The sequence below is a fragment of the Sinocyclocheilus anshuiensis genome, unplaced genomic scaffold (assembly GCF_001515605.1).
Source record: "Sinocyclocheilus anshuiensis isolate Anshui unplaced genomic scaffold, SAMN03320099.WGS_v1.1 scaffold4, whole genome shotgun sequence".
Lineage (NCBI taxonomy): Eukaryota > Metazoa > Chordata > Actinopteri > Cypriniformes > Cyprinidae > Sinocyclocheilus > Sinocyclocheilus anshuiensis.
In genome coordinates, this window is record NW_015554075.1 from 250,770 (window position 1) to 322,858 (window position 72,089).

A 72,089-nucleotide genomic window follows, 5' to 3' on the forward strand; every position below is an offset into this window, starting at 1 on the left:
AATTTTACCCTAGATAAATGTAACACAGGCCTTTCTGAAGCTCACAGTAATACCCAAAATAATTTGCTTGTTTATCAGTAAGCATGCCAACACAAATACCGCACTAATTACTGCAGTCAGTGCGTAAAATATTACCAAGTGTGAGGCGATGCCTCCTCTCACGCTGTAATATTCATTCCATAATCATGTTATTACTGTAAACGTGGCTCACTTTACGACAGCAGTAATTAAAGACGTCTCTGATCGCACGTATCAGTGGCAGCTTAGCGCTGCCGTACTGTCAGTAATTAACACTGCTGCCCCATCTCTCCCTTTCTTAATGAAATCGCTCAGACAGATCATAGATTTCTCATTCATCTCAGCAGACCAGGCACGGGCAGCTCACCTCCACTGCTACTGAACCGTGTTAAAACTAAGTAAAATATTATTATTATTATTATTATTATTATTATTATTATTATAGCGGGGATACGCTCTCTCTCTTTCTGCCTCCCTGTTTTTCTACAACTGTGGAATCAATCATTTAAGTTGCTAAAACTGAAACTGTGTTTTTGCCTTTAAGCTGTATTATAGCAATGCGATCAGCTTGTTCTAGTAAAAGAGCACGTAAAAAAGCATGTAATGATAGAATGATATATGAAAGGTTTGCACAGTGTAGCTATTGTAATATCTGGCAAATTAAAGCAGTGACTTGGAAGGCCGAGGCTTTGCCATGTTCCAAGCTCTGCTTTAAAAATCAATATGCCAAGAGGAACAGATGGGAGAAGGCATTGTGGATGGAATTCTTTATGCGATATTTACATATCTAACTAGGCGACTGACGCTCCAAGATCCAGTCAACTGCTGTCTCAAGACCTCAAGCCTCATGTCTGATGATTTATTAGGCTTCTGGCACTGGTGAAACACACTACCTGGCTGTCTTCCGTCCTTCTCTGCGGGTGTGTGTGGCGGGTGCACGTGTGTGTGTGCGAATTTGTGTTCATTTCCATATGTCTGTGTTTGCTTGTCTGGGATCCTATGTATATTTGAAGTTTTTTTTGTTTGCATGGACACTGAGACACCATATAAATTTATTTTTTAATAAGAATAAAAATAATATTATTTAATTTAATAATAATAAATTAATAACAACAGCTATTATTATTATTATTATTATTATTATTTACTACTAGCAATAATAACAAACAAATCATAAATTTTATATGTAATATATTATTATATTATGTATAATATGTTATAAATAGTAATTTAATAATTACTATTACATTATTATTATTTATTAGTTATTATTACTATAACACTACTACTACTACTACTAATAATAATAGCTATTAATTAAACTCTTAAAAACTTTATATTGAATATGAACAACTTCATAGGCGTACAAATGTTTATGTATCCTTTGAGGCTCATAAAATATTGAATTCAGAGAATAAATAGGTTGGTTTTATCTTATTTATAATAAATTAGACTAATAGAGAATGCTTAACGTTATCACATTTAACACAGTTAATGCATTTACCTAATTTGACATTATGACATTTCATTCTGTTCAGTGTGATTTTTAAAGTCTAGTTGGAACAATTCTGACAGGACACACACATCGTTAAATGAGTAAAACAGCTTAATGAGTGCAATAAGTTAATGTTACAGCGGTTCACTTATATTTCATAGTTGTTGTGGTTTTATTATAATTAATTTGGTCCATACAAAGAGAACAACTGACTTGAATTGTATTACTCCCATCTGGATTTCATTTATGCAAAATGTTTTTAAAAGGGTCTTTCTCAGTTTCTTTCAGTGCTAAATGAGTGTCCTGCTATATTGTTTCTTAGTATTTAACATGCTGAACTTGTTCTGGGTGCTTATTAAAGATTTATAAATCTCCAAAGCTGTACATATATCAAAGCAGTAACCATGGTGTTGTCAATATGTTGATATTGTAAGTCAGTTGTTGTTTTCTAATGACAGAGCAGAGAGAAAGCTGAAATTCAGTATGTATGTGTAAAAGTTACATACAAATACCTGTGAATACTAATGAAATAGTGCTTGTAACTGAGTATATTTGACTAAACTTTATGTATGCCGGGACTGAAATTGGCACAGCAGCTTGTTTGAAACAACAAAATGTCTCGCTGTCTTCCTGCCTCTCTGCCAGCACCTGCTGCCGCTGTGAGGCTCTGTTTGTATGTCAAACTTTACCTCTCAGCGCCATTGAGCGTGGAGCCGACTCTCAGACAAATGGCAGAGGACATTTAAACAAAGCAATATAAGGCTGCACTGAAATAATTCAAGGTTAGAGTTACAAACAGTCATGGCAGTTAGCTTAGTCATATGACAAAAGGCAGAGTGCAGTCTTTCATGACAGATCAGATGTCTCAGTCTTTGAGCAATGGTATACATAAGTCACAGAGTTAGAGGTTACGGAGCTTTCTAGAGTATTCAAATATTGTAATGTGTTTTACAGTCACGGATGACTCTCTCTTTCCCTTGCGTTCCTCATTCATCCTGAGTTTTGCTCCATATAGTCATGACAGCTGCCTGGTGTGATGGGACCGACAGTGATGCCTTCACCATTCTAATGACTCTGCTTATTTTTGAAGTGCTGTAGGACACCCTCCACCATTACACAGTCTATCCGTCTTCACCAAACAGCCACTCCGCCACATCTGAAGCCTGCTTTACTGCTGCGGGGTTGTGGCTGGCACTAGGCTGTTATTTAAAACTCTTAAGAGAAGAATTAGCAAATATAAACCATGCTACAGCAAACCTTGAGGCCATGTGGCACTTGGTCCACACCACTGTGGGATGTTTGCCAATGGAGGTCTGGAAAAATAAAGAGCCAAAAGTTTCCTTCGAGGTGGTCACACTTCAGGATTGGTGATTTCTGTAGTATGTTTGCGCCAATGGGGTTTGAAAGCTCTATAGTGCTTTGAACTAGTGATAGATCAGGTTAAATCTGGCCATTTTGAGATGATCAAATCAGCAAACAAACCACATTCACTTGGCCAATTAACAGTTCTTCTATTGACAGCTTTGTCAGTAGATGGTAAACAATTTGTACATTTATTTATTCATTTAATGTGTTAATTTTTTTATATCTTTAATTTTTTATTTTTTTTTGTGAATCTTAAGTAAATACCGTATACAATAAGTTTTAAACAGCATATATTTAATCATTTTATTAAGTTTGTGTATCTCATGTATTATGTATTGCAGGATTTTGGACAATTCATAATTGAATTAAGATTCATAATTTAAATTCAAATTAAATTCCTGAATTTGAAGTAAGGTAGAAAGCAGGATGCATAATTGCAATTAGAATTTGAATGTAAGAAAGTATAATTAAAATTAGTTCAAATTAAATACATTAAGTGTAGTTTGTAAGCAGTTTGTCAAGACAACTTTGAATGTTGGCTTAACAAAGCCTTTTTTGAAGGTTTTGAAGATAGATACATTGAAGGATATTGTATGGGTGGGTAGATGCTGTAGAAATGTGTATTTAGTTGATATATTTCATTAGATTTAATGAACTTTCGACAAAGGTGGAAGAACATTTACTATGCATTAGCTGTGCTAAAGGGATAGTTCACCGAAAATGTCTGCTATCGTTTACTGAACTTCAAGTTGATCTAAACATGTGTAAGTTTCTTTCTTCTGATGAGCACAAAAGATGATATTTTAAAGAATGTTGGTAACTAATCTGTCACAGTTCAAGGCAGAGACACGAGATAAGAGTGCAAAAAGGATAGTTTATTGACAACAGCAGGGAAAGAAGACAGATGGCAGGTAAGGCAGACGAGAATGATAGTTCTTGGGTTCTTAGCTCTGCGTTAAGGTTTGTTTGATCCTTTGCAGGAGTCCAGGGAACAGATGAGGTCGACGAGGGACAGGATCGCTGGAACACCGGAGACACTAGATGCAAGTACAAACAACAGGGGCGTAACAGGTAAGGGTCTGGAATAGTTCGCCAGGGTGAACGGTAGACTGGACGGTGAGTGACTGGAAGGAGCGTGCTTTTGAAGGTGGCTTGATTGAAGACGGCAGGTGCAGGTGATCAGAACTCCAGGTGATGGTGATCGTGACTGTGAACAGGTGTGAGCCAGGGAGGATTCTTGGGTATGGAGTCCAGAGCTGGTGACTGGTGACAGAGACTCCCTGACACAAACAGTTTCTGGTAGCCATTGATCTCCATAATATGGGAAAAAAGTAAATGGCTACCGTCAACTGTTTGGTTACCAACATTCTTCAAAATATCTTCTTCTTTTTTTGCTCAGCAGAGAAAAGAAATTCATACAGGTTTGGAAAAACATGAAGGTGAGTAAATGATGACAGAACAAATTTATGCTTCTGCTTTCTAGATACTGATATCGACCAAAACCCATATCTATCGACCACTACTGTGAACCCAAGAAGTGGACATGTGGGACCTGATCTTCAGAACAAATTCAACAAATAGCAGTAGAGACTCTGCATGTCATTCACTGTGTAAGTGACATTTACATAAAAACTGTCCAAACTCCATTCGAGTGTCCGATACATTGATTGTTGGGTATCTGATGCTGTAGTTGGGAAAACATCAGTGACTCTCCGCTGCTGATGATTAGGAGCTCTTACGCTATCCATTGATTTCTCCTCTACCCGGGGATGAGCGGTTGAGAACACCGAGCAGGGCTGATAGCTTTGTGTTTGATTTGCAGAGTCTGGAATCCATTCACATACTCGAGGGGGAACAGGACTCTATCTCAAACAAAAAGGTCTTTGGGAAAATCATGTATAGAGACAGAGAAAGGGAGACCATGAGTCATTCCTCATCTTTATCAGAAGAAAGAGGATTTTATGCAAAAACCTCAGCAAGGTCTTTTTGGATTTGCTGAAAGACAGGCACGTTCCAACAAAGAAACTTCTCTCCTCATTTGGTTCCTCTGAAAGGCTATAGAAACATCTAGTAAGCGTACATCTTTATTGGAGATGGAAAACCAATCAATCTCCTATTTTACTGGGCTCAGTCACATCTCAATCGAGCTGAGGTGAAATAACTGCCTGTGCTGTATTTTAGAGCTAACGAAATACAGAAAGAACTGAACAGCCCAAAGCTCTCCTTCAGTTCTTTGTTTCTCAATCACAAACACCCACACGTTTCTTCAGACTGCTGAGCCCGTCCTTTTAATTTGGCCTGCCTGCATTCATTCCCTCTACTACGTTTTAACCAATCCATCACACGTTCAATGTTTGCATGTGCACAGGATGTACGCATTAGCGCTGAGTTCCGTTAGATATGAGTGTACATTGTTTGGAAGGTTCTCAGAGACGCCAGAACGAGGGGCATACAGAAAGTAGAAGAGCGTTGTCTTGCTCGAAGTTGGCAATTACACACTGCACGGTGTCCCTTGGGGGGCCCGGGTGCACTCTGTCTGGAGGCCTGTGTTAGCGTCGCACAATACAGATGTGTGGGCAGATGCCATCTGGGACTCGGAGAACAAAACCGAGTGTGGGGGTGCCATTCAGGGAATTCAGTCAGGAGACCCGAGAATCCAGAAAGAGAATGGAAAATGATCTGACGGTAATCAATCAAAAAAACTGTGACACAAATGACCAAACACAACGGCCCAGAGCAAAGCCTCGCACAAACACACCCCTGCCTGTGGCAACTCCCCACCCACCAGCCATAACGCGATCAATAGGCCTTCGCCGATATATAAGCAGAAGCGATTGGCCGAGACCGCTAAAAGCGAACCGCCTCCTCCTCGGCTAATTGCGCCTTTATGATTGCGCAGTCTTTCGTGCAGACCGAGAAAATAAAACGCCATTCTCTTCGTCAAACTGAGTGACAATCGATGTTGGGTGCCCATCTCGGAACGCCAGATGCTCCTCCCGACTTCATTATGCTGGCCGACATGGTTTCGCCGGAGCAACGGCGTCGCCACAAAGCGTTTCGATCGTGGCCCTAGAGACGAAGTCCCGGACGTCACCTGCTCCTCAGCCTAATGCTATTAAAAACGAGAGATCCCAGAGAGGCCCCAAATGTATATGGAAAAGAACAAAAACGTAGCTCCTCTGGCCTATACATAAACAGGAAACGCTAGCTGTGGTCAGACGGATCTTGAATCTTAAAGTCTGAGAAGGCGGCGGGACATGTTTCAAGTCTTCATCCAATCCACTGAGGCCAACTTTCAACCAGCAGCTTTCAACCAAACACATTCTTTACTGTGAGCACTTGACTAAAAGTGCTTCTTTTTTTTTTTACCATCTGGCACTTTCCATGAATAGGGTATAAAACGGGGCCTAAAACTGAAACGTTTAGTTTTTTTCTCAACAAATGTTAAGTGAAGGAGGTTCCTTCAGAAAATGTTGAACATTAACCTGTAAATTTTGTTTTTAGAAACATTTAGTAAGCTTACACCTTCTATCAGAAACTAAAAACCAATCCTACAATAATGATTCATACAACAAACATTAAATAAATATAAAACAATAAATTGAATGTATGAATTAAATAAAAACTACACCATAATGGTTAAGTGGGTTGTAAATATAACATAAATTGAGGTTTTGGGGTTAACGCTATGCTATATAATAAGTATCAAACCGATCTGATAGGTATAATGAGAAAAATACAAGGAATTTGTCTTTAATGCTTTCAGAAAGTCATGTGACGCCAAAGAGTGCCTGTTTTTTCTCACATTTTGTCACAAGTCACTGTAGTTATATCATGCAATAATTATTTGTTATTTAAGCAAAACACTATATCTAGCTTTATTCTAGCCATGAACATTTATCTTTAGAGACACAACAATGAAGTGTTGCTACAACTGTTAATGTTGAAGTATAAAAATTGCCTTGTCTCTTTCAGATCCATCAGCCTTGAGGGCGGTACCCAATAACTCAAGTCAAGTTACTCTCCCTTGCAGCCCATCCATATGCAAACACACAGTTGTCAAAGATGTCAGCACACAGTGAGCCCCGCTCCCCGTTACAGGATGTGGATTGGCTCATCAGGTGGGCGCATGCAATAAGTCAGTGCAAAGCGTGAAGCGAAATCGACGCATCTGCTGCTATTGATGGAATTCAACGGTGGAAAAGACGCGTTTGGTGCGCAACTCTGGGTGTGGGCGTCGTGAAACGATTGATTGACAGGGGCAGGAGAGGTCATGAAGTGTAGGCGTCCAGTTGATAAAAGCATAAAGGGTCTCACCCTAACATTTAATAACTTTTAGTTTTTGCAGCAACAAATAGTACTGAATAGCGACGCCCGATTCGTGAATGATCCTTCATTTAAAGTTAAGTGATCCTGTCCACAAAACCGGTCTGAACAATTATTTCACGAATCTAACTCAATTGACCCGGTTCTCGTTAGGACATGATAGACATAACTAATAATAAAGCTTATAGGCTAAGTCAAGAATATATATATATACGGCAATATGTTTTGAACTTATGAAATGGGTAAAATAATTGCTGAATCGGTTTAAAAAAAATCCTATTGAAATAAATTGTTTGAAAGAAACGATTTGCAAAAATGAGTCGGACTTTTATCTACTGAAACTAGAACTAAAGCACTGCAGTTTAAATCAGGATGCAAAAGTGGTTTCCCATTCTCTTATATTTTATGATTGTTAATGTTTGAATAATAATTATTGGAGTACTCCGTTACCCCTGAATAAATTGTCTGTTTGCTGTAATAGAAATATTTGCACACGACCTAGCAAGTTTAGAAACTCGGCTTTTGATTGAGTGTTGTGGATAAGAGATAGGCTAAATTGCAAACACTAGACGGCGCACTTGCTCTTCCACTCTTTGGCTGGTTAGCTTAACTTTAATGACTTGCACGCTCCATACAGATTTATGACGTATACTGTTATAATAATTATGATTACGGTATTTCAAATATATTATTCTTATATATACATATTTATTTATGTAAAAGTAGCACTTTAACAACAGCCGATCTCTCTTTCTCCTTCTTTCTCGCGCGTTCTTTCACACGCGCACTCTGCATTATCTCTCACACACACACACACACACACACACACACACGTGAGCGTGGGTTTTTACGATACGCAAAAGACTGAAAGAAGAAATACTTTTTTTATACTTATACAATTCTTCATTTACCATATACCTGAAAAATGGACTGCCTATTTACCCGAATAGACAGACTGTTGACTTTTGGTGTCTCGCTGTGACAGGCGCGTCAGGCAGTAAAGATCCGCCCCTCGGCGGTGTTCAGCTGCGCTCTGTGCATCACTCTCAAACGCTAATTCCACCGGGACAGACGCAACTTCGGTCCGTGCGCGGAGCGGAGGAGACGCACACGAAATGACACCAATGGCTGCGCTTGTGTTCACAACGACGTTTGCGCTAATAATCTGGACACCGACTTTCGCATTAACCGCACGGGTCTACCCTCCTAATGAAGGTAAGGGTTTACCAAACCAAGGGAAAATCTCTCCAAGAGTTATTTTTTGTTGTTGTTTGGGTTACGACATGGGACGGTATAGCGTGGCACAGTGTATGACTGCCATCTGTTTTTGTCTTGTTTTTTTTTGATTTTGAGACTTTATCCCGTCAGCGAAAAGGAATTATATAATTTTCTCCGAAAGTCCCTTTGGGGATCTCCAAGTGTCTGTGGTTCCCAAATCCGCAGATCTAATGGAAGACTGAGGCGTTTTTTTTGTCCAACGAAGTTTAAACTCGGACTCTATTGGGAGTAAACACTCTGGTTCAACCGATTTCTAATTTTATTGAAACCTATTTTTTCCCGCACATATATTTATTTATTCATTCACATTTCATTAAATGTGCATGGGTGACCAGAAAGAAAAATATAAGTAGTTCGCGACTTATTATTTCCTTGGAGTGTTTTCCCAAGCGAAATTTACGAAATTCAAATACGCGCACGAGACATATACAGTAGCCTGTAATATAGACTTACAGTCTCAATGTATATATATATATATATTAGTCAAATGTGCATTTATAGCGTCTGCCGTCTGCTCATTTTAAATTCTGAAACCCTTAAAACATGTAAACACAAGCCTTTTATGTATTCTTTGCATGTTCATTGCGCTGATTATTTTCCTCTCTCAAAGGACCTAATTTTGATTGGACAATAGTCATCTTAGAATACTGATTAAAACAATACATAATTGTGCTCATATCAAAAATTATAAAATGAATATTTTCGCCAAATATTCATTTGTGTTATTTAACCAAATCCAATAAATAGATTTATGAGCATAAATCGGTGTAAATTGAGGAAATGGAGAGTGTAATAACTTTGTGCGGTTGGGAACAAAAGCGTATCAACAAAAACAAGTTGTGACTTAAGAGGTAGTTTGATCTAGTCATAAGGAGGTTGATGATCCATCTTAAGAGACTCACGGCATTTTGTCTTCCTGCAGTGACGCTGCTGGACTCGAGAACTGTGCAAGGAGAATTGAAATGGGTTGCGAGTCCGACGGAAGGAGGGGTGAGTCTACAAAGAAGAGACAATGTTGCTTTTACTTTTATATTTGTGTGGATAAATCTCTATCGGCAACTCTTGAAGGTGTTTATTGTCTTGGAAATCATATTTGCACATGAAAAAGCAGACTAGAGAAATAAAATAACCTTTTTTTTTTGTTTTTTTGTTAGCACAGCAGATTTGCTGTTCCACACTGCATATAAGAAGGTACAGGATCTAACTAAGGCCTCATGTTGTGCCAAATCCCCACCAAAAAATGATGGAAAATGGCTTAAGAGGCATCACACTGTATGCAATCAGTATTTTCTGCATTAGTGCATAGATGAAGCACAGACAACTAATTAAACCTATACAAACATCTATAATTATAAATCCTGACAGATGAAATGGCTTTGTTCTTATAATTTGATGTTTCATAGACTGAGAAACGACTTGAGTTTAAGTGCTTGTGCTCAGGGTAATTCATTTAGAAATGTTATGCTTCGTAATTATAATGTTCCTTTCTGTACATCATTTATGGGTTGGCATCTTAAAATTCAAGAATTTTCTAGTGCTTGGTGTACTGTACTTTGCATATACGACAATGAAGCTTGTCACAGATAGGCTGTGTACAGTATTAAGGCTATGTGCTGATGTTTAAGAATTTAAGTGTTAAGATATATATATATATATATATATATATATATAATTTTTTGTTAAAGATATAAAGATATTTTTCTTTTCCTTTGGAAAGGACTGCTATTTACCTCATGTTAATTACACACACATTATGCAATTTATATAAAAAAGGTTTTGCTTATTAACTTTTTGGCCACACTTGACACTATTAGTCATACTTGATTATAATTATTATGCAGTTATAGCAATTAAATGTGTAATTAGCTTAAGCACCTTGTATTTAGTCAGTATTATTTTTAGTGTTATTGTGATTGATTATATTATGTAGTAGGTGTAAAATGGATGTTCTATCCAACAATTTTTTAATATTTGTCAAAAATAGCATACAAATAGCATTTGTAAAAATAGCGTATATCACGTTAACAAAAATGTTATTTTTTTAATATTAGTTATTTTTTCAAATGTTTCTTTTGAAATATCTAAATTGATCTGCTTGAGCATGCGTGAAGTTATTTATCAGTGATTTGATTGATTACGCCACAATTAGGCTTCCTTGTTGTCTCCGTTCCACTTTGGTTGGTTTCGGGGTTAATGGTGAACTTGGCATTTGAGGAAATGTGGTCCCCCCACCCTCTGCTGCGTTATCTCATCGACCCCTTTGATTGACAGGGTCCCGACAAAGCCCCCTCCCTCACACAAACGGGCCGAATGTACAGCTTTATCGGTGTGACAGCTGGGATTTCTACACTTACGACTTACAAAGAGTAAAAAAGTGAGAAGAAAAGAAAGCGTCATAGATCGTGACAGGCCTTTTCAAAACTCTCCTTCATTGCGAACGTCTCATTTGAAACTCTCACCAGCAGGAAGCATCAAACTCTAGACCCCATAGTTTTACAATGGCTTAATATGGGATTAATGGTGACCAGAAAGTTAGGGCGTTCTTGTAAATGTTCCTGGGCATTGCATTTGTTTGGTTTATGTGCTAGGGTGTTTGTAATGGTGTATTATTAGTGAAAACCATATTTTGACCTTAGTTTCAAGGTTTTTAAACTAACATCTTTCCTTGTCTCTTTAATTTTTGGAGCAACACATGCACATACATGCACAGAATCTGGCAGATGTGTGATTAAATTCTCATTATCATATCGTAATCAATGAAATCATTGCATCATTGCAGCTGTTTGTCTGTGGAACATCTCCAGCACCGGGACTGGAATTGTGTGCACCTGCTGTGACAAAAGTCTCCCCAGTAGAATTTCTATAGGCCTACTTACCTCTCTGTCTTTCTCGCCGTCTCTCTCACAGTGGGAAGAAGTGAGCATCATGGATGAGAAGAATACGCCAATCAGGACGTACCAGGTATGCAACGTAATGGAACCCAACCAGAACAACTGGCTCCGAACAGACTGGATCCCCCGTGGCGGAGCTCAGCGTGTCTACATCGAGATCAAATTCACTCTGCGTGACTGCAACAGCTTGCCAGGAGTCATGGGTACCTGCAAGGAGACCTTTAACCTCTACTACTACGAGTCCAACAATGACAAAGAGCGGTACATTCGAGAGAACCAGTTCACCAAAATCGACACCATCGCGGCTGACGAGAGCTTCACGCAGGTGGACATAGGAGACCGCATCATGAAGCTGAACACGGAAGTGCGGGATGTGGGAATTTTGACACGGAAGGGCTTCTACCTGGCGTTCCAGGATGTGGGAGCCTGTATCGCTCTGGTATCTGTACGGATCTTCTATAAGAAATGCCCCCTCACCGTACGCAACCTGGCCCAGTTTCCAGACACCACCACCGGGGCGGACACCTCATCGCTAGTGGAGGTACGTGGATCCTGTGTGGACAATTCGGAGGAACGCGAGGTCCCTAAAATGTACTGCGGAGCAGATGGAGAATGGCTGGTGCCTATTGGAAACTGTTTGTGTAACCCTGGCTATGAGGAACACGGAGGAACATGCCAAGGTAAGAGCTCAGATAACTCCCTCGCTCCATTTTTTCCAACAGAGTGTTTCACCAGTCGAGATTTACGCACCTCCCACATGGAAGTAAAAAAATACCCTCATCGCCCATCAGTGATACATTCTATAATTTAAGATGAGATCATTATAAGAGAAGCTGACCCGGATGAAATTTTTCCCCCTCAGGGATGTGAGAGTTTACTCAGATGTAGACAGCTGGGTACTTGGAGGATCACTGTGGATTAAGCCAGTGTTGCTATTCGGTTATGATTATGAATCGCCCTGTTTGATATCAAAACACCTCCCAGTGGATTTGTGCATGAGAAACGTTTGCGCTAATTATTTTGTTGGAGCAACAGCCGTATGGTTTATGAGCAGAATCCGATTAATTGGATCATGGGCCAAGGCTCTCGTACCCTTTTCGCTCTCGTTCTCCTTTGCTATCTCTCAAGAGCATGTGTGATGCTTTTCAGTTCACATTAAAAGGGAATAGACGGGATTGGCAAAACACTAAAAAAGCAGGAGTAATAAAAGAAGAAAAAGAGAGGATCAGATGGATTGCTTCTGTCACCAGAGGGCCGTTTCTCTTTCTCCATGCCGGCTTTGATTCCCAGTGTCCGTAGTCAGGCCATACGACATGGAAAAAGCGGTGATATACTGTTTGGGGTAATGCTGAGGTCAGTGCTGGCAAAAAGGAAGAGCCAGAGGAACATGTAGACAGTTTGTTCACGCCCTTTCTTTCTTTTCTGTCTGGTCCAGAAGAGGGTCATCGCTTGAGCAGGGTGATAAATGGCCGACTGGCCAGTCTAACGGCCTTTATTTATGAGCGCTATCTCAGCGGGCTAATTGCATGACAAATACGGGCTGTAATTTAGGGCTCCTGCGGGCTCAAGGGGGACAGTCGGCATTCACCGCGGACGATCTCTCTCAGTGGGTGTGCTTGTGTGGGTGGTTGAAGGGGGTACACTGGGAAAGGCCATTCTCAGAGATCTGGCCGTTTTTCTTGGCCACTCTTTTATTAGCTGAGCTCGCTGGCCGCGGCTGGGTTCCCCACTCGCTCCTTAGCTTTCCTTCTCTCTCTCTCTGCTCTCTTTTACCGTTCAGATATGTTGAAATGAAGGAAAGAGGCTGTAAATTACTGAGAGCAGAACGGCGTTTCCACACAGACATTTGGTGGAACGTTTTACTTAAATCACTTCAGGGCTTGCAATGATGATTTCATTACTCCGAGATATTTGGAAGAGGGCGTTTTGTAATATTTCTGTTGTTTGGCATCAGCAAAAGTTTTCAGGTTTCATTTCCCATCACACATCAATTAAAAAAAAAAAAACTCAAGTCCCAAAAGCTGGTATGTAGAGGATAATTTGTTTAATTTCTGGGTACTTGTCTGCACAGGACTGAAATATAAGGATAGCCTGCTGGCCAAGAGTTTCAGGTTAGTTGAACAAAACAATCACTCATTACATCTTTCAGGCCAATACCTTGTATATACAATTTAGAATTTAATGAAAAAATATATAGAAAATACTAAAAATGCATTGCCAAAAATACTGACCAGCAGAATTTTTTTTTTTAAATTTCACCAATGTGAAAAAGGACCAATAAAAACAAATTGCAATTCATAAAGTATTTCATAGCCAAATTCCAGATTTCAGTAAACATCCTAGGTTCCTTTTTTATATATCCTTAGACCATCTTCTTTATATATGTCTTATTGAAGCTTGAGCCTGTCATCAATGGCTGATTAAGCCATCACATGCTGTCTTCAGCAAGGCAACAGGCAGTTGTTTCCTCATTGAAGCGGGTTCAAAGGGTGGCTTTCTCTCCCAGCATGCAGATGCGAGTCACTGTCAGTTTAATAAGTCTGTGTGTGCAGCCCAGGTCAGGGAAGGGATGCAGAGGTTCACCTTCAATGTGAGGGTGTAGGAGAGGGCGAGAACTTTCTCAATAGGGCGTCCCGAGGACCTTATGAAAAAAGCCCATTGAAGATAAGGGATACAAGCCCTCATACCCCAGAAGGCCTCAATGGGAGCCTCTCCCCAATTGTTGGGATGTCGTGATCGGGGATCGGGGCGAGAGGGGAGGAACACTAGACAGGGTCAGGGGTGACCCCTGGCTTTATCCTCCTCTCCTCCCCGAGAGACGGGGGTCATGGCCGAGATTTATTAAGACGTCAAAATTTTGACAGCTGCAGCCTAGACGGACAGGTCCAAGAACAGAAGAGCGAGAGAAGGCCACAAAACAGCCGCCATTCGGTTGGTGAATGGAGTGGAGACTTGGCCAGAGGATTTGGTGTCTTTTATTCTTTATAAGAGTTTGTTGTTTTCTCACTGCTCATCTGCTGTGTTGAGTAGGAGGTGAGGACAGAGAGGAAATCTCCGCTTGTTAGTGGGCGTCCGGCGAGCTGGAGACGTGTAAAAGCCCGCTGAGGTGCTAGGCTGCAATGGAGAATGACAGCCCACTTTCAGTGATTCACTACACTGTAGACGTAGTTTAGTGAAACAGCACGACAACATGGAGAAAAATCCAACCAACTCGAGTGAGTTTTTAGCTTTTTTGACTAATACACCCTAACAAAAAAATACTATGGTATTACTGCAAAAATATATCCTCATGATAGTATCTTGTAAACATAGTAGTACCCTGGTACTACTTGTCAAAATGTCCAAAAAACATGATAGCACCATGGTAATTTTTGGTACTTTTGTAATATTTACATGGTATTTTACACATGTACCATAGTATCATGGAAGTAACATAGTAAATTTATTTTTGCACCATGGTATATGTCAAAGCCACCGCACCACAGTAGTACCAGCACAGTAGGAAATGGTAAATGTCCAAAAACATGGTAATACCATGTGTAATAAATTATGGCACTACCATGATACTTTCTGGCATGTGATACTATGGTGTTTTTGATGTACCATGCAATACAAGTGCGATAATCTATATCAAATTACCATCTGATACATCATTCAACCACAGTGCTGCCACATTATTTTTTAATGGGTGCTAATGTAAAACAGCTCACGCATATTTAAGTAATTAGAAAGGATAAAGGGTTTGAAAACTAGAGCATGATGAGAAGGTGTGATAATATGAAACGCTGCTCTTTGAATCCGAACAGACAGTGGCTTGTGTAACTGGAAGGAAAACGATGCTTGACAAGACATTATTTATGTATGTAAGATGAGATAGACTCTCAAGAGAACGGCGTTTGTATCGACTTTACCGAGCAAAAGTACATTTTAGCTTTAATCACACATTAAGCAAATTGGTGTACTTGAGGAGAGGTATTGATCTGGTTCTCATGTGTTATTGTTGAGGTACAGCTTTTTTTCCCGGTGTAAACTTTGCACCTTAGCATCTGTATGTGGTTGTTTGTGTGCCTAATTGGAAAAAGTTTGCATGTGTATCTCATTGCTGTCATAATCATGAGCAGGTGTATGAGACTCATCATCCTCAGCTGTGAGTCGTTTTTGCTCTTTTCTTTGTTTAACAATAGTCGCCGCCTGCCAAAATGCTCCTACCTATGAATATTCATCACTTCCTTTTTGCTTTTGATGGCAAGCACATATGTTGATTCCTGTCACGATCCTCCTCATTTCTCCCATATGAGCCCCTCCATCGTCCCCTGAATGGACTGTCAGCTGTCCCGGGAAAGAGAGATAGAGAGAGAGATGGAGAGAGGTGCCCTTTGATATCAAACAAATACATTATTTGCATATTTTGTCCATGAAATGCAAAGCCAGCAAACTTGTCTCTCAAAGACAATGGGTGGCTCGTCCTTTCAGCGAGAGGGAGCGAAGGTTGGGTCCATCCTCCGCTCTGTGATCATAGCAGCATGCTGTATACATTTGAAATAATTTGGATAATATGATTCGCGTGATTAAATCCAAATCTTTTGAATCGGCCGAGTCGGACGTTCGCATTTCACATGCAGAGTTCAGATGCTCCGGTCTATCTGCGTCACTCTCTTGCTGTCTGTATGTGTGCAATTGCTTGCTCATGTGTGTGTTGTTCTCCTTGACCTCTTCCTGTCTATCATCATCCGGTGCTCCCATACGGAAGCTCCCTTGACAGCACGCAGCCCTTCAGTTGTCATGTTGTGATGGATGCACCGGGGGCGGAAAACGGCCTGAAGGACAGAACTGGTGGGAAGGGTGAGAGATGGAGGTGACTGTCCCACTCCTAACAGACTGTTAGCATTCATGCTAATACAGTTTAGGTCATGAGGTGACCAATGCCCTTTTTAGCGTTCATTCAAATGTTATTTGATATCACAGCATTCAAAGTACCACGGTATTACCTTCTGATGTAATAGCTGTACCTTTGTAATATCATAGTAATTTCTGTATTCTTATATTTTAAGCTTAATTTGAGTATTTGAACAAAACAGATAAATTCACAGCATTTCTCAGCAGAGACTGTTGAAACTGTTGTGACTGTTTTACTAATGCAGAGTAGCCAAACTGTTTGCACCCATGCTAATGCTATTTTAGGACTGAGATGAGGTGACAAATGTACAGATTATGAGGGAAAATGTGGTATTACCATGGTTCGCTTTGAAGTACCTTGTAAATTAGGGTGACCAGATGCTGTTTCTAGGAACCTGTCCTCAGAAATGTCCGCTTCTTACTTTGAGTTTAAGTGGTGTTTGAATACACTAATCATTCAGAACAATAGTAGACATCAAAATACCATAGTTTTCTGATACCATCATTGTACATTTTTATAAGGTAACATTTCTGGATATTTTCACTTAATCTTGATATTGTATTATCATTGATAAATTCACAGGTTGCTGAAACTACACACTAATGTGAACTAGCCAAACTGTTTGTGCCTATGCTGTTGTCTGTGTTTTCCAGGAATTTGGCTGTCCCCAATTTGTTCAAATAGTAACTGTTCAATACCATGGTATATATCAAAGTACCATAGCATGATACCATCTTTTTTCTAAGGCAAAATGTCTGAAATACCCAGATTAAGTAGAAACTATCCAGTGTCCTTGATGAATTCACAACATTTCCCAAGAAAGTCTGTTGAAACTGCACACTAAGCATTGTTTTTTGCTAATGTGAACTAGCCCCCGTTCCCTTTTGAGAAATTCTGATAGCGCTAGTCTCATCTCTCTGGTGTTTAATTATATTTTAATTACGCCGTCTGGCACACATTCATTACCGGCGGTCTGGATCCGTTAGATCAGAAGAGCAGAGCTGAGCACAGATCTCCTGTAGCATCACCGGTACAGCGGTGTGGACAGTGCTGTCTCAGCGTTCACATGCCAGGGTAAATATCTTTTCGAGTGGATGAGCCTTATTGACTCACTGCTCGAGGGTCTGTCCTCCTATTCTCCCTGATTAACCCAGCATCCATTTAGACGCTGCTCTCCACACATGCTTCATGCCAAAGGGTTTATGTTCATTTGACAAGATGTCCATCAACATGAGCGCCCAACCCAGCTACTTTATGCGATCCTCCCCGTCAGTTAGTGCCTGGCTCCTTTCTTTTCCCACTCCATACATGAAGCCTTTAAGTTGGCTTCCACCCAGAAAAGGGTCATAGGTCGACCTGAGCCTGTGTCGGAGGCAGGAAGGCCCAAGCCATCATTTTCTTCTGAAAGAGTCATTGAAGCTGCTGACCTGTTTTATGCAAGAGGGGCACAGTTAAATTTACAGTCAGCGCTGCTGCTGCGCTTCTTTGTCTTCGGGTTTGATTAGGACGCTGCCAAAATTTTCTCTGTATAAATGCACCAGATGGAGCCCATGAATGCAGTTGTTCTTTTTTACTAATGAAGTGTTTATGAAGGCCTAATATGAATGGTTTGATTCATGATGATTGATGTCACAGATTAATCTTCTTGCAAGCAACTCGAACTAAATGACAAACCTTTTCTCTGCACAAGAACTGAAGTGACTCAGTGTTTTCTCACTTAGGTAAATATGCAAACGTGAATGAAAGAGATGTTATTCATAGATTTGCACAAAAGCACTTTTTGAACTCTCCATTGCACAAACATGCATACTCGGCAGCATACTCCAGGATTCCTGATTGAAGTGCTCTTCGCAAAACTCTCTCTCGGCACTTCTAGATAGGACATCAGTTAACAGATGTCAATTAGCTGAGAGCGTGTCTACGAGAACGGGAGCTGGAGAAAGGACAGACTTAGTAATGGGATTATTTCGGGGGTCGGCAGACCTGTTTCCACAATGCAAGGCAACACTAGTGATTAGCCCGGAGGGGTCAGAGCGGCGACTTCACAATGCACATTAATACTGGTAATTATTTGGAGGGTTTGAAGCATGGCTGAATCTAATGCTCGCCATTAGACTTGAGGGTTTATTCCATTCCTGGGGTTTTCGTTAGAGTGGACTGGTCTCTCTCAGACCAGCTGCTGTGGAAAAAGCCACTTGGTTTGTTACTGAACGCAATTAGTTTTGACTTTATGTCTTTGTTAGTGCTGAGAGAAAGACATGGGAAAGCAGGAGGGAAAGATGAAGAGCATTTGCTGAAGCACTTCTGTAGACGTAAATCTAACCAAGGAATTTCGAAACATAGGAATGGAAGCCTTATATAGAAGCACTGAAATGTAGCTACATGTTGTTGCTTAGAAGTTTTTCTCGCTAAAATGTAACTGTGAAATCACAGTAATTCAGTGTCCTTGAGGAGAAAAAGCTTAGCTACATTTTTAGCTTGACAGTAGCTCAACGGTTTTCAAAACATTGCAGCTTTTTCAGCAGCAAATTTTCATTAACTTTTGATGATTGATGTCACAGATTAATCTTCTTGCAAGCAACTCGAACTAAATGACAAACCTTTTCTCTGCACAAGAACTGAAGTGACTCAGTGTTTTCTCACTTAGGTAAATATGCAAACGTGAATGAAAGAGATGTTATTCATAGATTTGCACAAAAGCACTTTTTGAACTCTCCATTGCACAAACATGCATACTCGGCAGCATACTCCAGGATTCCTGATTGAAGTGCTCTTCGCAAAACTCTCTCTCGGCACTTCTAGATAGGACATCAGTTAACAGATGTCAATTAGCTGAGAGCGTGTCTACGAGAACGGGAGCTGGAGAAAGGACAGACTTAGTAATGGGATTATTTCGGGGGTCGGCAGACCTGTTTCCACAATGCAAGGCAACACTAGTGATTAGCCCGGAGGGGTCAGAGCGGCGACTTCACAATGCACATTAATACTGGTAATTATTTGGAGGGTTTGAAGCATGGCTGAATCTAATGCTCGCCATTAGACTTGAGGGTTTATTCCATTCCTGGGGTTTTCGTTAGAGTGGATTGGTCTCTCTCAGACCAGCTGCTGTGGAAAAAGCCACTTGGTTTGTTACTGAACGCAATTAGTTTTGACTTTATGTCTTTGTTAGTGCTGAGAGAAAGACATGGGAAAGCAGGAGGGAAAGATGAAGAGCATTTGCTGAAGCACTTCTGTAGACGTAAATCTAACCAAGGAATTTCGAAACATAGGAATGGAAGCCTTATATAGAAGCACTGAAATGTAGCTACATGTTGTTGCTTAGAAGTTTTTCTCGCTAAAATGTAACTGTGAAATCACAGTAATTCAGTGTCCTTGAGGAGAAAAAGCTTAGCTACATTTTTAGCTTGACAGTAGCTCAACGGTTTTCAAAACATTGCAGCTTTTTCAGCAGCAAATTTTCATTAACTTTTTCAACAAGTAGCAGTTTAGCTTGACAAAATGCTGTACTGCTGTCACGTTGAATTGCAAACTGAAGCAATTCTCAAACACACTAACAAAAAGGTTAATTAATTAATTTGAAAAGTCACTGCATGCCAATTTCCTTCTGTTTTGTAGCAAAATAATGCTAATGTACAAAGTAATTTTTTAGTTCAATTAATTTTTTTATGTTATATTTATAGGTGTTTTCAGCCTTTATTGGGAAAGGACATAGAGAGCTGACAGGAATGCAGGGGGTGGAGAGAGGGGGCGGGATCGGCAAAGGACCTCGAGACAGGAATCGAACTCGGGTCACCATGAGCGCAGTTGCGCTGTATGTCACTAACCACAAGGCTATTGGCGCCGACATTTTTTTTGTTCAATTAATTTTTATAATTTAGCTAATCCTAAATGGGATTATCTTTACATAAATTAATAATTTATTTTATTATTATTATTATTATTTCACATAGGTTTTATAATCAAACTATAATTGTAAAGTCTTTTACTTAAAAATACAATGTAATTTTAGATATTTAAGGATATTTCTTTCTGTAATAGCTTCAGTGTAGTTAGCTACTTTTTGTTAATAGCTTTTTGTGTAGCAAACTTCTTTTCTCTCTCTCTCTCTTTAAGGGTAGCTTGACTGTAATTTAACCTCTTTTAAATCATGAGTAACTTGCACCTTGGCAAGATAAAGTTTCAGATGGCTTCCCCAACATAGCACAGTAATAATGCCAATGTTCTGTCATGTTCAGAGCGGGTGATACGAGATGAAAACTGTGTATTTTTCCAAGTGTTCACTACAAAGAAGACTGTAATCTGAGAAGTTCTTTTTTTCATGCAGATAAAGTGACCTTCCATTTATACATCATACAACATAAAACACCCACTACAGGAGAAGATTTCTTCACAAGTTAATAAAACACAATGTTTAAACTGATCAGCTAGGAAGGAACCAAACTCATGCATTTTATAATTAGCACGCACACACTCCTCTTGGCGTGTGAACGACCTTTAACAGGATTTCAATGTTGTGGGCCTCCTTTAACACATGTGGCTTACTTAAGTAAGCTGAGTATGTTACTCTCAACAGACTCCCAGTGCATTTATGTGTGTGTACACAGACTTTTCTCAATCTAACCACACATGCATTTCTCTCATTTATATTTGAACTCCTCAACCTTCAAAAACGAACACACGTGACTGAAAACAAAGAAGTAACTTGAAAAAGAGACTGTTGCGAAGTGTAATTCACTCATCGTTGCTTTGGTGTTGACACATTTACCCTTTAATATCCTCTCCTGGACATTAATCCAAGAACCCAAAAACGTTTTCTGTGCGCTCACCACCTCGTCCACACACACCTCTGCTCCGAGGCACGAGCTTGTGGCTGCACACTCACAGTAACCACAAACCATAACCCTTTGCATGTGCATTCAGTATGTCTGAGGAATTCTTGCGCTGTGTCGAATTTTGGCTCACTTGAGAGGGGAAAAAAATTTAGTCTTAATGTTGCTTATTTTCACTGTAAGTTGTTACTGCTTTCTTTGGCTCTGATTTGATGCATGTAATCAAACCGTTAGATTTTATCCATTCCGTTTGAGATTTAAAGAGTCTGCCTGTTTCTCCACTGCAATGTTCTCCATGTCATGAGCTGTTCTTGGTAGTTTTTTTAAGGGACAGATTGCTCGCTAAGCGAGAGCGGCCATTCAATGGGCAGCGCAGTGCATTCTCCCTGTCTTTGTGTGGCAGCCTCCCTTTGAAGGCCCTTGGCTAAGAGGAGGTGGGGGACTGAAGCCGACAGCGAGAACATTAGCATGTCAAAAGCTCCTAGAATCAATAAGGGCCTTTTTCTATCTCTCTTTTTCCCTCTCATTCTCTATCTCTGTCTCCTGCTATATTTCTACCCAGAGGCCACGGCCCTTTCTGGCAGCAACCAGCACCATACAGACCTTCACTTCATTTGTCCATGTTCACTAAATTTAGCGTAGGTGCTGTCTGGAAAACTGATGCTAGAACTTACTAAATTTAGATTTTTAGTAGAGAAAAAAAAACAGGAAGTGATCGGGAAGAGACAGTGGAATAGCAAAACTCAAACTTGCATTTTCCACATGAGCACCACAGTTAAACCGTAGTTTCTATTTTAAAACATACATTTCTTAAGGGGTTTATCTTGGAGAATAAATTTTTTTTGTCTTCACCATGAGCTGTTAAAGCATGTCCCGCCGCTACTGGCTGAGACCCAGTTGAGAGTAGCCCTTTGCAGTCTCTGCGTTCTGGCCGCTGAACAAATCAATTGGACAGGACACGACCCGTTCTCGGCAGCATCAGCTCTTTAAGAGAGCACCATTAGCCAGGGTTCACGCCGAATGCACCGCCCCGACCCCTTCTGCAGAATTTAATATAGCAGTCCAGAGAGAGCCCATTGCCAAGCCTGCTTGAAGCGAGTGCTATTTGCTAATGATTGTAAGAGTAATCCTGCCTCTGAGATGTGTTGAAAGAGACAGACAGGGCTGAAGGGGGTGGTTTATGGAGTGCCAGAAAAGCAATTGCAGGCCAGAGCATTTGCAGTAAGGGGAAAATTGTTGGCTTTGCAACGAGGGGACAATGATTCTGCGCTCTCTGAAGCAAGGCAATTATGACCACGAGTGAGTAGTGGAAAAAGACACAAACAGAGAAAAAAGTGAAAGTGAAGAAAAAAGAGTGAGAGTGAGAGTGAAAGAAACCTGAATAAAGTCAAGGAGAATGTAATAAGTGAAGAGAAAATAATTTTTGGACCTGGGATGTAAAATGATACTACCATGGTTTTTGAGGTTTTACCTTAGTAGTACCATACTTTTGGAAGTATCTTGATATGCTATGCTCTTAAAGAAAAGTACTATGCTACTCCCATAGTGCCAAATACCACAGATTATCATGTAAATTCCATATCAGTACCATAGTCTATTTTAATGTACCATAGTATTACCATTCGATGGCATCACTGTAAAATAGTCCTTTTTTAGGGTTGAAGTACAATGCAAACAGTTGTTATTGTTAATTATAAAAAGATTTGTAGTTGTAGCTTATTGAATTAAAACTGAAATAAAGTAAAATATTAATATTAGATGAAAAACTTAAACGCAAACACCTTAAACAAAAATAGAATAGAATTGTTGCATTGCAACTAAATTAATATAGTAATTTTTATTCAATTTAGTAATACAAATTAAAAAATGCATAAAATTACTGAAGCTAATTAAAAAAATTCTAATACATATTATACATAATACTAAAATAATACTGTATGCAAATATCATGGCACATAAGTTCCAGTACTATGGTATTTACAATGTACACCAAATTTACAAAATACCATGAAATGTTAAAAACAACAATTAAATAAAATTAGTTCATACCACTAGTACATTATATTCATAGTCTTTTGAGGATGTTTGATACAGTAGCTTTGTCTGAATAAAAAAATTAAGCTTGTCTGAAGCTTAATTGCTTAAATTGTGGTCTGTACCTCATTTTGCTACATAACGTTTGTAGATATCTAACCCTATATGTATTAGCGACAGAAGGATGAGTAATGACTGAATTTGCATCTGTCAGATGAATCTTGCCTTCGCATACACACACATTGCAAGGCAGCTCCTCCTTGTTTGCTATGCAGGAATTGTTAGGAATGTGAGACGTTTGGCCCCCTGCCTCTCTCAGCTGCCCGTTCCCCTCAAAGGACAGTAGACAAGACAATGAGCTGCATTTCAGAGAGACTTCACCTCCACATCCCTGCTGCTGCACTGTCCCTACCCCCACCTAGGACTGAGCGGAGAAAAAAAGTGTTTTCTTGTCACCTGCCTGAGCCAACCCTTCATAAAGAACTTCCTGAAATGCCGTGAGTGTGTGTGTAGGTGGAGTTCCTGTCTATAAGATACAAACCACTGGCTGGGATCTTGATGTGATTCAGAAAGACCTACCCTAGAGTTGTTATCTGAAGTTGCTTTGCCCCCTTCTGTCTTTCCTTCAAAGCTTTACGCAGCTCTCTATATAAAACACAGCGACACACACACACTTCTGTACAGCAGATGGCCACGTAATAATTTACCTCAGAGCGGAGCTCTCGCACATAAAGGTTAACACACATCCTTTGTGTACGTTCGCCTCTAGCTGTACCTCCATACCTTACTTCGGTAAGACCTTGGGACTGTCTTTAGAAAAGTTTGAGGAAACATTTGACAGGTTTGTGGGGATCAGAGAGCGAGAGAGGGCAAGGGAAGGGTATGTCGAAGCAGAGACAGACAGAAGAGCGATAAATAAAACCTAGGCGAATATATAGAGATTAAAGCCAGTAAGCTTTGACGCAGCTTGGCCCCTCGCTGACAAACGAGCTTCTCAGGGGTTAGAGCCACATCAATCACGTCATCATCTCACACACTCACGCTGCGGCGATGAGGAATGTTTGCATGCAGTGAGTGGATCAAGGTATATCAGTCACTGCAGATGTAATTAATAAGCAGAAGAAGGCGGGAACCGATCAGTGAGGGAATTGGTGTGTTCGTGCTGGAGGGCAGAGATGATAATCGTCTTTCTTTTTCTCGTTCTGTTTTTTGCTGTACTTCTTTCTCAGCTCATTCAGGCACAGCATCAGATAAGAGTGAAAGCAGTGTTTGAAAAGACTTGGGGAATTTTGTGGAAGAAATGTGTATACACCATATAAGAACGACATTTGTTTAAATGAGAATATGTAAATAAAAATACATTCTGTAGAATATAATATAGATAATATTTAAGAATTAACAGTCTATATTCTGTTAAGAGTAAAATAGTAAGCCTGTGAAGTGACAAGAGGAAGCAAATAACTGCATAAAAGGCTATAAACTACATAAATGTCATTAAAAAAAGTCCCTGATATTCTGACATGAACCTGGTAACTAGTGAGATAATGTGAATGTGTGTGAGTATGCGTGTGACAAACGAGCTTCTCAGGGGTTAGAGCCACATCAATCACGTCATCATCTCACACACTCACGCTGCGGCGATGAGGAATGTTTGCATGCAGTGAGTGGATCAAGGTATATCAGTCACTGCAGATGTAATTAATAAGCAGAAGAAGGCGGGAACCGATCAGTGAGGGAATTGGTGTGTTCGTGCTGGAGGGCAGAGATGATAATCGTCTTTCTTTTTCTCGTTCTGTTTTTTGCTGTACTTCTTTCTCAGCTCATTCAGGCACAGCATCAGATAAGAGTGAAAGCAGTGTTTGAAAAGACTTGGGGAATTTTGTGGAAGAAATGTGTATACACCATATAAGAACGACATTTGTTTAAATGAGAATATGTAAATAAAAATACATTCTGTAGAATATAATATAGATAATATTTAAGAATTAACAGTCTATATTCTGTTAAGAGTAAAATAGTAAGCCTGTGAAGTGACAAGAGGAAGCAAATAACTGCATAAAAGGCTATAAACTACATAAATGTCATTAAAAAAAGTCCCTGATATTCTGACATGAACCTGGTAACTAGTGAGATAATGTGAATGTGTGTGAGTATGCGTGTGAGTATGTGTGTGTGTGTGTGTGTGTGTGAGAGAGAGGTGGATTAGCCACTGTTGATCCTCCTGAGCAGTGGCTTCAGAGATAAGCCAAGATCATAAAAGTGTCATAAATATGTTAGCCATTAGCTCACGCAAACCCACAGGTCTTGACTTCACTTTCATTGCCTTCAGCAAGTGAGTCTGTGTGTGTACTGTATGTGGGTGGATGTGTGTGTGTGTGTGTGTGTGTGTGTGTGAAAGAGACTTTATTTTTTCTTCTTCTTCTGAGAAGCAGCCAAATTGTCCAATATGCTCAAATTCTAATCAATTTCACATTTTCTAATTTGTGAAATTGTTTATGAGCAGCACTAGCTGGGTTTTAACATATTTTTAATGCATAAAAAATGCTGAATATAAACCAAAAATGTAATTTACCAAAATGTGTAAAAAATATTAGTTGTTTAAGACCTACACTTAAACCGCTATGAAAGCACATTTCCTGAATAAATTCCTAGTTGCCCATTTTTTCCATTTCTATTTCCCTCCAATTTCCAAGTGAATTTTGTTCTCTTCAAGACAAGTTTGGAACTTTATTCACAAATTGTTTTTAAATTTTTTTGCATAAATTAAATTAATAACAGCAAGGATGTGATGGAGAAAAAATGGACAGAAACCGAGAGCGCTATAGACGGAAAGAGTCTCACTTCACTTGTGTGTGTGAGGAGAGAAATATAACCTGGCAGAGTTAAGTCAGTGTTAAATTTCCGAGAGGACACACACTCTGAAGACCACCCAGTGCTGAAGCTTCATTCCCTCTCATTTTCCTGTCCCCCTCTCTCATTCTTTTCTTTCCACTTCTCCTCACATTTCTATTTATTTTCCCTGCAGTTTTACCTCTTTGTCCGCTATTTATTTATTTGCAGTCGTCTGAATAGAAACCACCGATGTTGACGCAAGTATCATCAGACCTCTGTACGTGTCTAACCGAACGTCCTCAGATTACATGCATCTAATTGAAGTCCTTTTGTCCCGCCTGGAACATCTTTCAATGCTCATAAACTGCCACACATACCTTGTAGAATTCCATAATTCATTCGCTTCCCAACACAATGCCCCGATCTGCTTTTGTCCTCAACTCCACCCTGTGTTTTGTCTTTCTGTGCAGGACAACAGGTGACTGTTTTAAGGTCTAAAGCCCACAGAAAGCATTCAGAGCTCAGTCTGAGATGGTGTCATCATTGAGATGGACATTGTCCTCACGGTGGACGGTAGAACGAGAGCACTGACCCTGAATATTGGGGCATGGACTGGTAATTATGACCCTATTATGTCACAGGCAGTAAGCTAATTTCTTCAATCGTCCACCGGAGTGGACAATGAGACCGTGATTGTCCTGCTATTGTCCAGCCCAGTGGTCATAGGCTTCGTGGAGAAAGAGTGGAAAGGTCAGATCTGTGGGGGGGATGAGAGCTGTGTGTGGAATTGAAACCAGGAGCTGTTAGGGGTCTCATAAGGGACCTAGGATGGAGGACTTAGGAAGGGAGGGGACAGCTGGTCGTCTTCCGTAAGGGTCTGGGACTGAGAAAACACTCAGACTCTTAAGCAGGTGGAGGGTGTTAGATATCCTAAGTGCTTGAGAAAAGTGCTACAACTCAGCGAGTGCATTCGCTTATAAACAAGACCGAAACTCCTGCACTCGAGGTCTCTTGATCTCTCAAACACACCTCCGGTTTCCTACAGTGGTTTTAAGCTTCCCAAGAATCCTCTTCAATTAACTCTGTCCTCCAGCCGGTGTTAAGATGAACCAAAGCTGATCAGATGAAACCTCCAGCTCTAATTCCCATCATTCCCCTCCAACGCATGGCAACAATGCACACCGTCCAGTGGAGGTCACGACCCAGGGCTGCATCTCTTCTCCCTGAGCTCTTTCTGTCTTTCCATCCCTCACCCCCTAATGTTGTTTTATGGATCTTGTTTAGAAGATGACAAAACTGTGTTAATCTCCTCTCAGAAGATGTACGTTAACTCTCTCCTCTGATCAAGTGCGCTATTGCGGCTGATTGCGAGTGATTGGCCCCTGGGCAGACTGTGATGGAGGGAGAGATGAAACGGAGAAATGGAGGAAAGTGGAAGGTGGTGATTCCCAAGGGCGAGCGCTAATGCGGCCCCAGGGTTCCTAACACTTATATGAGATTAAAAGAATTGGCCAGCAAAGAGAGAAAATAAGAGAGAATGAGGCAGAGAGTGATGAGGGACACTTGTTTAAAGTACTGTGTCTCTTGACCAATGTTGTGGAAAGTTACTTTTAAAATTAATCCATTACGGTATTGAGTTCCGTCATTAAAAAGGAACTAATTGTGTTACTTAGTTACTTTTTATGGAGAGTAATGCAATACATTACTGTTGTGTTACTTTTTGTCACCTGAGCTGGGCTTGCTTGTTAATTTTTAAAAACAAAATATCCAAAAGTTATATTTTTGGCAACTGTAAAGGCCCTTTCACACCAAAAGTGAAATTAGCCTGAAGGAACTGTCTATGCCTCTGCATCTCACTCCTAGTTTCTTTCAACACGGGGACAGGAGAGGTGTCAGTGAATAAATGGGACAAAAATAACTTGCATTACTTATTTGAAAAAGTAAGTAATATCTTACTTACTAGTTACTTGAAAAAAGTAATCTAATTATGTAACTTGTGTTACTTGTAATGTGTTACACGTTTCAAGTAACACTGGTCCTGACCGGCATCTTGCCTGTCCTTAAAGGGTTAGTTCACCCAAAAATGAAAATTAGCCAGTTATTTACTCACCCTCAAGCCATAGGTGTATATGACTTTCTTCTTTCAGATGAATCGAATCGGAGTTATATTAAAAATTGTCCTGGCACTTCTAAGCTCTATCATTGCAGTGGGCGGGTGTTTCTGTTCAACAGTCCAAAACACGTTAAATAAAGCGTGTGCATCCGTAATAAAACATGCCTCACACGGCTCTGGGGGGTGAATAAAGGCCTCCTATAACAAATCCATGTTTTTGTAAGAAAAATATCCATATGTCCAACGTAATAAACACTTTTCTATCACTTCCGCTATCTGTCATACGCAGAAACAGCCGTTCCGGCGGATGACGTAGGATGTCGGTGTTGCGTGATTAGTGACGAACGTGGCGAGAGAACAAAACAAAATGCCGGTCATGAATTAGAAGTACAAACCGAGGATTTGTAAAGAAAAATGTTGGAGGATTTCGATATAAGCCAAGAGGAGACTGGTTAACAAACTCGTGAGACTAGCCTATCTCAGAGGCACGCTCACGACGCATATGTCCTACGTCATCCGCCGGAACGGCTTCCACATACGACAGTCAGCAGAAGTGAGAGAAAAGTGTTTACTACGTTTGAAATATGGATATTTTTCTTACAAAAACGCATGGATTTATTTTGTTTTAATTATTTTTATTATTTAATTATTTTGTTTTAATTATTTAATTATTGTTATTTTAATAATACTTTATTTAACGTGTTTTGGACTGTTAAAGAGAAACACCCACCCACTGCAATAATAACACTTAGAACAGCCAGGACAAGTTTTAATATAACTCCGACTGGATTCGTCTGAAAGAAGAAAGTCATATACACCTAGAATGCCTCGAGGGTGAGTAAAACACAGGCTAATTTTCATTTTTGGGTGAACTAACCCTTTAATATTTGTGAAATGCAGGGAACTTTTCTGTCCTCATTTGAAGTGAAAAACGCTGTGTGAAGCAAAAATATCACAAACAATTAGAATGTATTATGCATCTATATTTTGGATTGGACTATATCTTTCACTGTGGCTCTATGACTGGTTAGGAGAAGTATAAAAGGGCAGTTACACTAGATTTTACATAGGAGAAAACAATTGTATTTTATTTTATAGCATTTATTTATTTATTTAGTATTGCTACTTTTTCTACCATCTCTAGTGCTTAATGCTAATCAAAAATAATAATAATAATAATACTGTTAAATGGCATAGCTTAGCAGATATCAAAATCAATATCATATTTATCTTTCAAATTGTTACAAATTCACTGTACAGTATTTCAAATGATTGACAAATTAGTATTAAAATTAAGTTTTTCTACAACACTGCAACTCAACGAGTGTCACCCACGTTCATATTATTATGGATGCAAAACCACTAAAATGAGAGTTTCCCCCATGCTTGATTTTCATCCAAGAGGCCAGTCTGTGACATTTGAATTTTCTGTTGGTTTAAGATCCTTTTGCTTTGCGAACTTGCAGGTCAGAGTTCACCTAACCCAAACTTTTGTAGGCAGTGAAAGACAAATATTCTTCACATTTGTTTGCATTCATATGAATGTAAGTGAATGGCACACAAAGCCCAGTGTGACCGCCCTTTAAGGGCCGTCCTCTCGACACATGAAAGCTTGTTTGTCCTATTTGTCATATAAAAGCCTTGTGTTTCTTTCCCATAAAGCTTTGCTATGAGCATGTATGATTATCACTAAGAGCATTATTATGATTTGTGATATTCCGCATGGAGCGTTTATATTGATAGGACCTTTTAGGGAAACACATCTGTAAACTATCTACAGATCAATAAACTCTTAGATAAATGTCATAAGTAGCGGCTTTATTCATGTTCAAATGCTATCTGTACTTGTGCGGGTATCGATGGCTTTGTAGAGAAAAAGTCAATAAAAGACCTCAAAGCATTCCTTTGTCTCTGTCACCGTAAATAGGAAATTATGCTGTGTGTTTGTATATGTGTGGCATATTAGAAGGAGCAACAGAAAAAAAGAAGGAAGTAGAAAGACAAACAAACAAAGGAAGAAAATAATAAAGCTGGTGGGAGGACAAAAATGGGCGCAAAATAAAAGAAAGCGGACAAACTTGAAAAGAGAATGAAAGAGAAAACAGAGCTAGAGAACAAATGCTGAGAAAGGGCTTGGCTTGGGTGTTGGGATTAATGACAGTGCATTCCTCTAGTATCACTTCCTCTCTTCCTTAGCGTGTCATAAATCCGTGCTCTGCTGTCTGTCATTCAGAAATTCCACACCACTCCCTTACAGAGTGTTTCACAGGCCTGACATAAACATTCACACACTGAGTGTCGTTATGATAGCTGGAGGTGAAAGACTACGAGTTTCAAGATCTCAAAATGACGAGCTATTGTAGCAGTATATGTTAAATAGTTCATGATCATTAACGTCTCAATTTTCTCTCACTTTCTTTCTCTTCACAGCCTGTAAGATTGGTTACTACAGAGCACTGGCCACAGACGACAGCTGCTCTAAGTGTCCCCTGCACAGTTACTCCATTAGGGAGGGATCCACTTCCTGTGCCTGTGACAAAGGCTTCTTCAGGTCTGAGACAGACCCTGCTTCTATGCCATGCACACGTAAGTGTATTTAACCTTCACTCACTTTATCTGGATTCACACTGACTCCATGGATGAATATACACTTTGTGTACCTCTGGTTTTTGGGGCATGTGCACAACTTTGAGACCATTTGTAGTCCAAATTACACTACCATTCAGACATTTGGGGTTGATACGATTTTTTAAATATTTTTGAAAGAAGTCTCTTATGCTCATCAAGGCTGCATTTTTTTTAGTTTTCTATTTTAATATATTTTAAAATGTAATTACTCCAGTCTTCAGTATCACATGACCTTCAGAGATCAGTGTAATATGCTGATTTGGTGCTCATAAAATATTTCTTATTATCAACATTAAAAACAATTGTGTTGCATAATGTATTTGTGGAAAACACGATAGAACAGCATTTAAAATAAAACTTTTGGTAAAGTTAACCTAATAAATGTCACTTAAGGCATATTTTTTAAATAAAAGTATTGATTTCTTTAAAAAAAAAATGTATAATGACCTCAAACACATTTTAGATGGTCTCTTCCTAAGTGTGCTGTTCTTGGCCAGAATAAGCTGTAATGTGGACCAGAATATGCTTGTAGTCAAAAGTCAGCTACGTGAAACTAAAAACACAGGCGTAAACAAACCACCCTGGACATGAGTAATCATTAGACCAGGTCAGGGATTTTGAACTGAGGAAGCACATATCACTTCATATCAGACTGCAGCTGTTCACGTCACACACCAGTGGAGCTGTTTTCCTAAAGGCTACTTACCAAAGTTAAAGACAAAAAACGTGCTTGACATTGACAAATTACTGGACATTCCTGTGTTGCCTAATCAAAAACTTTGGTGACTGACTGAATGTGTGTGTGTGTGTGTGTGTGTGTGTAGCAGTGAGTTGGGAGGAGCCCTGTCATGATGAGTAAAGATAGATATGTGTCAGACCCTGAGGTGAGTCATAGACTTGATAACAGTGTTCTGCTTGTTAAATAGAGGCCTGCATTGAAGCGCCAGCAGTCGATGCGCCACAGCTCTGAGCCAAGACGTTAGGGTTAATCGTAAAAAACGAACACACACGTCAAGTCATTCATGAAATGCTCTTTCTCACATACGAATCACTCAGGTTTTTGCAGACACACACACACACACACACTCAAGCCGGCGTGATCAAAAAAGAATTACGTGATAAATTTATTAAAGATCTCTAGGAAAAGAGCAGAGAGGTATCCAGACCAGATGGGTTCACGGTGTCAGATTTAATAGGTTTTCCAGATCTGAATGATCAGGGGCGGCAGGTGGGGGGGAAAGGGCTCTTATGCACCTATCGGGCATCCAGACTTGCATTTTACGTATCGGATTGTCTTTCTCGCTTCTATCTCCTCTTTAATTGTAACTCTCTTTCATATCGCCATCTGCCGTTCACCCAGAAGCACCTGTCACATACTCAACAGCCAATTCGCTAAAGGCACACGCAAAAAAACGAGATAAAAAGGAGCTAGGTAGCAAGAGAGGGAAAAAAAGGCGAAATGCGAGAAAGTGGGGAGACAGACAGCGAAGAGGCGCAAGAGAAACGACCCCATTACGCTTGCTGAGCTGAGCTTCTCGCTCTCACCTTATTGTATTAAAATGCAGCGAAGCCAGTCGACTTAATCAGCTCCTGTCAATCACAGAGCATGTGGCACCGAGCCACTGTGGGAGTGTGCTCGGTTCACCCCACTCTGCCGGGTGGGTACAGCAGCCACATACTTAATACAGGTTAAACAGAGTTTAAAGACCATTTACACTTAAAGCTCAGCCAGGAGGAATTCAATCTAATCCAGACCTAGGTCAGATATGTGTTTGAAGTGTTTAAATGATTTGGAGGATATGGAGATATTTTAAAATGGCGTTTGCCATGTGAGAGACCTCAAGGAGAGATAATGGGACACATCCTGTTTGAATGTTTGTCCTCTTCACTCACTTCTTCGAGTTTGATGTTGGACGTGTGGTACTTGAGGCCATCCATAGGAATGAAAAATCTCAAATGAGATCTTTTAAAAAGTGAAATGAGTAATTTTTTAATAAAGTACCAGCTAAATATGCCAATTAAATATAACTTTATCAGTTGTGTGAGTTGGAAACAAGACTTCGATTCAAATGAGACCCATGTGGAGACTTACATAAGAGCATTTGTAAAATTCGATTGTGCAAGGTTTCCTATGCAAATGTCTGTCATGCCTGTCATGCTTCTTGTTATTGCAAATTAGTATACTATTATTTTAATGATCATAATCAAAAACACACTAGTTTGTGGCATAATTAGTATTACTGTTTACTGAACTTTGTTATTCTTTTAGTTATTTACCTATTGCAGCTAATGAATCGGAAGTCTCGCACAGTCACAGGAAATAACTTGCTTCCACATTGAAAAGTAAGATGGATATCTCTTGCTCCTCAGATTTCATCATGATAATAAAGACTCTAACAACCTCACATAATCTGGAGTTTAAATAGAGATCTCAAGAGTGTCTCAGACTGTCAAGATTTGAGATTTCAATCTGATTTTAAACATTTCTCATCCAGTTTTCACAAATGATCTGCTCTATAAAATCCAGATTCATTTTCAAATAATATAAAAACACTACAATGGAAGTTAACAATTCTATCACTTCTTTCTATGTTTATTTCTCCTCAGGAATTTTAGGACAAACATCTATATTCAAGTTCATACTTGAATATAACATAACCGAGAACTCAATTAAGTCTCCTGAGCAATAAAAGAGCAACCTCTGAGCAATAAAATGTTCTGCCGGGCAAGCTTTGTGAGAAAGTCAACCTGGGATTGCTGATTTAGAGATCCATATTTATGATGAGAACGTCATTGCTATACCAGAAATGGCAACAAGGGCGACTCAATGTGCAATGTACATTGGGGAAGTCGTGGCCTAATGGTTAGCGAGTCGGACTCATAACCCAAAGGTTGTGGGTTCGAGTCTCGTACCGGCAGGGATTGTAGGTGGGGGGAGTGAATGTACAGCGCTCTCTCCCACCTTCAATACCACGACTGAGGTTCCCTTGAGCAAGGCAACGAACCCCCAACTGCTCCCCGGGCGCTGAAGCATAAATGGCTGCCCACTGCTCCGGGTGTGTGTTCACGGTTTGTGTGTGTTCACTGCTGTGTGTGTGTGCACTTTGGATGGGTAAATGCAGAGCACTAATTCCGAGTATGGGTCACCATACTTGGCCACATGTCACGTCACTTTCACTTTTCACTTTCACTTTCATTTATGAGATCCCTATCAGCAAGTTGCTCAGTTATAGAGATGTAATCATTCTCTCTCTTTCTTTCTCTCACTCTCTCGCGGGTTGAGTGTATTTCCTTTTTGCACAGCTAGCACTGCGTCACCTGTGGTGCTGGTTTGTCATAAATGTAATTATCTTTAAATTCAACAGTGCCTGGTTTACGAAAACACCATGGAGAAAAACTGTGCAAATGTACACAAATACACACAAACACACAGACAGACTTGTATCCGTCATAGGCTGTAACATAATCTGCCTGCAGTGGCAATAAAAGGGTGTTTGTGTGTGTGTGTGTGTGTGTTTGTGTATGTTTGTGTGTGTGTGGGTTTGTATTTGTTTGCCATTGAAGATTCCCTTGCCAAGGGTGTATTTTGAGATCAATCTCTGCCACAGTCATAATTCTGTTTTCTTTGTTCCAAAACTTCCAGACATCACTGTGGCGGAAATGAAACATAAATCATGTGCATATTTTGTCATAGTGTCTCTAAACTGTGTTTCTTTTTCCAAAATTGTCTTTTCGTAGAGCCCCCATCTGCTCCTCAGCACCTTATTTCTAATGTGAACGAGACTTCTGTGAATCTGGAGTGGACTGCTCCAGCATCCTCCGGTGGCAGGCAGGACCTCGCTTACAACGTCATATGCAAGCGGTGCAGCTCTGACGGTCAGCGCTGTCAGCCTTGCGGCAACAGCATCCATTTTTCGCCTCAGCAGCTGGGCCTACGCACCACCCGGGTATCCATAAATGACCTGCAGGCTCACACCAACTACACCTTTGAGATCTGGGCAGTCAATGGGGTCACCAAGCAGAGTCCCGGACCAGAACAGGCGGTGTCTGTGACGGTTACCACCAACCAAGCGGGTAAGTGTGTGGTTTATGTTGACAAGTTATTGTTGAACATGAAATTCCTACTATTATGACTTCATTAAATACCAGGCTGATGTCGTCATGTGATCTGGTCACAGGCTGATGTGTTGAATTTGTCACCACAATCTGATACAGAACATAGTCATCAAGTTGGTAATAAGCTTCCCGTCTGTGAAAGTGCTCTGTCTTATATCACCACAGAGAAATTTCTAATTACTCCTTGTCTGTGTCTGTCAGAATGGATTTTTATGACATTAAACCGCATGTCGGGTCAAATTGCACATTTGTGCATTTGTTGGCTGCTCACATTTGTTTGCGCTGAGTGGACTATTAACTTTTACAAGGTGTTTAATTTCGGGTTCTTGAGAAAGCGTGAGACAGGAAGTGCCTTTTTGTCTGGCTTTGGGGATTTTGTGTGTAGGGCCCCCAGGAGTGGGGTCTTCCAAGAGTCTTTCTCACCATCATTGTCTTGGTGAACTCTGATTGTAATAGCAATCACACCTGTATGTACACTCTTCAAACAGACCTTCACTCCTGACCGTCTGTTCTTAGCTTTTATAACCCCATATATTGGGGCTCTGGGCAGACATTGCCCTATAGCACTGAAGCACCTATTGGTGCTTGCTAAAAGCCATATCAGTATTAACATTTTTGTTATTTCTAGCCACCACCAGAATGTCCTACCAGCTGCCCTAGTAACCACCTATTGTTGCTTTTGCAGACACTTAGCAAACCTTTGGAACTGTATAACAGCAAGTTGTCTTGATTTTTGTCAGAGAATGTAAAAATCAAGCTAATATAAATATGAAACTCTGATCTGTTTATAATTATAATTTTCATCTGCACTGAGGAATTGAGCTAGGATCGTTTCATGGTCTGGCTTCCCCTTTGGCAACTGTAGAGAGTCATTGATAAAACCCTAAAGATTACAGATAAGCATGTGCTCCCTAGATGACAACATCAATGGACCTTCTGTTGTAGCAAAGTGGAATTAAGAGAGAAGGAAAAGAATCAGAAGCACTTGAGTGATTCTCACCACGAATCCGGGATGATGATATAATGGGCACTTCACTCTGGTGATTTGACGTTTTTCTGGGAGTTACAAAGCTGTAATCACTGCATTTTTCAGATGCTAACCCATGTAGCTTCCAGTGTTTAGTTGTTTTTCAGTTTTTCTCAGTATGACAACACAAATATCTCCAATATCATACCTCCTTGTTGCTTTATAGCACTAACATGTTTATGTTTCTTTGAAACAGATGGGCGGTCGGGGTTCTCCTAGCAATACTAAGCTTTTTCTCTTTGTGTTTTTCTCCTCCTCCAGCTCCCTCTCCAGTTACCACCATCCAGGCCAAGGACATCACCAGACACGCTGTGTCTTTGGCATGGCAACAGCCTGAGAGACCCAATGGAGTCATTCTTGAGTACGAGGTCAAGTACTACGAGAAGGTGAGAAGATTCATGGGAAAGCGGTTTCCAAAATTTTGCCCTGATGAAATTATCCATGTCAAAAAGACCAGCATAGATGGTTACCAACATATGTTGTGTTTTGAATATGGGTGTGCAGCCCCATGAGGCTTCTTAACCAGCTTGGACAACCTGCTTCACCAGAAGGACCATGCTGGTTGGAAACATTAAATTTTGCATGTTTTTGTGAGGTTCCTCATCCTGACAGCATGAGATAAGGGTTATATTTTGGAAAATATAGTTGAGGATTAGGCCTAGTGACATCACTTACTTGTCAGGAGCTACAAATGGGAGAGATACTTCTTTGAAACCGCAGATTAAGATGTAGCAATCAAGGTGAATCCTTCACTTAAGTCCTTAACATGAGCCGTATGATGTCAGGTATATCAAAACGAGAGAGCTGCATATTAGTTCATGGTTAGACCAGACTCACTCACATTCGCAGCAGGAGTGTGGTGAACCAGCGGGTCAGAACAGCATGGGGTGGATGGACAGATCTAGGGTGAAGCATACAGGCCGTTGGGATACAGAGAGGATAACAGCATTCTCCTCTCTCTGCTCCCGCTGCGTCTTCCTCTGGCTGACTGATTACAGATTGCAGCAGTGGTCAGATTATTTTTCCTTACACTCTGAGGTTTTCCATTGCAAACACACACTGACACACACACAAGACCAAAACACAAAAGTTTTTGTTTCGCGATCCAACAATTACAAGCCAAACATTTGGGGACATCAGGAAAAAAAAACAATTAAACTTAGTTACTTTGCTTGTTTTGGTTCAAACTTGACATCGTTTAAGTGGTTTGGATCTAGTGATGAAACAAGCAAATTTTGAACAAGCAAATTCAGGTTACACCCAAGGGAGCGAGCGAAAACAAAGATGGCAACCTTGTTTTTGTACAATGAGCTTGTGGTTTTCCCTACAAAAGCCTGGCTGTAGTTTCTGTGTCAGACATTAAACAAATCTCTCTTCCGTTTTGTTTTATCAGGGTTTGATTCCAAATAAAACAATCCTAATGACCAATTCCACAAGTTGGTTCAACATTTCCTGTTCCTCTCATCCAATCAGGATCAAAACGAGCGCAGCTATCGCATAATGAAGACTTCGTCCCGAAGTGCCGAGATCAAAGGCCTGAGCCCGCTAACCTCTTACGTGTTTCATGTGCGTGCCCGTACTGCCGCTGGTTACGGAGATTTCAGCGCCCCCTTCGAATTCATGACCAATTCAGGTAGGTTTCCATGTGTGTGTTACTGAACCGACAATGGCAAGTCTTTGTTCCCACAATTAGAGACTTGTGTTGAGTTTTAGGGTGGATAAGTCATTCATCCAGAAACTATTTCTCTAAAGTAGCATAATTATAGCCTTTTTGTATGTTTTCCTTTTCTTTACAATAGTTTCTTTGTTTGCTCACTACAAAGTCGCTGGTATTTTTAAAAGCCCTTTAAAGTAAACTCTGTAACGAGTGGAATGTTTTGGAGCTTTGATACTAGGTCATTTCAGCATCTTAAAAAAAAAAAAAACAGGATTTGTTCCTCACTGATGAAACAAGGCTCTTCTATACAAATTCAAAATGGCTGACAAGTTTAATCTGACACTTTAAATGAGAATTACGCATTTGAGATTAACTTTAATGTTGTTTTTCCTTTCAGTTCCTTCTCCCATCGTCGGAGATGGCGCTAACTCTACCGTGCTGTTGGTGTCTGTGATCGGCAGTGTGATTCTGTTGCTCATCTTCATCGGAGTCTTCATCATCAGCCGCAGGTAAGCCACCAGGCCCAACTGGGTGTCAGTCGTCTCACAGATACTGTCTGAATCTGGAAGCTTTCCTCCGTCTTTCCCCTTGTCCCTGTGGGCATCTCCGTCACCTCTCCCTCACCCTGTCTGTCATACTATATCAATCTTTCTATCTGCTGTGCTCCTGCTGTCTTCCCCTCTCTCTACCTGTCCATCAGTCTGGTTCTCACGGCTCTTCCTCCTTCTCTTTCCCGCTCTCTCACTCTCTTTTTCCCTGTGGTGTAGTATTGTGACAGGCCGTTGGCAGCTCTGCCTGATTAGTCTCCGCTGTGCTGCTACGGGTCTCTGTGCTGTGTGTGTTGAAATCAGTTGGGAACACGTACCATTCCCAAGAGAGCCGAGACGCACGGCAGGACGGCGTATGTGCGCATACGTGTACTCAATCAGAGCGGCTGTCATACTCCCACGGGCAAAACGTCATGGTTGCTTTGCCTCAATCAAACAACTTTTTCTTGCCAAACTCTCAGCCAGCTACGCTCTTACTCCACTATGGTTATCATCAGCTACATTTCCCTTTCATAAGGCCTCCTCCTATTGTGTCTGATCGTAGTTTCCCAAGACCAGGGTGAGAGTGTCTATTCTTACAGTGGTTGACATTGTATCATTATCAGCTGAGATAATCATCTCCGCATCCTCAAAGTCCCCGAAGAGAAGCATCACCCTCATTCAGGGTGAAAATAACAATCCAAGCTAAAGAATGGGGCTTTTGTTTTGGCCAAGCAGCCATTAAGCACTTCCTCAAGGGGAAGTCGTGGCCTAATGGTTAGAGAGTCGGACTCATAACCCAAAGGTTGTGGGTTCGAGTCTCGTACCGGCAGGGATTGTAGGTGGGGGGAGTGAATGTACAGCGCTCTCTCCCACCTTCAATACCACGACTGAGGTGCCCTTGAGCAAGGCACCGAACCCCCAACTGCTCCCCGGGCGCCGCAGCATAAATGGCTGCCCACTGCTCCGGGTGTGTGTTCACGGTTTGTGTGTGTTCACTGCTGTGTGTGTGCACTTTGGATGGGTAAATGCAGAGCACTAATTCCGAGTATGGGTCACCATACTTGGCCACGTCACGTCACTTTCACTTTCAGTGGAGCCCTTCAACGGGAGACAAGACTACACATCCAAAGTGGCTCTCACCTTTAGCCCACTCTTCTCTACCTTGAGGGGACACCAACCGCTCGGTCATGGAAGCGAGGAGGGGGGTTACAGCCTCGCACAAAGCCTTGGGTTCTTCGCTTCGGTACTTGGATAGTACACCTGATAATCTTCTTGTTCCTAAAATAAACGTGTACCGACCGTTCGGGCTGATGGCAGGGCCTCCTCCTATGAAGACATGCCCCCCTGCAGGCAGAGCTATTTCCAGCTTCTGCGAAGCACTCAGGCGTTAAAGCCTGGCCCTTTCCTCCTGTTCTACCTGTGGATATGCCCCTCTCCCTCACTCTAGCCTTTTCTTCCTTCACTAGCCCCGAACCTTGGGGGCCTTTGTCAACACCAGAACGCACTAGAAAAACAATAACAGCAGTTGTGCATTCCCAGCCGAGCCCCCACTCTCTATATACAGGCAGGTGACCCCATCCCCAGCAGGGAGTCTTGGGCTAGGGCAGCGTCCTGGGCGGGGTTGTTATCCGTTCCATTGCTTCTCTTCTGCTCCCTGCGCCCATGCCGAGGGGTCAGTGGTTGGCCCAAGGGGTCAGCAGGTGATTGGGTGAAATAGTAACTTTGAAGGTGGTGCATACTAACTCCTTTGTCATTGTGGACAGATGAGACGAGATGTTTTTAGGGGAAGGGGTGGAGTGGTTTCAAATGGGATTTTGTTGCCGTTTTGGCCACTTGATGAGTGTGTGTTTACTCATCTGTCATTCTCTTTACCTCATTCCTGTTTGTTCTTTATCTGTCAATCTCTAAATGATTTCAGATGAAAGGCCAGTGGACTTGGTTCGTGAACAGACCTTCTTTCTACTTTGATATGGTGTACTCTCTCTCTGTGCAGCTTGATTAGCGTTACAGATTTTTACAGCCCCACTTTTAAAGAAAAGGTTAAAAGGTTATTCAAAACTTTGACCTGGTTCAATGACTTGGAACAGCATGTTCCTTCATGCCCACCGTGTCTCACGCGTGCCAGTTAGTCTTTTTTTTTTGTATGTTTTGTAAAAATATTTAATCTGATTTATTTTTCCCCCCTTTAAGTGTCAGTATTTATTTATTTATATATATATATATATATATATATATATATATATAAAACATACATCACTAACCTTGAGGGTGAAATTCCTTCATGCCCACCGTGTCTCACGCGTGCCAGTTAGTCTTTTTTTTTTGTATGTTTTGTAAAAATATTTAATCTGATTTATTTTTCCCCCCTTTAAGTGTCAGTATTTATTTATTTATATATATATATATATATATATATATATATATATAAAACATTCATCACTAACCTTGAAGGTGAAAAGCCTGTGTTAGGATGTGTTTTAATAATAGTTAAAAGTAAAATAATTAATGCAAAAATTAATGCAAAAAAAGTTAATTTACCCGTCTGACTTTTAAATTGCACACTTTGTTATCCAAAAACGATCACATTTTTTGACATTGTTAAATCTCAAAGAATTTAATTCTTGTTAGAAAAAGAGAGACATAAAAAAAGAGATCTTATTTGTGATTTCTCTTTTATGTGATTTAAAATCCCTCTCATCTCTCTGTTAACAGGAGAAGCAAATACAGCAAAGCCAAACAGGATTCTGATGAGGAGAGGCATTTACATCCAGGTAATGCTGCGGCCATGTAAACACATATACACAATGACACATTCTCTAATATGCATGTATCATCTAAGTTAAAGTTTCAAATAAGAAGAGGTGTTTGTATGTTCTCAATGTGGTAGAAGACAGACAAGCCAACAAGAGAGGGAGGAGAATGGAAAACAGATGTTGTATATTCATCATATTGTCTGTCTGCCAACTATCCTCCCCTCCTCTTCTTTCAACCTCCTAACATGTAGGCACCTCTCTCCGTCTCTCCACAGGGGTTCGGATCTATGTGGACCCCTTCACCTATGAGGACCCCAACCAAGCAGTCCGTGAATTCGCTAAAGAAATCGATGCCTCCTGCATCAAGATTGAAAAGGTCATCGGCATTGGTGAGCAAACGACCTGCTGTTTTCCTTTCCGTCTGTCTCAGACTGAGTGTACTGTAGCTAGACCACAAATGTTACAGTGAAATGTTAGCCCACCGATCCAGAGATATCTCATGGGTCATTATGTACCACAGACATTTCTGATTATTTTTTGGTTTAAAGGAGAATTCGGGGAGGTGTGCAGCGGTCGTCTCAAATTGCCTGGAAAGCGCGAGATCTGCGTAGCCATAAAAACCCTCAAAGCAGGATACACCGACAAGCAAAGGCGGGACTTTCTGAGCGAGGCCAGCATCATGGGTCAGTTCGACCACCCCAATATCATCCGACTGGAGGGAGTCGTCACTAAATGTGAGTTTTTTTTTTTGCTACTCATTTACTGTGACCACATCCTTTCAAACAGATTTGTTCTGGTTTTGCTTATCATTTGCAAATCGTGACCTCGTTGATCTCACAATTCAAGCTGTGTGCTTCACTGTCTACTGCCATCTTTCATAAAAAGTATTTTTACAAAGTGATGCATGATGATTTTTGTTACATTTTGTTTAATTAAATTAAATTCTCTTTTTTATTGTTTATTATTTCTTACTTAAAGCATGAACCTCAATAAATTGGTAGGATTTATACTTTAAAACAAGAAACAAGACTTTATTATTCATAGTAATACTTTTATTACCTTAAAAATAAATAACGAGTAATAAAGTCGTATGTGGTTTTGCTTCTTAAATAACTTTTAAAAACTCTTTTGTTATATGCCAAGCACCTAATATGTTTACATATTTTTACTGGAAAACAAGACAAAAATACTTATTAAGGAAAGTATTGTTTGCTGTGTTGCCAGCTTATTTGGCCACCCACTGAAGCTCTGCTGTAGAGCTGATGGTTTTCATTGCTTTAGGTTTTTGACTTTTGCTTTGACTTTTAGCCATCAAAATCCTTTTATTAAAAATTAGACCGCTTTGCTTCAAATTTTTTTTACTGTTGATGTCTGCCTCCTGTTTGCATCTTAAATGCATTTTGGAACCACGCTGAAGAAATGACATACTCTCCATTCCTTAATTTGATGAAAATCAACCCTGTCTTTTGTAATGCACCCTTCCCATTACCAGAACGGAATCTTGGCCAGCTGGCAGACCTGACATCAAACCCTTTAATAACTTGTTATTGATTGGAAGTTGACTCTCTCATATGTGTGTTTAAGAAACCTCCAGGGTGTAGTTGTGGCCAGACCTCACCGTGCATAACAAATATGAGGAGGACCTGGTGTGTGCCTGTGTGTGTGTGATCGTGGAGCTGGGATTTGCATTAGATGGCTTTGCATTTGACAGCTGGACTGAAGAATACCCTTAGTGTCTTCTGACGCTGATGGCTCTTGTGCTTTTCTGGCAGCTCGGGAGCTCAGGAGAAACACAAAGATGAAGATGTGTGTGTGTGTTTTTTGAGTTTGTTTTGGTAGACTGCATAGAAGAGAGCTGCGTTCATAGGCAGGGGCTTCTGCAGACATGTAACAATCCCACAATCCCACCGAGTCACATTTTTTCTCCAGACAGCCCTGGCAAATCCCCATTCTCTCTGATGTATTAGTGAAGACAATGCCAACAGATGGGTTACAGAGAGAGAAAGTGAACAGGAATGAAACAGAGAGCAAAGACAGAGACATAAGGAGACCACTCATGGAAAAATACATGAAAAAAAAAAAATGGTGATCCTAGGAATCGAAGTACACCTTACATGAGCCATTTGCCATTTTGATAGAGTTTGTTTGTGCTATGCATGCACATTAACTGGACCAAACTGAATTGGACTATTTTGTTTTATTTTATTAATTTATTTTTCATTTATTTTATTATTTTTAGAATTATGAGGTACAATTAAGAAAATGTATGAAACCATTGTGATCAGAACTTTTCCTTTAACAGGACTGGTGTCTCATAGCTGGCTTAGTTTGAAGCGTTGGAGTGCTGTTTGTTATTCGCAGCCCTTCTCCCATAATCCTCAGCATGGCAGAAGTAGTGTCTTCAGGATAACTGTTATGACAAACAGACAATGGCAGCCCTCTCGTAGCCTACGCCTCCAACCGGGCCAATTAAACCTGTTAAATAAATTACTAATGATGTAGAAATTGTCCTAAATAAATAAAGACAAAATGCCCCTAAGCCTCAGAGAGCGGGAGAGAAGCAGGATGCCAGCCGTCTCTGCAGAAAGCATTCACAGACAGGCTCAGTGGGCGCAATCTTTTATGCGCTGGCATTAAATGCAAGATTGTATTTGCATAATGAAGGCAATACTAGATCACTGAAATGATTCCTCTGAGGTGAAGCGCGTATGTGCGTCTGCGTTTGTAAGCGGCTGTGTGTAGGTGTGTGTGCGTGTGCCATTGTCCTCTTTTGTGAAGCCCCTGCGCTCCTTCCTTTCGGCTCCGTGAGAGGGGCATGCGTTGCCATAGCATTGCCTTGTCTTGGTACTGACTGGCAGGTAATGTGGGAATCCAGCCCTGATAGCCTCCAGCAACGGCTGCATTCAGTAAACAAACCCACACAGAAATCCCACTCGCAAATAGGAGCGAAGAGGAAGAGAGGGGGGAGTGTGAGAAAAGAGGAGGTGCTAGCAGACGGACTCTTTAGGGCTTGATTGGGAAATGTCATTCAAATGTGCTGATGTGTGCAGAGTGCCTTGAGTGCATGCGGTAAAAAAACAACATGAAATCTCTGCATTTTTCAATGCACTTAAAAGTTTTCAGTCACTATTTGACTGTTTTTGCTCTTGAAGACAGATGATTGAAGCGGATAATTGGTTCAGGACCTAGATCTACAAACTCTGATTGGTTCTAAATAGGATAAACTGCAGCCAATCAGGTGCTATTATACAGCTACAAAGGATCTGCTTGCTTCGTTCTGTTCAATGGAAGTTGGATTTCCAATTTGGAAATTCAAGTGAAATTTAAGTGTAAGCAAATGCTTTCATATGTTAAAGTTCCAACATGTATATAGTCTAGCATTTGAAATTTGTTGGGTGTTTTTTTAATGTTTTTTGAAAGACCTCTTATTCTCACCAAGGCTGCATTTATTTGTTTAAAAATATATATTTTTCTATTTTAATATATATTTGAATGTAATTTATTCCTTTAATAGCAAAGCTGAATTTTCAGCAGCCATTACTCCAGTCTTTAGTGTCACATGATCCTTCAGAAATCAATCAAATATGTTGATTTGGTCCTCAATATTTTAGCAACAGTTGTGCTGCTTAATATTTTTGTGCAAACAGTGATGCATTCTATTTTTCATGATTTTTAGATGTATAGAAAATTCAAAAGAACAGCATTTATATGAAATATAATTATTTTGTAACGTTATCAATGTCTCTACTGTCACTTTTCACTTACATGTTCTTTTTTTATCTCTCTCTGCACAGGTAAGCCAGTTATGATCATCACAGAGTACATGGAGAACGGATCCCTCGATGCCTTTCTCAGGGCGAGTTTTGTTTGTTGTATTTCAAGCACATCTTTTCGACCCAGCAGTCATTTTGTACTCTTGCGTACTGTATTGGCTTAAACATCATTTAACTGTAAATTTTGTTCCTTCGTAGAAGAACGATGGGCGGTTTACTGTAATTCAGCTGGTGGGCATCCTGCGTGGAATCGCTTCAGGAATGAAGTATCTATCTGACATGAGCTATGTCCACCGTGACCTGGCGGCACGCAACATCCTGGTTAACAGTAACCTTGTGTGTAAAGTGTCTGACTTTGGCATGTCTCGAGTTTTGGAGGAAGATTCAGATGCTGCTTACACTACTAGGGTAAGTTTGACGCATATTATTTGTTTGCAGCCTTGCATTTGCAACCCTAACACAAGCTTTAACCCATTATCTTCAGCATTTAACCCGCATGTGTTTACATGAAGTGCTAGTATATTTTCAAGTGTAATAGAAATTAGCAAACTAACCCCAAAATTGAGTGCCGAGCACATGCATGTATGTGTGTGTGTGTGTGCATGCGTGTGTGTGATTAACCTCCATGCATGTGTTTGCTATCTCTTTTGAAAGGAAATAACAGGAACCTATCAATCACAGGGAGGCAAGATACCTATTCGCTGGACCGCTCCAGAAGCCATTACATACAGGAAGTTCACCTCCGCCTCTGATGTATGGAGTTACGGCATTGTCATGTGGGAAGTGATGTCATATGGAGAACGGCCATACTGGGACATGAGTAACCAGGATGTAAGTGTTGGATGAAGTGGATTCAGAGCTTCAGTGTATACATTTTCAGCTGTTGTTTAACACCATTTGGATGTTTCTTTGCTTCAGGTTATAAAGGCAATTGAGGAAGGCTATAGACTGCCTCCTCCCATGGACTGTCCAGTTTCTTTGCACCAGCTGATGCTGGATTGCTGGCAGAAAGAGCGTGCCGAAAGGCCAAAGTTCAGCCAAATTGTCAACATGCTGGACAAACTAATCCGCAACCCCAACAGTCTGAAAAGGACAGGAGGAGAGATAGCCAGGTAATAAAATACATCTCACATAAGCCAAGGTGCAACTTGCACCTATTTTTTTGAAGGGCACCAATCACAATTCTGGTGCATTTTTTCCCCCTTGTCTGATACCTTTCCATTCATTATTTTACACATTAATATGATAAAAACAATATTATATTTTAATGTAATTTTAATGCAATTTCCAAATATATTTGTTTAAAATATTTAAAATATTTGTATTAAAATTATATATATACACTTCGCTTAAAATTTGCTCATTTTAAAATCCACTTGGCTTAAAATCTTAGCTCAGTCTGAATGGGCATGTCTCTTCTTGTATAAGTCATGTTCTTGGTTCCAGTCTAATTTTTTACCAGTGATAAATTGGTGTAAATGCTTTTTTAGCTGTGGCACATAAGTGCATGTTACATGCATGACTTGCAGTGTTATATAAACGTGTTCCAATGAAGTGATGCTCACGGCTATAAAATCTTTTATAGTTCTTTTATACGTTGTTCAAAGTGGGCAACACAGAGCCAGCCCAAGCTCTTGGGGCTCCTAACCAAGTCTTTTCTCTGTTTGTAGACCCAACACCACCCTCCTGGAGCCCAGCAGCCCAGAATTCACATCTACCTTGGGATCAGTTGCCGACTGGCTGCAGGCCATCAACATGGAACGTTACAGAGACAACTTCACCGCTGCTGGCTACACCACTCCAGAGGCTGTGGTCCACATAACACAAGAGTGAGTCACGTGAACAAAAACTGGGCATTCTTAAGGTGTTAGGAGACGTGTGATGTGTGTATGTTGGCTTTGAGAGGGCTTTTGGCTAACAAAGGAGAAAGAAACCCAGTTCTTAAATCAGCGCTCTGGGATACACGTCCTGACGTATGGGTTCAGTAGTCACATTTCCGTGCAAAACCCCTGTGTAGATGCCAACGAAGCATTGAGAACTTCTACTTTGGCATTCAAATGTTCAGCCAGGATCGAGTTCTTAGATTTCATGTTAAAAGCAAATGAGGAGAGAGGGATAAAAAAAATAAACCAAATTAGACCAAATCAAACGTGTTCTCATCACTTCTGTCTTTGTGTTTCGTTGGAACAGAGACATGGTGAGGATAGGGATCTCCTCTGCCACACATCAGGATAAGATCCTCAACAGCGCGCAGGGAATGCTGTCCCAGATGCAACAAATGCAAGACAGGATGGTTCCTGTCTGAACCCATGGGATCAGAACACACAAACTCGAAACATACATTGGACTTCCTTTTTTATTTTGGTTCTAAGAAAATCCATACCTCATCCATGCACTTTAAATTAAATTTTGGAAAAAAAAAAAAAAAAAAGATTTCAGAGGAACGATACAGCACTTTTCTTTCAATAACACCATCCCCACCATCCAGTCAAGAGGATCGTCCCGCGCTGTACTGATGCTCTGGATATGATTGTAGGAAGCTTTTCATTTCAATTAAACAATGAAGGAGTTTCTTTGTTCGTTTATTTGATTTTTGTGTGTATGTGCCTGTAAGTAAATGTATAAATAGTACTGGATTTTTTTTTCATCCGCTCCTGCCATTTCACGGTTACTTGAGTGAGCGGCACCTGGTGGAATTTTTACGTTCTAAATGGAGGCGTCGGAGATAAAGATTTTATGCACTCTTTAACGCTTTTGTTCCGGAAATTACAGAGAGGCATTCATCTTCCCAACATCCACAATGGAAGACCAGCTCTGGAAGGTCTCCAGGTCTCCCCACCCTCAGAATGGAATATCTGTCTCCACTCCACAATTCTCCACACCACTTCACTTGGCCTGTGTTGGAATAGAAAAATCGGCCCTGAGTTTACATCTTTCTCTCTCCACCTCGCTCTCCACGGTTTTCCCCCGCTCCATCCGTGCCCTCTCTCTCCTCGCCTCTCTGTCTCCGGAGACCTTCGGCGGGCCGTGAAATCAACACGTCTCCCTTGCTGGAAGTTCCAACAGGGCTGAGCTAAGGTAAGCACAAAGTAACAAGTTCGACCCAATGTTTATGGGATCTGCTCGACTTCCTCTCCGTCCCCTGCAGTTATTTATCCGCTCATTAGTTGGGATTAGAACCGGTACAGATGAATACAAGGGATATATATTGGTGCCGTTTGATGGGATGAGCTCAAAATGAAAACTGAGCCAAAAATGGGAAATGTGTTTTTCCCGTGTTCCCCAGCAACAGAGCAAACAGAGCAATTTCAGTTTCCATACTCTGTGGATTACTTCAATTAATGCTGTGTTTGTGTGTTCTGGTCTGTTTACAGAACGCGCTTTGAATCCCTGAATCATAATCATTTTCTTTTTCTCTCTCTCTCCCTCCACAGAGTCACCTTCACACATCTGCTCCGCAGCGATATCTGCTGCGCAGACTCGCATTCATTGCAGTTTCAATAACTACTTTTACTTGACACCGGGACAAAGGACTTCAATTCCCATGATTCCCAGCAAATGCTGAACGCTTCCACGAAGGCAGACTGAAAACATGACAAACAACCCGAGGAGCGGTTGAAGGCCCTTCGGTTGTCTCCTAAGAGATTCGATGAGAGATATAATGAACATTTTCATTTGGTCTCACTCTTGACAGGAAAAACTCTCCATTCTCAGTGCAGCGTGTTGCTGTTTTCTTTGAAGGATGACAGTTTGTTTTGAGGCGCATACACAAAGGACAAAAGCACATGATGTGTGCTAAGACTGCAGAACTTTGTGGCTACTCTCTGGAGACCGACATACTGGAGTTGTTTGCTATATTCGCTAAGCCACTGCTGTGCTTCGCTTCTCACCAATGCTGGAGGTTGTAACTAAAAAACACCACATTTATTTGGGTCGTTTGACTCAACTGAAAGATTTCAATGCTAATTTGAATAGTCTGAATGTGGACTGCAAGAAAAAGCACGTTATTTGTACCTAAACTAAACTTATTACAGGAATGTTTATAAAAAGGGAAAAAAAAACTTTTAACATTTCTAGTGTGCTCTGTTTCATGTCAACCACATCCATCCGTCCAATCTAAGAGACTTTCTTCCCGTTTCATCTTTCGATATTCCCTCCTCACCTGTTTAGGACCTGTTTGGAATATGCAATGAATGTGAGATGAGAGAAATTCAATAGAATGTACCGTGCCAAGTCTCCTAATGTAGTTTATTCTGGAGGAACACTAACAAATCGCATTTTTCCCAACAGATCTAGACATTTTAAGTTTAATGTTGTGCATAATTGTGTCATCGTTTTCCTTCTCTTCCATTTTTTATTTTATGAAATTAGGTACATGAAACATGTCATTTATTTATGGTCTTTTTTATCTAGTTTGTAAATTGTAAAATAGAGCTATGAGAGAAATAAATGATTGCCAAGTGCATTGTAATTAATGTCTAAAGTTATTTATGTGGCTAATTCCGCTAATTCTCCGAAACGGATTGCTGGAAAGGTACTTGGATGGGCCGTCTGATGAGGTATTCTCACATGGAGAGAAACACATCCCGTGTTTATATCCACATAAAGTGGCAGCCGAGGGTGAGTGCGGACAGTTGGCTCCAATGCTGGTCACATATTTCTATTACATTCTGGCCGCAGTTGAAACGAAACGCTCGAATGTGGTGGTATAAACAGGTTTGTTGACCTTGCCAGTAGCATTCAGATTATTTTGAGTTTCTCTTCTCCTTTTCACCCATCATTCCTCTCCTCGTCTCTTTCAGCCTGAGCTTGAAGTGAGTGTTTGTGTAAACGCTGATTGTGAGTAAAGCAGCTTGGCAGGGATAACCAACACATTAAAAGCGTATCAAAAATAAGAGAAAAAAATGAGAAAATTCTCCACCGAAGAACAATTTCAACAATCAAACCGTATTATGGTTGAAGCAGCAGCAAAAGAGGGGGCTGCCCGTGGGCGCCTGCGTTTTGTCAGCCTTTCTTTCTTTTTTTCTCCCCTTCCTTTTTTTTTCTTTAAACTTTTTTTCCTGTCCTTTCTGCACTTTGAATGGGCTGTAATACAGCCGCTTTGGCACGGTACGCCTGCTTAATCAGTAAACATCTGTTTCCCACAGCCGTCCCAGTCGCGATGAGGGCTGATTGTGGAAAGCCTTTGATAAATAAAGGAGGGAGGGAATGAGGAGAAAACGTAATTTTAGAATCCCAGAAAACCCTGCCGTGAGCCAAGCAATGTTTTTCCTCTGACAATCATTCTAATGAGAGATGCATTCATTATGCATGTATTTAGACGCCCGTCACCCTGAAAAAAGGAAGGATGGAGCAAAAAGAAAAAAAAAAGTTTAAACTTTGCTCAGGAAAGACTCACCAGCCTGAATCTGGTTGATATGTAATGAGGAAAAGAAACAGCATTCCAGCAAGATGAGAGCAGAAACAGAGAGAGAGAACAGGAACTAGAGTGTTTTGATAGCTCTTGATGAGGTTTATCAGAAACGGCGTGGACCAGGACCCTAAGAGGATGGTGAAGGACAGAGTGTCTGAGGACCCAGAAACAGCTTACAACTGCAGTCTGAGAGAGTCATGCTACAAAACCAACCCTGAATCCATGTTTTAATCCTTAAGCCCCGGAACAGCACAATCTGGACCATCAGGACATAAACCAGGTCTTACATTTTATATGAATCTGTTCTAGTGTCCTATATCTGTCCTCTGTGAGATCTGTGTATTGTAGTACTGGCGTCTTTTATCAGCTAGAAATCAGTCTTTTTCAATAGCCACTTTATCAGTTCTTTTCAGCAACTTCCAGCACATGGATTTTTAAAAAAAGTTGAACAAGGAAAAGATTCAAAATCGAAATTCGGAGCAGCAGAAGCAAATTAACTCATTCCCTCTTTTTCATCTCGTCCTATCCAAGACAAGCATTGTAAATGTCTTGAGTTGCTGTTAGTAAAGAAAGAAAGCAGGGGGGAAACATTTAAGTACCTTTGTCTTGTTTTCCAGGTTTAAAAAAAAATAAAAAAATACTTACTGTGGCTCTGGCAGATGTTTTATCACTAAACAAAATACAAAAATGTGCATTATATTTAGTGAATGATAGATTGATTTTTTTTTCTTGCTGTGTTCAAGATTGAGGGAACCCAACCCAGACAATATAACCCATATTGCCCATGGCTGTTGGGGTTAAATAATCATTAAATAAGTGATCAAAACAGATCCTTTCAGCTCTTGACAAATGGTTGGTGGGAACTTTTGCATTTTGCATTTCCATAATCAGGCTTAAGTTGTACCAGACCTCTGGTCCAATAATCCCTAAACAAACAGACGTCTTGTGTGTGAAGACTGTTGACTTGACCTCCCTCTCAACTGAAGGAATCTTTCTGGCTCTAGATCAAGATGGCATTTCGGGACATGTTTCAGTGATAAACTGCAGATGAATGATTCAGATCACAACAAAAACGTATTAAAAATTCTATTTTTGTTTAGACTTATTTTTATTTTCTTAATCTAGTATTTTGATCTTGTTTTCTAGTTAACATGCTGTTAAAACAAACTAAATGAGATGCATAATTGGTTAAGATATGGAGACGACTTTAAAAACAACAACAACAACAACAACAACAAAAACGTATATTTCTCTTACCCCACTGGCAAATCTAAATTAAAATTGAGTGAGGTTTATGCTGAAAACAATGAGGAAAAACATTCACAAATGGGCTAAGATAAAAAAAATAAAAAAATAAATCAAGTGTTAATGTATCTTATACAATTTGGCGACTCAAGTATGAAGATGTATTTTATGTATATATTTACGGTGGCCGAGATAACTCGACGAACTGCAACTGAAGAAAACACACAAATAGAGAAGAAAAATCCACCAGAAAATTAAGAAAACAGACTTGATCAGTCTGACAGCAAATACTGCAAATACTCACAACGCAACCGAATAGGAACGTGCTGCAAATTCAAGGCAACCAGAAAAAAAAAAAAAACACTAAGGCGATGCACAGACCGCAACAGAAATGTTTCAAGGGAATACAACAAGTGACGAACCTGACTGTGCTTTGTTCAGTGTCATTGGTGTTGTCAATGACCTGAAAGGTAAGGTTTTTTTTTATTTTTTTTAATTTAACATCCTGTTTGTATGATTCCTTATTCGTTTGGATATTATTTGCCTAAATAATCTGTCCAAATACAGAATTAACTGTAAAAACGTTATGTAACTTGGGGTCGCCTTGACTCATTTCTGTTGTGGTCTGTGCTAATTGCAGGGCATTTCTGTATTTGGTCGCATTGTGAGTAGGCCTATTTGCAGTTCGTTTCTAGGCTATTTGGTTGCGTTGAGTATTTACACTGTGTTTCTGTATTTGGTCGCGTTGTGAGTATTTGCTTCGCGCAGTATTTGGTTGTGCTGTGAGTATTTGCTGCACATGTTGTTTAACTGATTACTATTTTTATTTCTATTTGCATGTGTTTTCTTCAGTTGCAGTGTGTTGAGCTCTCTTGGCCACCGTATTTTATTTAATATTTGTAGCCTAGTGGAAAACAATTTTGCAGTGCAGACATTTCAAATGTGACCTTTGCACACCCTCCTTCTAAATATATGAAGCTGATTTTAACTCATCACTTGATGCTGGATTGCGTTCAATACATTATCGACATTTCATGCCTATTAATATGTGAGGTGTATAAGAGTGAGTGATTGACTTTGGCTGTGTGCACATGCTGTGGTGAGCTTCATACAGTCCTGCATGATTAATGGGAAAGAGATGACAAAGGTAATGAGGTTTGCTTAACAGTGTCATACTCAGCCACAGGCTTTTACCGGAACCACACATCTAATGGAGAGAGAGAGAGAGAGCAGAGGGGGTTCAATGCAATTAAAATCTTCAATTTATTTTCCGTTCCCACTGTCTCTCCACTGTCACTGTGTTGTATGTAGTGAGTCTTTTCATTGCTCATTCTTCTGCACTTTTACTCTTCATTTGCCACTCTCTTGAGGATTTTTGACTGATTTTACCAAGCTTCCTCTAGGATTAACATACATACAAGCTCTTTTTCAAAACCTAGCAAGCTGCCTACCTGTCTGTCTTCTACATAGCATACTAACTGAAATGGAACCTCTGATTTGGAACACTTACATAAACAGCAACTCTGCACATCACAAATATAGTGTTAAAACATGAGAGACTAATGGACATTTTTCACAATTCTGGGTTTGTAATGCAAAAGTGAACTGGGTACATTTCTATACATGGGAGGCCACTTTTGCATTCCCATTTGCTCCAACAGCAAATTTTTTTTTTCCATGACTTTTCCAAAATAAATTCATATAAGAAGATGAACTATGGCAGCCAAAAGAGAGAAAGTTGTCAAATTTACAGTCACTCCCTCAGAAACCCAGTTGCAGAAGTGTTCACTAGTTTTTTTTTGCAATTTACCAGGATATAGTGTTACAAACGTATGTTAATTAAAAATTAAAACCTTTGCTAGATTTACATTATTTTTTGGGGAAAAAGTTTCATCACAATCTGTGAAATGTGTCTGTACGTTTACCATTAGCATGTTTCTAAGCTAACAACACAATATTCTAAACACTAAACACAAATACGTAAATATTGGTAGTCTATTTTAAATCAATTAAACTCTTTGTTTATTAATACTTTATTAGTTTAATCAGCATTTTCCCCCACATTGTCCACCATTTTAAGATTAGCTCATTTACTGAATACATAATGTTCCCCTTTGAATAGAAAGTGTCTTCGAAAGGTACAGTAGAATAGTCATACTGCCTACTGTTTTGACCAGCCTTTATGTTGGTTGCACACTTACAGTTTCTAAAATGTCGTCTAGATAGGTAGCTCAATAGGTTTTGGAACAGGGCAGTTGACTTTCTGTCTAGGGACTGGTGTTGAGTTACTACACTAAACACAAGCATCAGATTTAAAAGTATTTGAGATGCACTTGCCCTAAAAATGCTGTTAGTCCAACATGAGGTTCTGATACGCAGCCATTTTTTACAGTGTCGGCAACACAGCATCCTCATCCACATGCCAAACAGAGTTTGGTTTTCTATTAAGCTAAAATGCTGCAGACACCACTGCGGCAAAAAAGCAGTCCGCTTAATTTCTTCTCTGTCCGGTAACAAGTATTTATGAGATTGTGTAAGAAAAACCCAGAAGTATAAATCAGACACGAGCGGGGGTTTGGCCTGTGCCAGCAAGCTTAAAATCCTCAACTTAGGAAAAGTTCAACAGATCCATCTCTATAATGCAACAAAGTCCTGGAACCTTTTCAAGCACAAAGTGTGATATAGAGAACACTTGTGTGATTCATCAGAAACGAGAGATAGAGATAGTGATGGAGCGAGGGATAAACACTAAGAGCCAAAGAGAGTGAGGGAAATGTTTGGACAAGGCCATGAGCTTAGTGCCTCGGTTTACATGTGCACCACAGGACAATTCATACAGACCGCCATGCCAAAAGTCCCCTGTGCCGAGTGCAAACACATTTCTTTTCCGAGGCTTTCAGGTTCGCCGTGGTCCAAGACCAATACTGAGGCGAGCTTTAGTATTTCTACAAAACTCTACGTCTTTGTCAACTTCTGGAGCTTATGAAACAGGATTTATAGTCGAACCCTATACAAAAGGACACATATGTATGAATTACGCACAACATGGAAGAAATAATCCTCAAACCGTCCTCATTATCTCTAGCATGTGAAACATCGCTCGATCAAAACGCACAAGCTGCAATCAAATGGTATTTCCATCCTGTGTTTTTGTTGAAATCTGTCTTCCAAAGTGAGCGAGAGAGGACGCTGCGCTGGTCTGCAGTGGTCTGGCCGGTGTCCATTTCTGACTGCGGGGAAAGGGAGCAAATGGAGGGAGAGAGAGAGATAGGTGAAGAGCACGAGGGAGAGTGGGACGGAGAGGGATGCTGTGAGCCGTTCTGTTGAAACGTTCAGCGGTGGAGGGAAGCCATCTGCTGCATTACAACAACCTGCAGGAGAGAGAGAGGTGAAGGAGGTAGCGTAGCGCCTCAGGTAATGATCTCACCCAGGTTGGACTGAAACAAATGCACACGGCATTCTGCTACAGTGACTTCAATCTGCTACTAGACATTTATGAGCAGGTGACAAAACGGCAGCCAAAACAGTACACGCACACACATTGAGTGAAAGATGACCACATCCCAGAGGAACATTTAATTGCTGAAAGGTTGCTCTTTCAAAGCTCAGGAGACGAGTTTTTTTTTTTTTTTTGTAGTATCAATGTTTCTTAGATGTATTGCTTAAAAGGAAAAATAAATCAGACTATCGTTGACATACACTGAGATAAAAAAAAATAATAATTTGGTCTAGGGAGACCTTCTTGATTGCTCTATGCAATTTGACACGTTTTTGAGATCTGATCTCAAACCTCCCTGCTCAAAGACCAGCATGTTATTTTTTTGTATCATGGTATGACTAATTTTAACCAGCAAGACTTTCTTGGTCAACCAGTCAAATTAGAAAGGTTTTGCTTGTGAACAGCTTGGCTATGCTGGTCGGCAAACTAGACTAGCATCAATTGAGCACTAACTAGCATCATCCATCTTAAAAACTGATGCTTAGACACTGAAAATTAGTAAAAGGAATAGTCTCCATTCACTAATTTCATTGCTGCTCAGAAGAAATTACTGAGATTTTAAAAGATTTTGAACAATCTCCATTTGCTTTCAGTTTTTTTGAAATAAATAATAGTAAAAATACTATTAGTAGAAATAAAATAATAGTGAAGAGATCTCAATTGTCTGGAAAAACCTCAGTTTACTATCAGTTTAATCTCATTGATGTCTTGGAGAAACAGTTGAGGTATTATTTGTCAGGAAGTCTAAATTTGCTCTCTATTTAATCTTTGTGAAAAAATAGATCTCATTAGTGATTTTCTTATAGAATAACAATCAACACATCAAATTTAAAACACAGTTGTGCTATCCATTTGACCACTAATTACCTTCCCACTGCTTTTTACTTATTTAGACAGATAAAACACTTCACATTAAGAACATTTGTCATTTGTTTCAGGAGAAATAACCGCCTATATCACAGTTCTGTCACCGTGTCAGTTGTATCAAAACGACATGGCCCCGACTGCACAATCGACCATGAAAATGCAGAGATAAGGCCATTGTTTACAAGGAGGACGCTTTATTTGGAGTACATCATTGACATTCCCATTCGGTGCAGGTAACAGAGATAATATGGAGCCAATTGCCTCGCTCCAAAACTGGCATAAATATTCACCAGCCCTGCCCGCACAAAACAAATTGATTCCACATTCAAGGTTACTGATAAGATAACATCAGTGAGTGAATACCAATCTACCTCCCATTGACTTAGCTAGGCTGAATTTGGTCGGGTGGGGGAAATCTGCACGCGTTGTGTTGTTGAATGATGAATGGACCAATTGAGTCTGCAGAGTTCTATTACTTTCCATCATCAAACGAAAGTTGCTGAGGAGGACTGCTCTCCATTTTAAAGCAGGAACAGATTATGCATACAAAATGAGGCCAGCTACGACTGAAGCCTAAAGGCTGCTTCTTTGTGTTCATGCTTTTCTTGCTCCATTATTTTCCCAGACCATTCTCTAATAATGTTATCTCCCTCTAAAATTTACTATCTTGCGATGTATGTTCATACCCCTCCCCCGCATTCGTCTTTCCCGCTTTCCTCCAGACTTCTGCTTTTCAGTCAGTGTCTCCAGGGCTCCGACTAACTCCAATATGTGATATAAATATCCTCAGCATTTAATCTCTATGCTCTTTGAGTCTTCTTCATGGCCGGAGGTTTCTCTATGCTCTCCTAGTTCTCCCATGTTCTTCCCCTCTAACTACCGAACAAGTTTGATCCACTAACTGACTGCAGTACTGCAGGATATAATTTTAAGAAATATTTTTAGCTGCTCACATGTTTCTACTGCATGATTTGCTCATGTGTATATTTTCCAAGTAGAAAATTTAATTGCTTAGATGAAGAAAAAACCGAATGATTTTCATGCTAAAGTTTCCTGTACGCCCATTCTTCGTCCGATGCAGACCGAACGCCATATTAAAACACTGGGAAGCTATTCTACATATTTTTCAGTCTGACTCCCGAACTATCACTTTTATATGCCAGCTTTTTTAGTAAACCACTAACAAACTGTACAGCACAACCAAATCCGATTCACATGCGAATAACCATAGACTATAAAAAAAGATGTACAACGCGTCTCCACTTGCTTCCACTATAGAAAATCGAAGCCAAAGCATCTCAGTATGGCCGCTGTCATCTTGAGTAAATTATGTCATTTGGAGCCCGAGTCTGCGCAGTAGAGATTCGTTTGGAGCCAGAGTCTGTGCAGTAGTGTCGTGAGGTGGAGCCGCAGAATCAAAGTCTCGCCCAAACTCCCACAATCCCAATCACAAGATCACAATCATGACACCACACCCCGTTTTTATAGCATCAAATAACTACCTAAAAGCAAACTTCTTAGAAAAACGAACACTTAAACATAAATCAGCATGATAAGAACTACCTCAAATGACGGAAACCATCTTTGGGAAAAATGTATTTGAAGTGTAATTTAATGATTTAGTTTGTCTCACGTCTAATTAGATTACTTGGACAAAAGGCGGGGTTTATGACCTATACTGCATCCAGTCACCTGGGGGCGATCGAAACGTTCTGGCTTCACTTTCAGGTCTCGTGCGGCACGCTTGCGAATAACCTTTGTAAGCCAGTTGTATTTACTGAATCTCAAACATAGGCTGCGTCTGAAATTTCATACTCTCTGGGTAGTCAATTCTTTTGAAAAATTAATTGCTTTGCAACCACATAAAAGCATGTTCTATGTAGTAAGAACAGTCAAATGTATTCCGGACATAATGCATTCGCCATATTGTCATGTGACGATACAGTTCATAGAAATTTTGTGACCCCCCATCTGCAGGTTTCAAGTTCAGTATCCAAGTTTTAATTTGTTCTACATTTATTACTGTCTAGCAGATACAACTGAGATCTCATTTGTGATTTTCTTTCCTTCCAATGGTTTATATTGTTTCTGTTGTTCCTCCTCCACCCACCAGTCTCTCACACTTTCCCTCTCTCTCCCTTTCTGCATTTATCTTCACTTCTCTCTCTCTTTCTCTCTCTGTGTGTGCTGATAGATTAGTTGTTGTGGGTTTGCTGACAGCATCAGCACGCAGACAGCCCGGTTTATTTATCTCCTCTTCTGTCCCTGATCCATCTCCGCTGTCACACACGGTCCTGCTCGCCCTAATCACCACCATCTGCGAGTGCACGGGAGAAACAGGAAGCCGCACTCGGACATGTGACCTTCTGCCGCCACTCGCCACGGCTAATCATCGCCCGTGTTATCAGCTGTTGGAGAGTGGGAGTGTGAAGGGAGACGGAGAGAAAAAATGATGAGTGATGAGTGATGTTGCTTTGACCGATGCAATTCAAATTTCATAACCTCAAATCTCTTAAAGTGGTCACACGGCCGAAAAGGTCAACCATCATAATAGAGACAAGGAGCTGGATAATTTCACTGCTTGAAAATGGAATTTAATTTGGATTCTCATCACACCACAACAGCTTGTTACACGCTGATTCAGAGTCCAGTAGTGTTGGACTAGGTGTGCTTCAGAACTGTCTTCACAGCCCATTTTAATTCCATAATGTGTCATATTTTTGAGTAGAAGGACATGCAAAGAAATGGAGGTTAAGATCTGATTTTGCCTATAGAAAATTGATTGGAATTGGACTGTGAAAAGGTGTTTCAAAACAGAATTGAGTAAGACCTACATTTGAGTAGTCAGATCTGCTTGACTTGAAACCATGGCAAAATAAACCTTTTTTTTGTTTATTTTTTGTGCAACAGTTACATAGTTACATTTAGAATCCCCAGCGGTTGGGTTAAATGTTTCCAGCCTTCTGGGTAGTTTAACACAACTATTGATTAAAAATTATATTTCTTGCTTAAAATGAACCCTAAATAGGTTGGAAATTAACATTTATTAATATGTTACTAAATGATACTAAATCGCAATATTTATGAGACATTATTCCGATTTTAAAATATCAGAAACTCTACATTTGCATGACCAAAATTAATTCAAATTAAAATATTTAAAAAAAAAAAACAGTCCACATTACAACATTTGTTGTATGAAAATAAAAAGCTTACAGATTTGATTAATAGCAAATCTGTCCCAAGAATGTACAGTTTATCACAACCACATAAGTAAATTCTTATTCATATTTCAATCTGAATAAAAGAGAATTCTTGAATAGGCTTCACAAGAAACATTTTTCACTCACTACAAAAGTGAATTTAAAATAATTATTTAAAAATTCCGAAAAAAACCCCACTTGTTTTTGTTCGGAATGAGATGCTGTCACGACACAGGCTAGGGACCAGGGATGGGCAGTATTTGAAATGCATGTATTTGAAATACAAAATACTATTTTGTTTATAAATACCTTTTTGCATTTAAATAAATTTAATCTTAGTATTTTTGTATTTAGTATTTTTGTATACTTGTTGATCCAGGAACTCAGCAATCTAATTAGGATGTTGATTGGCAAAAAAATATTTTTGTATTTTGAAAATACAAAAATACTAAGCTTAAATGTATTGAAATACAAAATAGTATTTTGTATTTCAAATGCATGTATTTGAAATACTGCTTATCCCTGCTAGGGACACAGAGGTAAGTGGTCAACAAAGAGGTATTTATTGAATGAGGAGCAAGGAGGAATTAGGAGCAGACGAGAGGTGAGTGTGGCACAGATTCAATTTCAGAATGGCTTATCTTGAGGTAATGGATCTTTGTTTCTTTGCAGGACGAACGTGGAGGAGCGGGACCACTGCAGCACTTGAGCGGTGGAGCACAGGAACATCTAAGGTAAGCCAACACAGGTAAGTTCAGGTAGTGAGTCTGGTATGGTTCAGTGATGTGAACGGTAGACTGCACGAGGAGGGAGTGTGGAGAGTGAGCAGATAAAGGCGACCTTGACGAGCTGCAGCAGGTGTGGGTGATTAGAACTCCAGGTGATGGTGATCATGACTGAGAACAGGTGTGAGCCGGGAAGGATTCTGGGACATGGAGTCCAGAACTGGTGACTGGTGACAGAGACTCCCTGAGAGATGCATCTAATAGCAAATGCATATTAAAAAGTATAAAGGATCTATTTTGTTTCTATGGAAAGTTTTGGGGTAGTGTAAAAAAATTATTTGTGTTTTAATATTCTTTGCTTTGTGTATTTTCATAAGCTAGTCAGCAGGCAGAGCTCTCTTCTCTCATGCTAAACAAACACTGAGCTGATCTTGTGCAGGCGGAAGTCAAGGGAATTTAAGAGGAGCTGGTGTGGTGTGTGTGTGTCAGGACTGCAGCGTACTATGTGTGTGTGAATCAGAGAGGGTTTGTTAGCCTGCGGGCGGTCCGGTCTGGGGACAGCAGGAAGTATCTGCACTATGCATCTCGCCAGCTCACTAAGCCCTGTGAGTATTCATAAATTTCTGATCCAAGGAAAACAGATTACAGATCTTGTTCTCTTTCTCTGCCTGCCACAATTATTCCCCCTGTGCTATCAGAGGTAAAACCATCCCTTTTGACACACACTTTGCCCTCGATAGGAACTCAAAATAACAGCGCGATACAAACTAGACCAACGTGCTGGAAAAAAATGGAAGGGGTGTGAAAAAGAACAGACAGAGGGATGTAAAAAGAGAAGGGCACGGGAATGAACGAAGACCTGGAGAAAGTGAAAGAGACAGGGGAATGGAAGAACAAAGGTGAGGCTGAAATTAATGGTTCTTTTACACAGAGAGTGGTGTCAAAGACAATGGCAATGAAAAAGAGGATGTAGCTAAATGGTTGAAGATAACAGGCAGCTTTGCGCAGGCTGATCTCAGAATGTGTGTGTGCATGTGTGGACCTTCGGCCAACCACTGATAAAACTCCTGCTGAGGGCTGCAAGGGTCTGATTTCATTCATCCAAGGCTGGTAGCTGAGAGTTGATAAGTTCAGCTCACAGGTCGGCAAGGATAGACTTTCTGTGTCGAGATTCACTCTGTTTTTCTTGGCCTGAAACAGCATCTCATTGGCCCCGTGCAGCAGATCATCTGTAGCAGTGAGTCACTGTCCATCAGATTATCACTCCAAAACTCACCTCTCCATGAAGACTTTGATGTGGTGTTGCTTTTTTTGCTGCAGTATAGAGAGGTCAGGGAATTATAGCGAGGACCCACATTGCCTGCTTGAGTCCTAAGGCTTAAGGTGTCAGCCTTTGCATATGCCAGTTCTAGAGGGGGAAAAAATTATCTGTTGGTTCTCGAAGAAATTGAGATTTTCTCAGATTTGTCTCCTGAGAAAAATACCATGGTAATCACAAAAATTGTTTTCGCTAGATTTTCAAAAAAGATCTCAACAATGTTTCAAAGCTCAGATTTATCAAAATACAGAAGTTTACAGTCAAAAGTGATATTTCTATATGAAATAAAACACTTAATGTAATTATTTCCAATTTCCCAAAACACCCTGGAAATCACACAATTGTTCTATAGATTTTCAAAAAAGATTGCAATGTTCACTGATTAATCAAGATACTCTACAATCAAAAGTAAGAGATGTCTATATGAACTCAAACACTTTGCATGACATTCTTTCCAATTTCTATGCACATTAATGTTATAGTAGCTCTGTGCTTTTGCTATATATCAACCTTTTTTTTTTCATCCTAAAGGGAAACATTTAAGTTGATCCATAAATAAAACATAGCAATAATTCACCTGAAGTCTAAAAGTACAACCTTTGCAAAGTAAAAAATTCCTCTAGGCTAACCACTAGGCCATGTCTCCAACCATAGTGTTGCTTGCTTGAGAAAATCTGAATAATTGTACCACTGCTGAGATTGTCCTCAGTTGTGCTGCTGTATATCTATGCTGCTTATTTGTTGTTTAGATCAACTTTAGCAGGAACCTTATTTGTATTCGCTGTGCATACATTCATTAACGTACTGCGCCCAGCTTCAATCAGTCTTGTGCGGCCTGGTGTCTGTGTATGTGGTGTGCGTGTGTGGACGTAAGCATTGACTAATGGAAAAGAGAGTCGTGACAATAACGATTAGAGCCGACCCTGTTGCCTAATGTATCTCCCACACAGAGTGAATACAGAATTAGAAACTGTCTTGAAACACTGCAGACAATGTCCAGTGTTTCAAAGAGCACAAACCATCACATATTTCTTTATTCCTATCTATCTATCTATCTATCTATCTATCTATCTATCTATCTATCTATCACCATTCATAAGTAAGATTTACGTTGGTAAAACCATTTATTTGATCAATTTTGCATATACGAGTATGCATACATCCAGTTAGTGTACGAGATTGTCTTTTATCCTTTTCAATATCTAACTTGTTGTTGTTGTTGGTATGTATACTGTATTTTGAAGCTGAGAATGTCTTGAGGTGATTCATTTCCTAGCTGAGAAGAAAAGCAGTGGCTCAAACTATTTCAAACAGCATTATAGAGCTGGCATGCCCTAACAGCTGCTGTCAGGAGACATCTCCTGCCACCAGTGTAGCAAGCGACTCCCATATCTCAGTCTTTTCAGCCCCTGTATCACCCAGTCCAAAGACCCACTCCACTCTCCTCGCCTACAGGAATGCAATTTAGTAGCCTGCAACAAAAAGTGGATTAGGTTTGGGAAGGAAACCCTATGTCTGCACTGGCACCCCCTCTCTTTAAGCTTGATTTTCTGCCTGATTGCAGCTCTCTGAATGAACCAATGAATGAATGAATGTTTCAGAGACAGATCGGAGGGAAAGAAAGAGAGCAACTTTCACGTTTCACAATCTAATTGCAAGAATTGCAGGCGTAAGCATTTAAAAAAAATTGATGCTGATAAAGCAGTAGTGAAATCAGGAGCAGATTTTTGGATGCCTTGCTCATCCCAACCATATGGTTTAAGATTTTCAGTCAACTGCAGAATGTTCAATAAGACTATTTTTAGCCGCTGCTCCTGCATAAGGAGGAATCTCAAGATTTTTGTAAAGGTTGTAGCAATTACCCAAAATGCCTCACTTGTGTCTGTCACAAACACTCAAATTGCCTTCATTTTCAAATGATTTACATAAAGTGGGATCAATATCCCTGAACGCATGGAGATGACAAGCAAATCACCCTCCGCGTTCCTCGCTGCCATGCCCAACCTCATGTTCTTCCCATAATGCAGCGCAGCTTTTGCATACCATCCCAGCCCCAGGCTGTGTGCAAACAAACAGACATATAAATACACTCGAAGACGTTCCAAAACAGCTGCACCATATGAGTCTGGACCAGACCACTGTGAGGCTGAAAGGCAGCCCTTTGGGTGCGGGGTGCATCAGAGAGATACGAAGGGGGCGGCTGCTTTGAAGAGCTGATCTCTTTAACCACGTTAGACACAGCGGCCTTTCATTCTGCCCATTTTATTATGATATCCTGGCACCATCATCTGCTCTCTCATGTCACTCTCTCCCGTCTCGGCATGCGATCCGAGCGTGCTCCGCCTCTGTGCCGGATTCTTGCCTGTGTGTTGATCCTGATGGATCGTGACATGCAAGAACGACACACAATCAGCCGGCAAGAGCAGTCTAGATTGCATTATGAGCATATTTTGAGGTGGGTAAATGGAATAAAATAACTTGTGCTGCTGAGGGACAGTTTAAAATGAACCAGCCTTTCTCCCCTCTCCTTTTTGCTCGCATTGTCCCCTTTATATCACCAGATTAGTTTCTGTAAAAGGATCTCCTAATCTTTTAAGCCTGATCATTGCAGTGTGCCGGTGGGGTGTCTTTGCTGCGCGGCCAGCCATGTACAAATGTGTGCTGACGAGCTGAAGGAGAGCAGGGAGATGCCTTTAAAGAGCTGCCTGCGTTGCCCATTTCCATTTAAATGCCCGCTGGTCCGAGCAGGGCCTGGCTTTAGGGGTTCCCAAGGCAACCCTGATTCTGAGCTTTTTTGGAGAAGATTTTAGAATACTGACCCTGGGTGAAGAAAAGACAGATATTTCTGCAGTTGTTCTTTTCTTCCCAGCTGGAGTTGTTTGAGATTTTGACAACTCAATGAGCTCGTGGCGGGGTCCGTCCGGCGGGGAGATTGGCTACAGATGAGGCTGAAAAGTGGAGGCTTTCTGTGTAGATTCGTGAGTGGCCTGTCTGCTCCCACTGACATGCGACATTACTTCCATGAAAGTCTTGACATATACATTAGCTTTCATTGGCGTATCACGAGAGAAGCAGCAATAACTTTTTTTCAAGAATGAACTGTTCCTTTGAGTTCAAATCAGTTGAATGAATGGTATATTCATGAATCATGAATCATGATTCTTCAGTTAAACTCCTGAACTCTTAAACTTGATCCAATAGTCAATAAATCAAGTCACCAACATGATGAGAGGGATGTTTGCACATCCATTAGCACAAGCATATACCTACTGTATGTATATGAACACATACTAACATGTCATTGTAAGCTCACACGCAATCAATCAACCAACCGATATTTAATATTTTTCATATTACTTTTTGGAAGAAGAAATGTGTTACTTGTTGGATTTACACCATGATACCAAGTTACTTTTTGAAGGGATGGTTCACATTATTTACTCACCTTCATGTCGTTCCAAACTGTATTACTTATATATACAGTGAAAATACCCACAAAAGTTTATTTAAAGCTATTTTTGCATTAAATGAGAAACTATCGAGTAGACATTACAAATTGTAGCTTTAGAACTATTTAATTTGCTGTCATTGAAAATACTTATTTCACATAAACATTTAAGCTACAACAGCCTAACATAAACTATGGAACATAAAAGAAGATAATTTGAGAAACATCTCAGTATTGTTTGTTCATACAATGAAAGTCATTGGTAACCAAAAGAGCGTTGTCACCAACAGTCTTCAAAATACCTGCTTTTATGTTCCACAAAAGAAAGGTTTGAAACGACATGAGGTAAATAATCATGAGTAAATGATGACAGAATTTAATTTTTGTGGGTGAACTATCCCTTTAATGTTTTTATTATTATTATTATTATTTTTTTTTTTAATTAAATTATACTCTAAATAAGAAAATCTGCCAGCAAGTGGCGGTAATTATCTTTGAGTCATTCATTTATTCCAATGGCTGATTCATTCAGGAATGAATTCAACGACTCTCTTTATGAATGGGACTTTGAATCAGCGGTTCACACAATTCGTTCAAAACGCGGATTCATTCGGAAACTAAACACTGCTGTGTTGCTCGGAGATGCGCAACAATTCTGCTGTGGCTTTAAAGGTATTGTTCTCTGCTAAATTGAGCAAAATCCATATTATTGTGTTTAAAATCTAACTCAATATCAGCTTCTTATTTACTTAACTGCTGTATAAAATCACATTTAAACTCGTGATATTCGGGACAAACAGCACTCGTGTGATAATGCTCTCGGTGCTCGTGTGATATCGCTTATCATATGATATAAATATGAGACAAAAACACATACAGGGGCATTTTTGCACCAATATCTTGAATTTTAGGGTTGAGTTGTTGCCCTGCATCATATTTGTCAACAGTCAACAAAATGTAAGATGATGTACAGGTCTGGGGGCGGGGCCAGTGCGTTAACTGCATTAAAATATTTTAATCACGTTAATTTTTTATAACTAAAAATTGGCATAAGTCAAAATCATGAGAAGACAAAAATTCTAAATTAAAAAAAATAATAATCAATATGATATTTGATTATATTTATGTTATAATTTTGACTATTTATGTCATTATTATGATTTTGTATCTAATTAGGTCATAATTATGGCTTACCAAACTATGATTTTTTTCTCCCCCAGGTGCCGGAAATGGACATGCATAGATTTGTTAACAAAATGATTGGTGCTATTTTCCTCATGAACTCTGAAGAACGTGCCATGGAGAGCTAGTGCAAATAGAAAGATGTTCAATCAATAACTTCAATTATTTGAAATGCTTCCAAAATAATTTATATTCTTTAATTTATTTAATCATAATGCAACTGAAAACCTCCCCCTCCCTTCCCTATAATGTTCACGTACACCAAATCAACACATTTGACAGTGTGGCTACACTGCAAGCAAGCTGTGTGACGTGAGTAGATTGCTCCCATTATATTCAACACCACTGTCTATACTGCAAGCAGTGCAATTTCTATACAGGGTGACTGCTGAATGCAAACTATGTCTTTGTGACAGCACAGTATACCACTTCAAATTAACTAAAATCCACCTGCAAGCCAAGCACAGTGCTACTGCTATAGATGACAGAAAACTTCAGCCAAGTAATGACAAAATAATACAGCAGTTCATAAAAAGAAAAGTGCAATAATTAATTAGGACTAACCCAATAATGCAATGCATTATTTTTTAAAATAACATTCCCCAACACTTCATATGGATTCACATAATCGCTCACACACTGCAAGGATCATCAAACACACATCAGTTGCAAGCAGTAAAATCACTGTAAGTGCTGACAGCTGAACGCTCTGTGCTTCTGGGATAGTCCTAAAGGAAGCTGTAAATTTGGGTCTACGACGGGCCAAAAACCAAGTGCTGCTCTTTTATCCAGACTGATTTTGCATCTCTCACCATTTTCTCTCACACACAAACAGACAGAAGATGCTGAGCCTTGATGACCAAATGATGTACCAAATAAAGCCATCAGCACACTAGCTTATTCAGGCCTTGTGGATTAAGGGCTCACTGGCACTGGATGGGCGAACGACGCTCAGGGTGGCTCACAAGGAGAAACTTTGTAATTCCCGGGGATTCTTTCCCTATTCCTGGTTCAGAACAATATGGCACTTCAGTTGTGTTTCAATGCACAATGGAATGGCCCAATATTAGGAAACCCAATCATGTGGAACATCCCCTTGCCCCTTTAGTGTGAGTGTGTGTATCATTGAGACTGTATCCACAGGCCTGAATTGTATGGACGAATGGCTCTACCTGAGTAGTAATTGACAGATTGATGGCACTTAAGTGATGCTGACAGTGTGTGTGCTTGTGAGAAAAGTCACGGGTCACTGGGACAAGATACCAGCTGACCAGATAAAGTGCAGTGTGTCCACATAGATCCTCCCACAATGCCACGGCCTGACCTGTCCACCTCCTTTTTCCAGGACAGAAATCCAACAAAGGCAAATCACAGAAGTCCCAGTCTTAATGAACATTGTCTTCAGGATAGAATGGCCTGCTTTGTGCAAGTACACAGCAATAATTCAATGCAGCAAGACCTCTGACCTCACCCCTAATGGTAGTGTAATGAGAGAAGTGGGCTCATTGATGGATCCATGTAGAAGATTTGGGGTTCTACATGAACACCATCCTGCCCATCTGTCAGGTACCAAACTTTTCTTTTGTTTGTCTCACACATGGCTCTATTTACATTTAACAATTGTATCTCATGCACTACAACTTAACATTTTTCAACACAGCAGCTAAATAACCAGGACTTGTGCAGGACACCTGTACTATATATACTGTATATACAGTATACACACACACACACACATATTGACAAAAGTTTGGGGTCTGTAAGATTTTAAAGCATTTATGAAAGAAGTCTCTTATGCTCACCAAGGCTGCATTAATTTGATTAACAATACAGTAAAACAGTAATATGTGATATAAAATGTGATATATTATTACAATTTAAAATAGCTGTTTTATTTTAAAATCTAATATATTTCTGTAATGGCAAAGCCTTTAATGTCATATAGTCTGACAATGTATTATTCATTTTAATGTTGAAAACGGTTGTGAAAACCATAATACAACATTTTTCAGGATTCTTTGATGAATATAAAGTTTAAAAGAACAGCATTTATGTGAAATAGATGTTTTTGTAACATTACATTTAGTGTATCTTTTGACCAATATCATCACTGATGAATAACATAATTCTTTCAAACAAGAACATTCTTACTGACTCCAGACTTTTGAACGGAATAGTGTACAAAGTTCATATATGTAATATTACTAGACTGTGTCAGCCCACCATAGACTAATCCGTCTCGCCTAATGAACCAGAATATTGGTTGGTTCTCATAATAACAAAAAATGTCTTTAACGTCACTAACATATATAGTCAATTTTATTATCTTCTATATTTCTTTGTTTGCTCTCTGTCTGGTTATCTAATGTATATCTTGATGCTTTCCACGATCTCCATAACCTTTTTCTGGGGTCATTATCGATAGTGCTCAAATCTTAACTGCACACTTTATTCTACATAGTAAATAGAGTTTCCACCTCTTCGTACAGAGCTGATCTATTATCTTGTTTTCCCTCCTGGTTCTGATTGCTTGGAACTAAAGTGATAGCGTGTCCTGAGGATAATTTTCACCCCTGTTTTTATGTCTGTGAAAGGCTGATTACTATTGTCACAGATGCCTCGCACAGCTGCAGAAATACTTGCGCTCCTCTGAGCAGACAGCTGAAAATGAACAGTCATTATTTACATTATGTATTTTAGACTCATTCTTGCTGTTCGTGTGCCTTCGTCTCACAATGCTTGACTTTCTTTACGTCTCTCTCCCTCTCTTTCTGTCTGTCTTCCCATGTCGCTCACTGTTTTTTCATCAAGGTATGAGTGCAGAGACTGATAACTAATTCCAGCAAAGTACAATAACTGAAGCTCCCGCCTCCCAGAGGGACAGAAAGTAATTACTGACCTCCCACTGGTCGCACGCATGTATGTGTCCGTCTCCCTGCCTCGCTGTCATCAGCTGTTTTTCTATCTTCTTTTGACTGATTATGCTTAACCCTCAGATGCATGGTGCTCAAATCTAAAAAATAACATTTTAAAGATCCTTTATGATCTAAAATGTATGGAAGCCCATTGCTTTCTGCCATGAAATAAAATTTGAAAAGAAACTTCTGAGTTTTTTTTCCCTTGCAATTCTGAGTTTATCACTCACAATTCTGAAAAAGAACGAATTCAAAATGGCAAAGATCGAAAAGAGAAGTGCAAGATATAAATTCAGAATTGAGAGATGTTAACTTGCAATTGCGAGAAACTTGGAATTCGGAGGAGTCATAATTGTGAGAAATAAACTCGTAATGGCAAGAAAAAAAGTCTGAATTCATAGTTTATATCTTGTAATTCTGAGTATAAAATGTCTGAATCGTGAGATATAAACTCTCACATTTATTTATTTATGTTTTATATTCCATGGCTGAAACTGGCTTCCATAAAAATGCATCAAAAGGGTTAATAAGCCATCTATATGATTTTGTACTCGTAAAATTTACTTTTAGCAGATACACACATTTAAAATGTAGGCTAAAGTCCTTAAGCATATCCCAAAAAGTGTGAAAAAAGCTTGCATTAGCTTGAATGGTAAACTTTCAAAATAAGTTTTATAATGAGCTGATTTTTCTGTATCAAAGGTCTGTCTATCTTGTCACTGTCTGTGTGTGTGTCTCCTGAGCCCGTCCCAGTAAACACCCCTCCCAACCCGCTATGATGTGTCACTTCAGTCATCTGAGCCATCTGTTTACTGCCGTCCTCAATTACCTCTGGATTTGTGTGTGTATTTGCATGTGTGTGTATGAGAAAGAGAGTGAGAAAGAATGGCTCGAATCAAACAGGTTAAGCGTGCTTGAAGTATCATCGTATAGCAGCGTTCGAATATTTATACCGAGCTGGGTGGTAACTGTACACAGCTGTGGATCTTTCTTTTGTAATGAGGTGATCGGCTTACACTGTTGAAGCATCCTCTGCTGATATTGAAGGAGTTGTTTGACATGTGCTATTGTTTGGCAAGGACGTTCTTTGTATACGGTCCCTGGAGTGTGAACACGGCACAAAGGATGGCATTTCACACCAGTGGTGATCTCCGCTTTGCTTCGGTTGAATTCGGTGGATTTCTGAAAGAGAAAGAAAGAAAGAAAGAAAGAAAGAAAGAAGGTAGTCACAAATGCAAAATTGTAGTAGTTAATGCCAGTACTAGTGAAATTTGTAGTGTAGAAATACTAGTTTTGCCTTTTTTATTATAATTTTAGCATCAAACTGGCATAGACACTTTACTAATAGAGAGGCAAAGAGAATGAGAGGGAGATAAAGAATAATGGAGAGAAGTTCATCTGGAATTGTTTCAGTGCTTTCATTATGGGTAATAACCTTCCCTGCACTGTTGATCAGACAAATTTGTCTGCGGGGCTTTTCTGACGCCCCTGTACACGTCACTCTTTCCTAGTCTTACTCCTCATGCAGCGAAGCATTAAAAAGCCATTAAACTCTACTCATCTCACGCAATGAATAGACAGAGAGACAAAAAGTGAAAGAGGGAGAGACAGAGAAATGCACTTCAAAAGTCAATTCAAATGATTTATTAAGCTCCGTTTTGATCACTCGCTTCTTCCACCCTCTGGTTCTCAAGGACATGGCCACACTCTGATAGAAAAACAACTCAATAACGAAATAAAACGTGTGGAAAGATAGATAGTCATTGAGGGAGAGATGCATTAGGCTGAAGGTACACAGTCCACTTAGTCCTCAACTTTTAAAAACAGTCCCAAAACAAGCATGCAGTGGACAAGAATGACAAAATGGAAGATTACTGTAATGGGCTTATAGGTTTTTGAAGCCGCCGCCGTCGTCTTCAAATACGTTCTTGGTTGCCACTGAAATCCATTAGGCTTGTTGGAGTAACATTACATTTTGTCATGGCTGCCATCCCTTTAAAACACACCACAGAATCACATTTCTCCCTAATCTAATCCCCTGACAACGCTAGACTAAAAGCAGGCCAGCAAGACTATAAGAGGGTGAGAACAACAAGGTTTTTGATTGGTAAAACGAGGGAATGAATGCAATGCTATGAATGTGATAGCATCTCAACGGAGTGCTTCATCCTGACAGCAGGCTTAGCGTCAGTCTGTGATGATAGTCAAATCCCCGTGTCGGCATGTCTAGAGAGGGAAGGCCGTGCTACAGGTGTTGGGTAGAGACACAGGAAGAGTGAAAGGGTGTGTGTTTGTGTGTAAGAGTGATAGCAGGTATTAGCACAGAGGCTGCTTGCTAAGCCCCTGTGGCGACGACTGGACGGAACGCTTTATCACAGGTGTGTCTGAACTTTGATGGCACTGCAGGTGAACCAAACACATATGCACACACACAAGCAGTGCACTACACTTACGAAGACCTCTCATCAGGGGCGTTGCTAGACAATTTTTACTGGGGCATGAGCCCCAGTGAAATATTGCTGTACTCAGTAAAATAGTACTGGTAAATCTATGGAAAATCCATAAGACTGTCCAAAAAAGTAGCAAATTATTGGGAAACTTTTTTGATGGAGGCCTATGCCCCAGCACTGATGAAGGTTGATGTCAGTCCAGTGATGTCAGTCTGTGGTGGTGAAAAATTACTCTCTTCATGAGTGAATAAATGAATCATTCATTAAATTGATTTGTTCAAAAACACTGACTCATTCAAGAACAAAACAAGTGACGTCTTTATAAGTGATTCAATGTTTTATTCATTGAAGTAATTTATTTAAAAACACTGATTCATTCACAAACTAAATAAGTGACTAGAAATAGAAAAAAGAACCCAATAATGAAATAAAACGTGTGGAAAGTTAAACAGTCATTGGGGAGAGCACGCATTAGGCTGAAACTAGACAGTCCACTTAGTCCTTTTACTCCTTAACTTTTAAAACCGGTCCCAAAACAAGCATGCAGTGGACAAGAATGACAAAATGGAAAATTACTTTATACGTTTTTGAACCCACCATCATCTTTAATAATTTTATTTATTTATTTATTTTTTTTAGTTTTTCAAAATAATCAGTATACACAGGATTGGGTAAATGCAGCATTAGCAGTGTATAAAGTTTAAGAGAAAAAAATTATAATAAAAACATGAGATGAGAATAAGAAAAAAGAAAATAACACAGCAATGTGGTCTAATTCAGAAAAATATTACAGTACATGTAGGCAGTTAAGGATACATAGTACACTTATAATCAATGCCAAGACAGTTCAAAGGAATTACTCACAACTTCTGAAATGATTTAGACTGACCTTTTAACATAGGCCTATAACCAATCTTTTCCAGAAGCAATCTTCAAATATGTTCATTAGACCTGTTCGAGTAACACATCAAATAAGTTACTTGCTTCATCTGAAATCACACACACTCTGAGTAGGTACTTCTTTTGAAGAATTACTTGACGCCTTCTAAAAAACTTTTATATAGCATAAATGTGTGTAGTATGAATATAATCTGGATGCACTACATTTGTTATGACGTCATTGTCATGTGACTAACTTTTACAGCCATTCACAAATCCTCTCTCGTCTACTGTTTTATGAATACTGTGAATTCAGACATACTACGTTTTTTCTTATAGTGTTTTTTTGCCTACTGAAACAGGAAGTTAACTCTTTCCCCGCC

General features: G+C 39.9%; 1 protein-coding gene across 4 annotated transcripts; it reads left to right on the forward strand.

Moving 5' to 3' along the window:
* Positions 1-8,182: 8,182 nt before the first annotated feature.
* LOC107668967 (ephrin type-A receptor 4-like) lies at positions 8,183-49,022 on the forward strand. 4 transcript variants are annotated; one of them, XM_016461046.1, is made up of 18 exons: positions 8,183-8,419; positions 9,405-9,472; positions 11,390-12,053; positions 30,509-30,664; positions 34,445-34,780; positions 36,111-36,235; positions 37,323-37,482; positions 37,904-38,015; positions 40,749-40,807; positions 41,041-41,178; positions 41,338-41,523; positions 44,584-44,645; positions 44,761-44,970; positions 45,217-45,393; positions 45,481-45,674; positions 46,233-46,391; positions 46,753-47,640; positions 47,997-49,022. In XM_016461046.1, the coding sequence occupies exons 1-17, from the start codon at positions 8,320-8,322 to the stop codon at positions 46,865-46,867; spliced, it is 3,021 nt and encodes a 1,006-aa protein (XP_016316532.1). In that variant the 5' UTR covers positions 8,183-8,319; the 3' UTR covers positions 46,868-47,640; positions 47,997-49,022. The 4 variants fall into 4 exon arrangements, with proteins under 4 accessions (XP_016316532.1, XP_016316534.1, XP_016316533.1 ...); XM_016461048.1 differs by having other exon boundaries at positions 45,244-45,393; XM_016461047.1 differs by having other exon boundaries at positions 41,065-41,178.
* The last annotated feature ends 23,067 nt before the right edge of the window (positions 49,023-72,089 follow it).

What these genes read in the sequence shown, in the direction of transcription:
- LOC107668967 (XM_016461046.1), top strand. Translation starts at nt 8,320, where the DNA reads ATGACACCAATGGCTGCGCTTGTGTTCACAACGACGTTTGCGCTAATA. An exon ending in CGAGTCCGACGGAAGGAGGG is followed by an intron (nt 9,473 to 11,389) that starts GTGAGTCTACAA and finishes TCTCTCTCACAG; the next exon opens with TGGGAAGAAGTGAGCATCAT. An exon ending in ATGCTGCTTACACTACTAGG is followed by an intron (nt 44,971 to 45,216) that starts GTAAGTTTGACG and finishes CTCTTTTGAAAG; the next exon opens with GAAATAACAGGAACCTATCA.